The sequence below is a fragment of the Balaenoptera physalus genome, assembly GCF_965194825.1.
Source record: "Balaenoptera physalus genome assembly, chromosome: 13".
Taxonomy (NCBI): Eukaryota; Metazoa; Chordata; class Mammalia; order Artiodactyla; family Balaenopteridae; genus Balaenoptera; species Balaenoptera physalus.
This window is the reverse complement of record NC_138892.1, coordinates 60,282,287-60,351,575: the sequence shown is the minus strand read 5'-3', so window position 1 is coordinate 60,351,575 and position 69,289 is coordinate 60,282,287. Positions and strand designations below refer to the sequence as shown.

Genomic DNA, 69,289 nt, shown 5'->3' with positions numbered 1-69,289 from the left:
GGTAATAGATGTGCTCCCACCTCCACACAGTACAAATCATGAAGGATGTAGGGGTCACTTTAGAATCTGGGGACTCATCCTGAGTCGCAAGATCAGATTTGAGTTTTTAAAAAATCATTCTACTGGTACGAAGACTAGATAATAGTGGCAGGAAAAAGAGATATGGAGACCACTAACCAGTTTATCAGTAATGGTGCCTAGTGGCAAACAATAGATTCCACTCTGCTCATCTTAAGCAGAGAGGAATTATTCAAAGATTGAGCAGTGCACGGAGCCTCCGAGGCGGGGGCAGGGAGCCAGGGTCCTCAGCGGTGCAGCAAGGATGACACTCGACACCCCACAGTGGCAGCCTCAGTATCCACACTACTGCCACCAGGAGCTCGGTTCATACAACCCTGCCCGGCGCACACTGACGGCACTCGGGACAAGACATCACAGCTCTACCACAGCTGCCCCCAGGAGCCAATCATCTCTCCCACGTGCTCTGTGGACTGTAAATTCTGCATCCTTACTCAGCCCCAAACCAAAGTGTCCTGCAGATGAGTCCAACTGGAGGAACCATAGCCACATGCCAGCACCGTAGCTGCAAGGGTAGCTGGGAAAGCAAGTTTTCTGGCTACTACTTTGGGAGAGGGGGTTCATAAGACAGAAAACTTCCCGTACATTAGAGAGCTGTTCAAAAGGTGCTGGAAAGACAGAAAACAAGACAAATGTAGACAGCTACAAATCCCACTGCTGTCACTGGAATCCAGGTGATTCTAGCACACTCTCCATTGGAAAGAAGGGAGAAGAAGTACAGTGCAGTGGGATGGTAGAAACTTGAGACAAAAAGTAAATGATTAGGGCCTGAACGGGAAACACAAAAAGGGAGTGGAGCCAGGATGAATAGTAATAGTAATAGCTAAGACTGTCTGAATACATACTATATCAGTGTAGTAACACGATACTAACCCCTTGATTACCTTATGTAATTCCCATAAAAACCCTATGTGGTAGGTACAGGGATGGATCCCAATTATGTGGGACCTAAAGCTTATATCCTTTGAGAGAGCCCTATTTAATAAAATAAGACAAAAGTACAAATATAAAATTAAGTACAATGTTTATTTTAAATGAAAAAAGAAATGGTTAAAATTATATATATTTTTTTAACTGGCAGATGCCACAAATGAGATACGATCCAGAAGAATAATATATTTTTGTTACTTAACTCCCTGATCACCTCTATGATTCTTTTTCCCTTGTTTTTTGCTGTGTACTCTTTGATTGCCTTCATATTCATATGAACAATGATTTTGTAATACACTTTCTGCAAAGCGATTAGGAAGAAAATTTGTCTTCCCCCTAGCATGGTTGATTGAAATTTGTCGTTCTTTTATTGGTAGTTTAGGAAAAATATATATTTTTAACTTCACCACTCACTTTTGGTAATTTTGTGTAAGTTTTTAGGATTGTCAAATTTAGTCAAACCTCTATCAAGTTTCTTTCATATATTAGCTGTAAATTTTCCCAAAGTTTCAAGTTGTCTTGTGCAATGAATTATCTTAAATAGTCTTTGAACCTCACTCATTAGCCAGTTTGCCCTCAAGGTTTCCATTGCAGTACCATATTAAATTTGTTTTCTTCTTTGATGTCAGTATTTTATGTCTAATCAGCAGGACATCTAAATCTTTTCCCAGTGTGTTTATGTGAGTCACTCCTCTTCACTAACTGACTGGTGTTCAGGTTGACTATTGCCGCATAATAAACCACCCCAAATCAAGTGGCATAAAGCAATAGACAGTTTATTGTGCTCGTAATTTCTGTAGGTCAAGAATTTAGACAGAGCACACCAAGGATGTCTCGTCTCTGCTGCACAATGTCTCTGTCATCAGCTGGAAAAGACTCAGTAGCTAGAAGTGACTTGAACAGCTGGGAGCAGAATCATCTCATGGTTTCTTCATTCACATGTCGGGAGCCTGTAATGACTGAGTTTATTGACCTACACTTGATCTCTCCATGGGGCTTGGGCTCCTCACAGCATAGCAGCTGGTTTCCAAGAAGGAGTGTTCCAAGAGAAAACATCCAAAGTAAGCATTCCAAGAGCCAAGACAAAAGCTGCAAGGTTTTTTTTTTTTAATACTTTATTTATTTATTTTATTTATTTATTTATGACTGTGTTGGGTCTCTTAGTTTTCGTGTGAGGGCTTTCTCTAGTTGCGGCAAGTGGGGGCCACTCTTCATCGCGGTGCGGGGGCCGCTCTTCATCGCGGTGCGCGGGCCTTTCGCTATCGCGGCCCCTCCCGTTGCGGGGCACAGGCTCCAGACGCGCAGGCTCAGTAGTTGTGGCTCACGGGCCCAGTCGCTCCGCGGCATGTGGGATCCTCCCAGACCAGGGCTCGAACCCGTGTCCCCTGCATTAGCAGGCAGATTCTCAACCACTGCGCCACCAGGGAAGCCCGCTGCAAGGTTTTTGACCTAACCCTGGAAGTCACACAGCATCGTTTCCACCATTGGTTATAAGTGAGTCACTAAGGCAAGCCCAGATTTAAGAGTAGGAGGTTTAGAGTCCACCTCTTGATATAGGAGAGTGACAAGGTCACATTGCAGAAGTGCATGTGGGGGACTTCCGTGGTGGTCCAGTGGTTAAGACTCCACACTGCCACTGCAGGGGGCACAGGTTCGATCCCTGGTCAGGGAACTAAGATTCCACATGCTGCACAGCGTGGCCAAAAGAAAAAGAAAAAGAAATAGTGCATGTGGGATGGGAGACATTGCTGCTGCAATCTGTGGAAAATATTATCTGTCAGAGATAGATTATCAAGTAATCCAAGAGCCTATACTTCATGCAAAATCTGTCTATTCCTCTTAATGGGTTACTGTTTTTAATATAATTTGAAATTTCTATTATAATTCACTTCTCAGTATAAGAATAACTTAATCATTCGTCTTTATTGCTTTTGTTTCATATTTCATCATTTTCATCTAGGTTTTCTCTCAGTTCCTTTATAAATAAATCTGAAGATGACAAAGGCAGGTAACTTCATATACATCCAAGTCAATTAAAGGTGTTTTTGATTTCTCACTTTTTAATTGAAACACTCAAAACATCTTTTCAAATTTCAGTTAAAATGAAGCATTTGAATTTAATCAAATACTCCATTCCCATTTTTTAAAAAAAAGAAGAAAATTAATGGTGTGTTTATAATTATATGTGTTCCTGCATTATCAAGTACCTTTCTGATAGGAGAGAAATTTTTTTACTTAGAGGATGAAAACCAAATCCTGCTTACAACATTACACATGTGATGATTGGAAGGTTTTTTTGCCGTATACTAACTTCTCGATCCATACATTTCCAACCTTGTTTCTCCTCCACTTCCCATATTTTTTTGGTGCCAGGCACCATCAGACACATTTTTACCATAATACATCTGGTGCTGTACTCTGTGTTGTAATGCTGAGTGTTATGGCACAGTGGGTAGACGGCGCATTCCTGGAAGTCATTCCTGCATCAGGACAACTAGCAATAACTTAACTGTATTCAAAAATAACTGTGGGGGCTTCCCTGGTGATGCAGTGGTTGAGAGTCTGCCTGCCAATGCAGGGAACACGAGTTCGAGCCCTGGTCTGGGAAGATCCCATATGCCGCGGAGCAGCTGGGCCCGTGAGCCACAATTACTGAGCCTGCGCGTCTGGAGCCTGTGCTCCGCAACAAGAGAGGCCGCGAGAGTGAGAGGCCGGCGCACCGCGATGAAGAGTGGCCCCCGCTTGCCACAACTGGAGAAAGCCCTCACACAGAAACGAAGACCCAACACAGCCATAAATTAAAATAATTAATTAATTAATAATAAATAAATAAATAAATAACTGTGAACCACATAAACCCAGATGGTACCATCCCACCAAACTCAAACTTTATCTATCCCCAACTCAACTTTGCCTTAGATCCAAAAACTGCCATGGCCACTTCAACAGCACCCATCACAAGGGGAAATTGGGCAGAGGAAGTCATAAAGGAGAGAGACAGAAGTTACAACAGACTGCAGTTAAAATATATCACTTTGCAATTTTTATAAAAATATATGAATATAGGACCACAGTTGCTAGAACTTCCTGGCCCTTTTAAGGAGCCCATGCAAGTGAAGAGCCCCAAAAGTTTAAGCTTCACAGTAAATCTACCTCTAAGTAGACTCTTATTATATCAGTTGCAACAAGATGAGGAAACCAAGGCTCAGAGATGTTGAACAACTTTCCCTAGGTAACACAGCTAGGAAATAACAGACTTGAGTTTCCAACCCTAGAGCCCACACTTTAACTCTCTACACCATTAATTCTCCCTCTGATAATGTGAGTTTAGAGAAAGTGGGAAGATGAGCGCAGGCAAGGAGCTAAGGAAAATAAACAGAGCGAAAGGTGGAAAAAGGTTAGTGGCACAGATGAGGAGAAGCAGGATAGCCTGGACTGCCAGAAAGCCACTTCTTCTCACCTGGGCTACGTATGCAAATTATGAATAAGAAAATGCATTTTCCCCTGTCTTATTATGTGGAAAACAGTCCAGAATCAGTATGCTTTCTCCTGGAAGGGACAGAAGTTCACCTTTCTCGACTTGCCTCAGAGTTACACCAACTCTAGCTCTATGGCATCATTTAATCCACAGGCATCTTGATCATCTCACCATCCTGTAGGACACCTCATGGCCCATTATATTGATGAGACTATGCTGACAGCACCTGGAGAGAAGCAAATGGCAGGCACTCTAGATGCACGTTCATACCAGAGAGTAGGAGATAAGTCCCACCAAATTTAGGGACCTGTCACCTCAGTGAAGATTTTCTGGGGATGTCAAGACATCTCCTCAAAATGTTAAGGACAAGTTGCCTCACCTTTTTCTCTCTACGGTAAGAAAAAGACCTCCTATGGGTCTCTGGATTTGGGAAACAACACATAGCCCATATGGATGTACTGCTTCAAACTACTTAGCAGGTGTCTTACAAGCCAGAGCAAGAAAAGGCTCTCTAGCTGGTCCAGGCTACAGTTCTGCCATCTGGGCCTCCTGAACCACCCAGAAGACCCTAAGATGTTCAGTGTCAGTGGCACTGAAATCTGTGTTAAGTCCAAGAGGCAAGCCCAGGTTTGGGAACCAAACCCAGGTTTTGAGAGCCAAGGCCTTCCCTTTGGGGCAAACAATTAGTATCTTATTGTGAAACTGTTCTCGGGCTCCTTGTAGGCAACTGTATATACTGAACACCTGACCACTGAACACCAGGTGACTATTGAACTGTATTGCTCACCATAGATTGGATGTAACTGATCCATCAGCCGAAAATTAGATATTTCTAGTAGCACTTCATCAACAAGCAGAAGTGCTAAATTTAGATGGGGCCCAAGCACACCCTGAAGACACCTTGCATCTACCCCTTTCCTCAGCAAATCACACCCAGTTCATTCTTAATGGGGCTGTGAATAGAATAGCCATAATGGCAGGAAAGGAGGCCATGTATGAACTCAACAAAAGGGGCTTCTCTTCACCAGCCGACCCACTTATCCCCACTGCTGAGAATTCACTTGCCATTTACTTTGATTTGGTGGTTAAGAGCTTTGTGGGAAACAGAACTCCACCCTCCTCTGCAGAAGCCAATAAGGCCAAAATACTGGCTTTCCCTAAACTCTTGGCAGCCAAGACACAGGTCTGTGACCTTAGCTAGTCCCGGTGGATGTATCTGCCTAAGACTTTTTTTTTTTTTTTTGGCTGCATTGGGTCTTTGTTGCTGCGCGCGGGCTTTCTCTAGTTGCAGTGAGCGGGGGCTACTCTTCGTTGTGGTATGCAGGTTTCTCATTGCAGTGACTTCTCTTGTTGTGGAGCACGGGCTCTAGGCGCACAGACTCAGTAGTTGTGGCACGCGGGCTTCAGTAGTTGTGGCACGCAGGCTCTAGAACGCAGGCTTAGTAGTTGTGGAGCATGGGCTTAGTGCTGTGCGGTATGTGGGATCTTCCCGGACCAGAGCTCGAACCTGTGTCCCCTGCGTTGGCAGGAAGATTCTTAACCACTACGCCACCAGGGAAGTCCCCTGCCTAAGACTTTAAATCAGGTGCAAGTGATGCAGAGAGTAAAGTTTACAATTCATTTTGGTGATGGCAGCGGTGGCATCCAGGACCCAGAGGCAGCCGCATCACATGGTGCCAGAGAAGTCACCAATAACCAATGGTGGCAGTGCCAACAGCATCCTAGCCAGACCACCCCTGTGGTATGACCTTGACCGTGGTTCTGATCTCTGAGTTTCTCTTGGTTCTTGATGATTTTCTAAGCCTGGTTCTCCAGGATTCCTACCAACACTGTGAGCCACCAGAGGCAGTTTTTCTCCACCCCAGAACTGTTCACTTGTTACCCCTTTCCTTCTCTCCCAAGGCCCGTAGGGAATGGCTCATCTGATCCCTTCTGAGTTATCCCCACTCACAGCTTGTATGAGGATTTCCTCATTTCCAAATCCCCTCTCTTCAAAATCCCACAGACAGCTTCTCCCTTACCTCTCTTCAACATACATTTTAGATTTTCCAGCAACTTTAGTGAAATTCTTTTAATGAAGAAAGTTCCCAAATTTTTAAGATGTCTAAAAACCTCAATGAAAGTTTTCACTGAAGTTCACAGAAATGCAAATGATAGCAGTACCAATCATACTAGTAATCAAAATAAACTATTTAACAGTTTACTATTTGCCATGCACTGTGCTGAGCAGTCTTTTTAATATTTATTTATCTATTCAACAAACATTTCTTGAACATCTACCACGTGCCAGGCACTATTCTAGGCACTAGGAATACACTAGTGAACAAGACAGGCAGCATCCCTGCCTTTATAGGACAAGTATTTGAGTGAAAGGAGAGAAACCATAAACTAATAAGTTGATTTCAGATGATGCTAAGTGACCATATAGCAAAGAATGACTGGGAAGGCTACATTTTATCCTCACAACTATCCTGTGAAGCATAGAAATGATGGAAATCATTGTTTTACACATTAGGAAAAATTAAGGCATAAAAATGTTAAGAAACCTCCCAAGATCTCACAGATAGTAAATGGCAGTCAGGATTGGATCTTGGAGCTTTCTAGCACCAAAGCCAAGCTCTAAACCACTGTGCCATAGTGCTATCTATAACCAGCCTTCTGGTAAACCTTCCTTAGCCAGCTCCATATTCTCCACTCCTAGACTTTCTAATATATTAAGGAACCCTATTCCACTCTCTAATGCCCCTTATTCCCAAGGACAGACACGGACTCCTCCATCCCCAGCCTTCCATATCCTCTTTTGCACTTACAGGAAGACCAGCATTCACACAAGTACTAAGAGTGAGTTTCTGCTCAAACAAAGGACTCACGTCAGAGGAAGTTACTCTATTTCCCAAGTGGCTTCCTTCTTCCTAAATGGAGATGATCAGAGCTTTCTACTTAGATCCTCACCTCCAACTGCAGTTCCAGCCCTGCTTGAATAGCACCTGGGGATAGAGTTGCCAGATGTAGCAAATAAAAATATAAGACATCTAATCAAATTTGATTTTCTGATGAACAAAGAATAATTTTTTAACATATGCATGTCCCAAATATTGCTTTCTCGAGAAAGATAAAATGGTGCTAAATCCTTCTGGCCAAATATTTCACAGGACACACTTATTCCAAAAAATTACTTGTTGTTCATCCGAAATTCAAATTTAACTGAACATCCAGTATTTTTTTGGCAACTCTGTCTGGGGTCCCTGAAAATAGGGGGACCTCAGCCTCCAGAGCTGATGGTCACCACCTCAGGTGAAAGAAGCACGAAGCCACTTAGGGCTGAGCCAGTCCAATTTCAACACATCCTCCTCCTCTTGCCTCCACCCTTAGCTCAGAACATGAGGAAAAAGTCTCTCCCCTTGTCTTGTTTAGATACCAACTCTATCAGGAAGTCATTCCTTGAGTCTAACTTTGATGCCTCATGTTGCACTCTCAGTCCAAGTATGTCTCAGCCAGTCCTTGATAGACTGAGGGAAAGTGAGTTCATGCCCTTCTCATCAGGTCTTTTCTGCATTGCAAGATGCTAGACATCCATTCCTTCCCCACCCTGTTCTTCCCCGGGCTATCTAACCCTTCCTGACTCTTAGTCCATTTCCTTGCCCTGAAAATTGGACTGCCCTCAGTTGGACTGTAAAACAACAAAAATTCTTTTGGAGGGCAATTTGGCAATATGTTTCAAAAGCTCTAAAATTGTGCATATGTTTTGACTCAGCAATTCAATTTCTAGAAGTTTGTGCTCTGAAAAGCATAAGTATACAAAGGTATAACTGCAATGGTATCTATCTCAGCAAAAGCAATAACAAAAATATTTAATTCCAATAATAGAAGATTGCTTTAAATTTTAGTATCCAACTATATAGGTATTAAAATAATGCTTTAGAAGCCTACTTATATGGTAAAACGTTACAATATAGTTTGATAAAGTGGAAAACAAAAGTTGTGAGCAATTCACACAATATAATCCCATTTTTTAAATTCTTAATAATATGTATATATACATATACAGAGGGAAACCAGACCACAATAATTTCCCAAGGGCTTTATTAACACCAAAGTATTAATAGTTACTGTCTTTTCTTCTGGATGCAAAATTCCCTGCAATTAACAGTGTTACTTTTGTAAATTGGAAATGAAAATCAATGCTATTTTAAAGGCCCTCAGGTACTGTGCCTTGAGAGTGATTTTCCTGCTTATATTACACTGTCCCTCTTGCAGTTTACTGATAAAGGAGAGTTTATAAACAAGCAAGAATGGGCTGCCCAAGAAAAGTAAAATGGTGCTAGATCCTCCCGGCAGGCAAATTAAGGTGGCTTCAAGCAGAAATAGTGGACAGTTTACAAGAAACAAAAGCATCCTCGTGGGAGTCCAGGAGCCAGACCAGACCTTCTGATCAGAGTCAGAGTCTAGAGATGTATGTGCATTTCTACCCTAGGATCAGAGGAGATGAAGAGGAAGTCAGTCCATGGATGAGAAAGAAGCTAAGTAGAGAATATCAACATCTCAGGGATCCCGGGAGAGAACCTGTAAGTCACAACAAAGTAACTAGACAGATGCTTCCAGACCTAAAGCAGCACCAGGCAAGACTCGGCACCTGAACCGCCAAAGCCAGGTCAACCATTCCCCGCCCTGTTCCTACCCCAGGTCAGACCTCGCACCTGAAGTAAAGGAGCTCATGTGGTAGCGGAGGTGACTGATGGGAAAGAGAAAGGCTTGCAGTGAGGAGTCTGGGAGAAGGGGGAGAAGCACTGTCTACAGGAATCGTAGCCCCAGGAAGGCGCCCTGAGCCTCACGAAAGACCAGCATTGTTCAATCATCGCACAAAACGGGCACCTCCTCAACCTCCCCCAAGTGCATGTCTCTCCAGCTTTGTACCTACAAACAAGTCAGGTCAAGGCCATAAGAACAGGCCCCAGAAGCCGAGCTCTGAGCAGCAGGTCGGAGCCCTGGGCCCTCGAGCTGGCACCCACACCACGCAGGGACTCCAGCTGCGCCCTCCTCCTTGAAAATCTCCAAGGATCAGGCCCTTATCTCCAAGAACTTGAGGGGGTCAAGGGCTCCAGACGTGTCTCTTCACGAGCCGCCTCATTGCCCCTGTGACCTCCTTGTTTCTCAGAGTGTAGATCAAAGGGTTGAACATGGGAGTGACAGCTGTGTAGAAGAGGGCAAGGACCTGGCCCCCGTCCTGGGAGGAGCCTGCCCATGGCCTCATGTAGGCAACAGTCCCCGTCCCAAAAAAGAGCATGACCACAAGTAGCTGGGAGGAACAGGTAGAGAAGATTTTTCGACGTCCCTGGGATGTCGCGACCCCAAGGATGATGGCAAGGATACGGGCATAGGAGGCTACAGTCAGTGAGAAGGGGGTCAGGATAAAGGCTCTCGTGAGGGCAAGATTGCCCACTTCACCCCAGAAGGTGCTCAAGCTGGCCAGCCTCAGCACAGGCGGGATGTCACACAGGAAGTGATGGATGGTGTTGGCACCAGGGAAAGGCAAAGTGAAGATGAAGATGGAGTGAGTGGTGCCGGTGATGATGCCCACGTGGTAGGAGGTGCCCACCATGCGCACACACGTTCCCTGGTTCATCAGGGTGGAGTGACACAGCTGCCGGCAGACGGCGGCATAGCGGTCATTGGCCACGGCCGTGAGCAGCCCGCACTCAGCCATGACAGAGAGCGAGAAGTACAGCTGGGTGAAGCAGCCGGTGGGTGGGATGGTGGGGCCGGAGGAGAGGAGGTCGGCCAGCATCCTGGGCACGATGGTCTTGGTGTAGAGGAGCTCCGCCTCAGAGAAGTGGCGCAGGAAGAAGTGCATGGGCAAGTGCAGGGCAGCGTCTGCCCGTGTGAGGAGGATGATCAGCGAGTTGCCCAGCAAGGTGACCCAGTAGACCAGAAGCACCCCACAGAGCAGAGGGCCTGGAGGGAACCAGAACCTGAGAGCCCCAGCAAAACAAACTCAGTTACCGCTGAGACATTGCCACCTGCCATGTCCCCAAGGCCAAACTGGGAGAAGGAGCCAGGAGGAAGCTCAAGCAGCACAGGAGGCAGCTGGGCAAAAACAGAGGCTCCAGCAGCAACAGGAAAGGCATGAAACGGTCCACAAGAACATCCCAGGGATCAGGAGTGAGATCGGTCAGCACCCGGGCTGCTGGCACTTCCCTCCCAGAAAACGCCTCAGGACAGAAAGAAGGGAAACCAGGGGAGCAGAGCGGGACAGCAGGCCCTCCTTGAGGCTGGAACTTGAAAGACAAGGGGATGGTTGGCTTCACTCACCAGAGTTCTGGGTTCTGGGAGCAAAGCGCTGGGACAGATAGACTAGCTCCCCTTTGAGAAAGTGGTGGAGGATATGGGCAGAAAGGTGGGTGTGCAGTCAGAATAAATAAAGCTGGCAGAAGGAGACTGGAAGAAAAATGGATCCAGCATGAGGCAGGGGCAGAGCTGGAGTGAGAGCAAGCGCGGGAGAAAGAGAACACACGGGATCAAAGGCTTCGGAGAGAAGGCAGGTGGGGCTTCTACCTGCACGTGGGTCCCCATGGCCCCCAGGATGGCCCTCCTGGCAGCACATGAGGGAAGCTCACTCCCCCCAGAGCCTGATTCCCAGAGCAGAGGCGGGGAAGCTGAAGTAGTCAGAGGAAGAGAGTTCTGCCTGGTGACGGGGCAGAAGGAAGCAGCACCTAAGCCTCTCTAACTCCCTGCTGTCAGGCCTGGGGTCTGGAGTCCGCACCCCGAGGACAACAAGAGACCACGATGTAGAGGAGCTGGGGTGTATCCAGGGTCCCTCAGCGAGGCCTGAGTAAGCTGGGCCCAGAAACCAAGTGTTCCTGCTCCCTGGCCAACATCTACCTGCTGAACTGTTCAGCCCACTGCCCCAGGGGCTGCCCTCTGCCGGTGGCCCGCTCCCAGAATTAGTCCCTAGGCTTCTCCTTTCAGCGCCTGGAAAGCAAGGGAAGCACTTTTTCAAAATCCTTTCGTAAAACAGTGCTAATACTCAGAGAAAAGAAATTGCTGAGACAGCAACTTCTGACTTCGGGTAGAACTTCCCAACCCAGCCCAGGGGTTCAACCCACTCCCCAGCTGCTGAGGGAGATGTTAGAAATAAGAAACAGATCTCAGCTGGGGTAAATGACGTCCCCGACAGCAGGGGGTGACAGAGGTGACCAGAGAGGACGCCTCAAGTCCCAGTGGCTCAAAGTATAAGGACCAGAGAGAAATTCTAGTCCTTAGAAAGATGCGTACCACTTAGCCAGGAAAGAAGCCTTCTTTGCCACAGGTTCACCTACTGTTTGGAGTTCTATGAGATCCTCCTAATTCAAGGCAGTCTCTTGTTTATTTGGGTCATTTTCTATTTTAGGTTGTAATATATTTAATTATTAAAAGTTTCAAACAACTTATGTAAATAATCTACCCTCATGGAGGGAAGCATAATTCCCCACTCCTTAAGTGTGGGCTATACATAGAACTTTCTGGAAAGAAGGGGGAAAAAAGAGTAACTTTACAGAGGAGTAGCCTGACAAACACCACTTCAACCAGGTGATCAAGGTCAATGCCAGCAGTGTCAAATCAGGTGATAGTGTATTACCTTTGATCTGATGTAATGAGAACAGAACATCACCTCTGTGGCTTTCCTCCTAAAACCCCTAATTCCAGTCTCATCATAAGAAAAACATCAGAAAATTCCAGTACAGGAACAGGCTACAAAATATCTGACCAGTACTCTTCAGACTTTCAAGGTCATCCAAAACAAGGAACATCTCAGAAACTAAGGAGACATAACAACTAAATGTACCGGTATCCTGGAAGAGAAAAAGGACATTAGGCTAAAACTAAAGAAATCTGAATAAAGTATGGATCTTAGGTAATAACAATGTATCAGTATTGGTTCACTAATTGTGACAAATGTATCATACTAATTCAAGATGTTACTAATAAAGGAAACCGGAGGTGGGGTATATGAGAGCTATGTGTATTATCTTTGCAATTTTTCTGTCAATCTAAAACTATTCTATTTTTTTTTTAATTTATTTACTTATTTTTAGCTGTGTTGGGTCTTCGTTTCTGTGCGAGGGCTTTCTCTAAAAGAAAATGTTTATTTTTAAAAGTGAATTTATTTACATGGAAAGATGTTCACAATGTATTATTAAGTGATAAAAAGCAAGGTAGAAAACAGTAAATTCTCAAAATAAAATATATATTTAGATGAATAAACAGATGCATAGGTAGTTAAGACAGATATACACCGAAGTATTAACAATAATACGCTCTGGATGGAATGCACTTGGAGTGTCTACTATGATATCTTTGCTTTGTGGGTTTTTTAAGTGTGTTTTTGATCCGTTGATCACACAATAAGAAAAAATCATATATGAAACATAAAAAGAAAAAGATGGAATTTGTTCTAACATATTTTGGTATTTTTAAATATCTGATTTACTTTCAACCAATTATGCCTATTTGTGCCTTTGGAAATGTTTTTATCAATAGTTTAATTTTGCAATTTGGTGAATAGTGAATGTTTTCGATTGTCAGTGCACATTTTTTAGACATATGCGTCATAGAAAGACTCTGAGAAGAACACTTAGGTTGTTTCCAGATTTACGATGTTGAGCATTTCTGCAAGTTCCTGTAAAGTTCTGTAAAATTTTAAGTTCTCTTGACTGAAGCAAAATTTCTGCAATCAATCTTAACCACAGAATGCATTGCTTCATTCTCAGAAACTAGATTTTAGGTAGATTAAGAACTTCTTTAAAATCTCATTTAACACCAAAGTCCTGGCTGCCTTAGGTATTTTTGCTCTACCACTTTAAAATTTTTAAGTGAAATAAAAGATAGTATTTGAATAAAATAAAATAATAAAATAGTTATAAATAAAAAACAGGAAGGAGGTGGTAGAGAGTCCGGGTAATGGACCCAAAAAGGCAGACTTTTTTCCGTAAGAGCAGTGTAAATCTGGAGGTATTCAAAATGGTATCACATCGCCCCCGTGTGGTGAATCTCTGAGTAGCCACGTTCCAGGTCATCCCCTCTCTCTGAGCTGTGGGTGAGGAGATGGTAAAAGGAAGGGGACTTGAAGGATCTACTTGTCCAGACTCCAGTCTACAGAGGAGGAAACTGAGATCTGGAAAAGCTCATCTGGTTCATCCTGGATTATTCAGTGTATTAAGGGCGGAGCCAAGCACGCCTGACAGGGAAGAGCCCACTCTCACCTCAGGTAGGATGTTTCCATCAGGTCCATAAGTAGGTGAGGTGATTTCCGCCAAACCAGATTTCACATTCCTGGAATACACCTGCTTGCCGTTCCCCTGCCTGAGCACCTTTCTCCTCTTCTCAAGTTTGCGTCCTGCCCACCTTTCCAGGCCAAGCACGGACACACCCCCTCTAAGAAGTCTCCTCTGCTTCTCCCAGAAAAACCACATCCCCTCCACAGCCTTCCATGCTGTATCATTTCAAAACTTAGTAACTTAGAACAACAAGCATTTATAAACTCAATGTTTCTGAGTCAAAAATCCGAGTGTGGGGGGCTTCCCTGGTGGCACAGTGGTTAAGAATCCGCCTGCCAATGCAGGGGACGTGGGTTCGAGCCCTGGTCTGGGAAGATCCCACATGCCATGGAGCAACTAAGCCCGTGCGCCGCAACTACTGAGCCTGTGCTCTAGAGCCCACGTGCCACAACTACTGAGCCTGCGTGCTGCAACTAATGAAGCCCGCGCGCCTAGATCCCGTGCTCCACAACAAGAGAAGCCACTGCAATGAGAAGCCTGAGCACTGCAACAAAGAGTAGCCCCTGCTTGCTGCAACTAGAGAAAGCCCGCGCGCAAAGATGAAGACCCAACGGCAGCCAGATAAATAAATAAATAAATAAATAAATTTAAAAAAAAAAATATCTGAAGGTTGACAACTGCAAAGTAAAAACATTTAGAAAAAAGAAAAATCCGAGTGTGACTTAGCTGGGTGCCTGTGGCTCTCATAAGACTGCGGTCAAGATGGCAACCAGGCTGCCCTTATCCCAAGGCTCCCCTGGGAGAGGGGCTGCTTCCAAGGCTCACTCCCGGGGCTGCTGGCAGGTCTCAGGCTCTCTCTGGCTGGGGACACCCATTCCTTTCCATCAGTTCCAGCTCATACCGTGGCACAGCTACCTTCTCTCCGAGTGAGTGAGCGAGGGAGAGAGTGAGAGAGTGTGAGCCAACAAGGTGGAAGTCAGAGGCTTTTTGGAACCCAATCTCAAAAGTGACAGCCCATTACTTTTTTTTTTTTTTTTTTCTTTTTGGCCGCACCTTGCGACAGGTGGAACTTCCCCACCCAGGGATCGAACCCGAGCCTCCTTCAGTGGAAGCGTGGAGTCTTAACCACTGGACCACCAGGGAAGCCCAACAGCCCATTACTTTTGCTGTGCACAATCAGTTAGAAGTAAGTCCCTAATTTTAGCCCCAAAAGGTCCAGGTTACAAAAGACCATGCCTGTGATCTTGCTCACTCTCTCTCACGCTCCCTCACTCGCTCAGAGGAAAGGCATCTGCCACGTTGTGAGCCCCAGCGTGGCAAGGACCTGGTGTGTCCATTTACTCAAGGGCAGGGGATTACATGAGGGCCTGAGCGCCAGGAGGTGGAGTGGCTGGGGGCCAGCTGCGGGGCTGCCTGCCACACGTGTGCAGCTCTGCTACAGTGGACATTGCCCGAGCATCTGCTGAGTCTAGCCCTAGTTGAATAATCACTTTAGTTAAATCCCATCATCTGCCTAGTGAAGCAGGCGTTATTATTATCTCTTTGCAGATGAGAAGGCTGAGGCCGGGACATGTGATAGGTGTGGCTTGCCCAAGTCCCATTAGTCAGTAATCGAGCCAGGATCCAAACCCAAGCCTCTGACCCCAAGTCCAATGCCCTTTCTACCTCAGCTGCCTGCCACTGGTCACTCTCCAAGTTAGACTCCTGGTTTCACCACCAAGCTGTGTGACTCTGACCTCTCAGAGACTCGGTTTTCTCATCTGTAAAGCAAAGATAATTCCTACCTCATAGGGTTGTTGTAGGAATTAAATAACATAATGTATGAAAAGCACTTAGCACAGTGTCTGGTATATAATAAAAATCAACATTCTGTCACATGAATCAGGGGAGAGGGAGGAGGTGAGTTCACCATGTCCATTTCCACCCTGGTCTGGGAAGACAATAAAATTTCAAAACCAAAAAAAAAGCTACCCAAAGGATACCAAGGTTGAAGAAAGTATGGGATTGAAGGAAAAGTACCTTGAAAGTTACTACTTTGAGTAGAGAGGAGCTTTAGGAGGCCCTCCGCTCCCAGCCTCTAGGGCAAGGAGCGGGCTTTCTTCATCATGTCCTGTGACCTTTCTCATAACAACATTTTTATTCAGATGAAAATAGAAATTGGTTGGCTGCAGTATCTGGGGTGTGGGTTGATGGGTGGACATGAGGGGAGACAAGGAGAGGGAAAAAGAACTGAAGAATAATAAAAAGAGAAACGGGATCTTTGGCTGTCAGCCAAGCCCACAAAGATTAGAAGATGAAACGGGTCTCAAGTTGCAGCTGAAAACATCAGGTTAGACCCAGGGAACTAGAACTATAGTGGCCTCCACCCTAGAGATCATGAAGACACACGTAAGTCTAGGAAATCCATGTATCCTGAACCCCAGACCTTCCTGACTCTCCTGGGCTGAGCTTTCACTTCGTGGGGAAAATGGATAAGCAAAGATCTCACAGGTGCTAAGAGCTCCTGAGAGAGTGAGCTTGGGGGAGGAGACTGGCTCTCCAACCCCCTGAGATCCTTTTAGCTCTGAAAGTCTAAGGAGTGTTTTACGTACATCCACGTGCAACTTAATGATTAACAAATACTTTCTCCCTGGGTTGCTGTGTAAGTTTTAACTAATTCCTCGGGGTCAGCCAAGTCTCCCTCAGGTCTGCCCCCCAGCCCCGCAGACCCCAGAGCCTTGGCAACAGTAATGACCTCAAATGAGAACATCTCCACAAGTACAATGGTAATCACAGCCACAATAACTGAACAATTGATTTTGTCCCTCAACATTAAAAAAAAAAGAAGACAGAAAGAAAAAAGAACACAGGGAACTATACCCAATATTTTGTAATAACCTATAAGGGAAGAGAATCTGAAAAAGAATATATATATATATATATTCTCAGTTATATATGTGTGTGTATGTAACTGAATGACTGTGCTGTACACCTGAAACTAACATGATACTGTAAATCAACTATACTTCAATTTTTATAAGTAAATAAATAAATAAAAAGAAAAAGTTTGCAACCTAGCAATGAATAGAGCACTTCAGCAATTTCATGATCTCATTTGGTCCTCGCATCAACCGTAGAGACAGGCTTAGCAGGTATTACTGCCATGTTTTAGTAAAAACGGAAAACTAAGGAGCTACGACGTGACTGCAAAGTCACTTGGCCAACGAGGGTGGAGCTGGGACATGAAACCTAGAAGCCAAATCTCTGGCTCCCGGTCCAAGACACCCTAATACACCACCCAGTCCTGCCCAGCTGGGAATCCCTCCCTTACCAGCTCTGTCCCCACATCTGTGACTTGTCCTCTGAAAGCCCAGCTACTTCCAACATCAAGAGACCACAATGTCTTACACGGCAACCCAAGAACAGCTGACCTCCTCTAAGAATCCCCCTACTTTCTCACATCCTGCCCCCTCACCATCCAGCCAGGCTTCTGGAGCAAGAACGAGGGCATCCTTTGGGGAGGTCATTGGCCCCTGCCCACAGTCCTCACGATGCTTCTGTAACCTACCCACCACTCTGCCCTATGAACTTCCATCCCAGAGCTAAGGGGAGACTCGCTGTTTATATTTGTTAATTTGGTGTTTCGTTTCTTGTTGCCCAGCATAAATAGCTTACAAAGACATAACAAACAAACCAAAAAAAGGGGAAAAGTAGGAGCAAAGGAAATAAAGAGAAAGAAAGTAAATGTTTAAAAAAGAAAAAGAAAGTTAGGGATATAAAAATAGAGCCAAGAATGAAACTTTAAAATGCAAAAGATAAGACCTATGCCCTTCCTAAGGTTGGGCCACAAGTTTGGCTCAAAACTGTTTAGCAGCCAACCCAGAAAGGAAAGTGCAGTCAGTTCCAGAGTTCACAGTGTCCATGAGATAAAACAGAGATAGACTACTCAGGGCAGTATAACTGTTCTTGGAACTAAGACCAGACAGAAGTCTCTCCCAAGGACACCCCTAGAGAGATGACTGTGGTTCACGTCCTTACCATTGCTTTAAAAGGGAGTTTCTTGGGATGGATTCTAACGACTGCCCTCAACACAGGCGATGCCGTTGCACCAAAGGACCTTGGCAGCTGTGGGAGGGACCGGGCGCACCATGTACCCAGCTCTGTCCTCATGGACCTTGATCTAGGGCAGGATTTCTCAATCTTGGTATGACTGACATTTGCGGCCACGTCATTCTTGGTTGTGAGGGACTGACTGTTCTTGCCTTGTAGGATGGCTAGCAGCACCCTTGGCCTCTGTCCACTAGATGCCAGTAACACCCTTTTCCCCAGTTGTGACAAAGTGTCTCCAGACCTAGTCAAATATCCCTTCCAGGACAAGACCGCCTCCGGTTGAGAACTACTGACCCAAGGGTAGAAATCATTGCTTCTATTTTCTTTTTCATGTGGAGAGACAAAAGGAATCTGGTTTTATTTTTATTATTTTTTACAGCTTTATTGAGGTCTAATTTACGTAATACAAAATCCACCCATTTAAAGTACGCAATTCTTGGGAATTCCCTGGTGGTCCAGTGGTTAGGACTCGGCACTTTCACTGCTGGGGCCCGGGTTCGATCCCTAGTCAGGGAACTAAGATCCTGCATGCCACGTGGCACAGCCAAATAAATAAATAATTTTAAAATATATAGTTTAAAAAAAAATAAAGTGCACAGTTCAGTGGGTTTTAGTATGTTCACAGGGTTGTGTAACCACCACCACTACCTAATTTTAGAACATTTTCATCACTTCAAAAAGTTACTCTGTACCCCTTAGCGGTCACTTCCCATTCATCCCTCCCCCCAGTGTCTCTCGAATGGATTTGCTTCTTCTGGATATTTCATATAAATAGAATCATGCAACATGCGGAGTTTTGTATCAGGCCTCTTTCTCTTAGCGTAACGTTTCCAAGGTTCGTTCATGTTGTAGCATGTATCAGTTTATATCCTTTTTGTTGCCAAATAATATTCCATTGTATGGATATATCATATTTTATTTATCCACGCATCAGTTTAAGGGCACTTCGGTTGTTTACACTTTGGGGCTACTATGAATAACTCTGCAACAAACTCTCACAATTTTTTTTTGAATTATAGTTGATTTACGTTGTGTTAGTTTCAGGTGTACAGCAAAGTGATTCAGTTATACATGCATATATATCTTTTTTTTCAGATTCTTTTCCCTTATAGGTTATTACAAAATATTGAGTATAGTTCCCACACATACAAACTTTTTTTTTTTTAATTTATTTTTGGCTGCGTTGGGTCTTTGTCGCTGTGCGCGGGCTTTCTCTAGCTGCGGCAAGCAGGGCCTACTCTTCCTTGCATGGGCTTCTCATTGTGGTGGCTTCTCTTGTTGCAGAGCATGGGCTCTAGGCACGTGGTCTTCAGTAGTTGTGGCGCTCAGGCTCAGTAGTTGTGGCTCGCGGGCTTAGTTACTCCACAGCATGTGGGATCTTCTTGGACCAGGGCTCGAACCCATGTCCCCTGCATTGGCAGGCGGATTCTTAACCACTGCGCCAGCAGGGAAGCCCACGTACAAATTTTTGAGTGAATATGTTTTCAGTTCTCTTTGGTATATACCTAGGAATGGAATTGTTGGTATGAGCCCTATGTTGTGTTGTTGTTGTTGTTTTAAAAAGAAGATGGGGCTTCCCTGGTGGCGCAGTGGTTGAGAATCTGCCTGCCAATGCAGGGGACACCGGTTCGAGCCCTGGTCTGGGAAGATCCCACATGCCACGGAGCAACTGGGCCCGTGAGCCACAATTACTGAGCCTGCGCGTCTGGAGCCTGTGCTCCACAACAAGAGAGGCCGCGATAATGAGAAGACCGCGCACCGCGATGAAGAGTGGCCCCCACTTGCCGCAACTAGAGAAAGTCCTTGCACAGAAACGAAGACCCAACACAGCCATAAATAAATAAATAAATAAATAAAATTTTTAAAAAATAAAATAAAATAAAAAGATGTATTTATTTATACTCATTTTTTAGATTCCACACATAAGTGATATCATATGATATTTGCCTTTCTCTGTCTAACTTCACTTAGTATGATAGTCTCTACGTCCAACCACGCTGGGCAGCTTCAATCTTAAAATATTGTCACTGATTATTTGACCAATGCCCTGATGATAGGGCTTTCCTCACTGACCAGATAAAGACAAGGCCTGTGAGTGGGGCTTTTCCAGGGATCTTCCAGAAAGGTCAAACAGTGACAATTCTCTGGGGTTCTGCTCTTTGGGGAGTGCTTCAGGAGCCCGGCAGGACTGGAGTTGTTTGGGTGTGGAGTGAGGTCACAGCTTTCTGTGATATTAATAAGTTGGTCCATAAGACTGGCACTCACGGTTTTCCATTGTTTTTAGTGCCTTTCTTGAAAGGGGAAATGCAGTTTTCGCACTGTTTCAGAACATACGAAACCATGAGTTAACTTTCTACAACTGTCATAACTGATTTCACATTCTATCTACAAACTGCATGTGGCAGGCAAGGCCACCCAAAGAATGAGAGAGGGCTAGTCTTCTTCCATTTTTCAGACTGTGGGTATATTAGAAAATGAATAAGTGCCAGAACAGAGTTACTAAAACATCGGGGGTTTTTTTTTAACATCTTTATTGGAGTATAATTGCTTTACAATGTTGTGTTAGTTCCTGCTGTATAGCAAAGTGAATCAGCTATACATATACATATATCCCCATATCTCTTCCCTCTTGCATCTCCCTCCCACCCTCCCTATCCCACCCCTCTAGGTGGACACAAAGCACTGAGCTGATCTCCCTGTGCTTTGCGGCTGCTTCCCACTAGCTATCTACTTTACATTTGGTAGTGTATATATAAAACATTGGTATATTTTTTATGTTTATTTTTAACCAACCAAAACTTCAAATACAATCAATAAATGCAAAGACAATGTGACCTTATTGGCAATAATAGCAAAATCTATACTTGAGGGCCTTCATGAATACAAGGCCCAGGCCAAAAAGCTCTCCTGGTTCCCTGCGTGATAACAAGAGCCTTCCTTTCTGTCCTAATGGGAATTTCTCTGCTCCCCATCGGAGGAAGGGAGTGAGAATTCAGATAAGTCAACCTCAAGTTCTCTCTTACCAGGAGAGCACCTGTAGCTCAGTAGGTCAAAGTGATGCCTCCTCCCAGCAAACCCAAGGAGGTGGGGAGAAGTTCATCCTCCCCCATCCATGGCCATACCGCAGCCTCTGGCAGCATCCTCCTGCCTCTCCAGGCTTCCCCAAGTGAAAAAAAAATCACTCCCAGTGCTATAATGGAGATTTACACCATTTCTTGCCTGTCTGGCCAGGGAACTCTGGACAGAGCAGTCCAGAATAAAAGGACGAGACTGCTGCTTTGTTTAACTCATCCCTGTATCACACAGCAAAGGAGTCCTTAAAGACCCAGGACTTAAGAAGAAAAAGGTTTCTTCTTCCTCTTTCTCAACCCATGTTCAAGCTTCAGATTTTAGCCAAATGCTGATAGAAGTTTTCCTCTGTCCAGATTTTACCAGCTCCAAAGTGGGGAGGAACTCTCTGATTCCATGAATGGAGTAGGTTTGTGTGCGGTAGCCAATTTCCTCACAAGTTATCTAAAAAGCAAGCACACCTCACCATAGCAAGGATTAATTTTTCTCTAGCCAGTAAAATCTGGTTTCACATTAAGAATATATTGCCAAAAAAAAAAGAATATATTGCCCCTCATGTTAAGATCTGGATTCTATTCCTTACAAAATGACAACCTATGCTAGGGAACACGTGACTTCTTCCCAAGCCTGCATTAGCTCTGCTAGGTCACACATCCCCTCCCAGGTCAGGTGCAAACTTCAAGTTCCCATCCACAACACTCTCCCCTGAGAGAAGAAAAAAGGAGAGCTCAGTAAAAGCAGCTATCTGGGGCTTCCCTGGTGGTGCAGTGGTTGAGAATCCGCCTGCCAACGCAGGGGACACGGGTTCGAGCCCTGGTCTGGGAGGATCCCACATGCCGCAGAGCGACTAGGCCCGTGAGCCACAACTACTGAGCCTGCGCGTCTGGAGCCTGTGCTCCGCAACAAGAGAGGCCGCGATAGTGAGAGGCCCGCGCACCGCGATGAAGAGTGGCCCCCACTTGCCACAACTAGAGAAAGCCCTCGCACAGCAACAAAGACCCAACACAGCCAAAAATAAATAATTTTTTTAAAAAAAGCAGCTATCTGGCTTTGATTGAAGCTTGGCTCTGATCTTCCACATCTTGATGTTTACTAGGCAAAATAATAATAACCAAAGAGTGATATCTTATCTCTGGATGATGCAAGTGGTTTACAAAGCACTCTCACTTGCATTATTTCATTTGAGCCTCATCTGAGAGGTAGGCACAACATATTTTTCCCATGGAACAAAGGAAGAAACTAAGGCTCAGATAAATGACAGGCTAGAACGGGAACTAAGTGCAGAATTTCCATTCATGCAAATGGTAGAATGGGAACTAAGTGCAAAATTTCTGACTCACAGTTCAGGGCTTTTTATATAGCATCTCATTGTTTATAGAGTGTTACTTCTTTAATATTGTCATGTCTTTTGGATATGTACCTTCATCTTCTTATGCAAGTTGTAAAAAATCCAATAAATGATATTATTTCAAGATGAGGACAACAACAACAGAAAAAAAGGGGAGCTCAGTACTTCTTAACAAACATCATAGTTGGCATGTTAACTCATATCCGATGGCTTCCATTGTTTTTGCTGTGAAATACCAAAGCATTATATGGGAACATAAGAGGCTGCATGCAGAAGTTACACAACAAATACATGTAACAAGAAGAGCACCCTGGGTTGCTGGAGGGCACACACTCTTCTTGCCACTCTGCTCGTGCTCCTTGTGAACTGTCCTTGTGAACAGAGGATATCTAAGATGAAAGTCTGCCAACTGCACTATACAGCAGGGCATTCTAGCACAGCCACCCCTTCAGAAGGTGAAAATATTGCTTAGGACTGCCGAGAATAATGTTTACACTAGACATTCTGACCCCTACTCCAACCCTGAGCCTCTCCTCATTCCCAAAGCTGAGGACTCAGCCCCGGTCCCTGCCCCAACCCCAGGAACTGTCTCATCTGATCCTCTGGCCTTGACCAATGCTCACTGACTAAGCCTCTGCCTGTCTCCCCTACCAGTTCCATCCAAGTCTACCTCCTGCCTCACCCCGCCCCGGCCTGATCCTGGCTGGACTCCATTTGGGCTTGCTTAGCCAAGCCCAGTCCCAGGCCCCAGGCAGCTCCTGTCTGACCCTGCCTGTGAGGCACTGAGTCTGTAGATCTGCCCATGTGGGCACAGCTTAGACTGAGGCCTTTGCCACCACCCGTTCCTGAAGTCAAGCTCTGGAATGTCCAGGCAGCCCCACAGAGCACTGCCTCTTGGAGGAACCAGAGGGACCAAGGACCCTGAACTCACAAGCTCCATCCCCCTTTTCAGCCAATAAAGTGGTTTCTTAAGACAGAACTTCTCAAACGTAGATGTATAAGAACCTGCTGTATAAAAAAATAAATAAAATAAGATTCAAAAATTCCAAAAAAAAAAAAATGTAGATGTTCATATGAATGACCTGGGGGACCTTGTTCAAAATGCAGATTCAGATTCAGTAGGTCTGGGGTGGAACCCAAGACTCTGCATTTCTAACAAATGCCCCGGTGAAGCCAATATCGTTGGTCCAGGGAACACACTTTGAGGACCAGGGTTCTAGAATACTAATTACTGTGGTTCTGCAAAATTAAAAAAAAAAACAAACCACACACGCAGTTCACAGTAACAATGGCCCTAATCTCCACCAAGGGAAGAGAAGTTATTCCCTCACAGAATGCTCCAGCCCACAGAATCTAGAGTCTGTTGCTGCATATTTTGCACTAATCACATGCAGCACTGCTTTGCGTTTCACTTAACAGTTTCTTATAGGTGTGTTTTGTTTACTACTCGTGCATTGGTTCCTTTACAGCATTCATCCATTCTGCAAACCTTATTGATCTTTACTGTGTTGGTGCTATAGCGGAAGTTATCAGACCGTCCCTGTGCTCAACAGGCTCAACAGGGAGACAGATCTGTAAACCGGTATCTTCAGCACAATGTGATGAGCACAATAATAGTATCTGTAAATAATGTGAGGGAAAAGAGGCCTAGAACCCCATCACGTCAGGGACTCATCAGGAAAGCCATTCTGGGCAACGAAGAGCCTGAAGTGAATCTAATAGAGAGGAGTGAGCCGAGCTAGGTGCAGGGGACCTGCCAGGCAGAGCACGAAACAGCCAGGGAGGGCTCCCCTGGTGGCTCAGTGGTTGAGAATCTGCCTGCCAGTGCAGGGGACACGGGTTCGAGCCCTGGTCTGGGAAGATCCCACATGCCGCGGAGCAACTAGGCCCATGAGCCACAACTACTGAGCCTGCGCGTCTGGAGCCTGTGCTCCGCAACAAGAGAGGCCGCGATAGTGAGAGGCCCGTGCACCGCGATGAAGAGTGGCCCCCGCTTGCCGCAACTGGAGAAAACCCTCGCACAGAAACTAAGACCCAACACAGCCATAAATAAATAAATAATAATTAAAAAAAAAAAAAAAAAACAGCCGGGGAGGAGGGGCTGCACATGCACACACTCCAGCTTGTGGGACCACAGTTGGCAAGGGATGAAGCCTCAGAAAAGAGGCTGGGGTTTCTTTCCATCAGGGGTCGATCACAGAGGGCCTTGCCTACCACATCAAGGGGCTTGGACTTTTTCCTGCAGACAATGAGGAAACAAGTCAGATTTTTTTTTTTTTTAATTATTTAATTTATTTATTTATTTATGGCTGTGTTGGGTCTTCGTTTCTGTGCGAGGGCTTCCTCTAGTGCGGCAAGTGGGGACCACTCTTCATCGCGGTGCGCGGGCCTCTCACTATCGCGGCCTCTCTTGTTGCGGAGCACAGGCTCCAGACGCGCAGGCTCAGTAATTGTGGCTCACGGGCCCAGTTGCTCCGTGGCATGTGGGATCTTCCCAGGCCAGGGCTCGAACCGGTGTCCCCTGCATTGGCAGGCAGATTCTCAACCACTGCGCCACCAGGGAAGCCCCAACAAGTCAGATTTTTAAATAAGGGTGTGACATGGTCATGTTTGTGTTTTTGGTAAAGCATATTTGGTGACTGTGTGGAGAATGGATTTGAAGGTACCAAACTAAAAACGGGGGGTACCCATTAGGAAACTGTTTTCATGGTCCAGAAACCAATGATTTGTGCCTGAACTAAAGCACTGGTGGTTTGGATAAGAAAGAGGAGACAGATTCAAGATATGTTTAGAAGGTATTTGGAGCTACATGGCAAGATTTAGTGATTTATTGAATGGGGATGGAGACAGAGAACAGGAGGGTGAAGAACGGCTCCCAGTGCTTGCCTTGGGTCAATTTCAATGTAGCCAACCAAATCAGAGAGGACAAGAAGGCTTGCTTGTCTGGAGTTCAGGACCAGATCCAAACTCTATGCTAATAGGTCTCAAATATTTATCTCCAGCCTAAAATGTTCTTCAAAGTTCTCGATTCACCATTTAACTGTTCCCTGAACGTATCACCTCAAAATTAGCATACTAAAACCAAATTCACCATCTTTCAAAAGAAGAAATCTCCTTATTCTGGTAAATTTAATCTAGTGACCAGAATCAGAAGCATCAAAGTAATCTACTAAGAATTATAAATGCTTAGCGGCTGCCAAGAGCTCTAGGGGAGTTAATGTTTAATGGGTACAGAATTTTAGTTAGGAAGATCGGAAAGTTCTGGAGATGGATGACGGTGATAGTTGTACAATAATGGGAATGAGGGACTTCCCTGGTGGTCCAGCGGTTAAGACTCTGTGCTCCCAATGCAGGGGGTCCGGGTTCCATCCCTGGTCAGGGAACTAGATCCCATATCCCGCAACTAAGGCCCAGCGCAGCCCAATGAATAAATAAATAAAATTTTTTTAATAAATAAATAAATAGACCTAGAGACTGTCATACAGAGTGAAGTAAGTCAGAAAGAGAAAAACACATATCGTATATTAACGCATATATGTGGAATCTGAAAAAATCGGTATAGAAGATCTTATTTGCAAAGCAGAAATAGAGACACAGATGTAGAGAACAAACATATGGATACCAAGGGGGAAAGGGGAGGGTGGGATGAATTGGGAGATTGGAACTGACATATATACACTATTGATACTATGTATAAAATAGATAACTAATGAGAACCTACTGTATAGCACAGGGAACTCTACTCAGTGCTCTGTGGTGACCTAAATGAGAAGGAAATCCAAAAAAGAGGGGCTATATGTATACGTATAGGTGATTCACTTTGCTGTACAGTATAAACTAACACAATATTGTAAAGCAACTATACGCCAATAAAATAAATAAATAAATAAATATTTTTAAAATTTTTAAATTTAAAATTAAATTTAAAATAAAAATAAATAAATAAATAATGGGATGAACTTAATGCCACTGAACTATACACTTAAAAATGGTGTAGGGCTTCCCTGGTGGTGCAGTGGTTGAGAGTCCGTCTGCCAGTGCAGGGGGCACGGGTTCGAGCCCTGGTCCGGGAAGATGCCACATGCCGCGGAGCAACTAAGTCCGTGCGCCACAACTACTGAACCTGTGCTCAAGAGCCCACGAACCACAGCTGCTGAGCCCGTGTGCCACGACGGCTGGGGCCCACGCGCCTGGAGCCTGTGCTCTGCAACGGGGGAGGCTGCCGCTATGAGAGGCCCTCGCACCGCGACGAGGAGTGGCCCCCGCTCACCGCAGCTAGAGAGGGCCCGCGTGCAGCGCCAAAGACCCAGCGCAGCCAAAAATAAATAAATAAATAAATGAAATAATTTTTTTTAATGGTTTAAACAGTTACTTTTGTGTTATGCATATTTTACCAAAAAATTTTTAATGAAAAAAAGGGATTATTAGTGCTACCTTCTTATAAATTTCCTGCATAAATCTCCTCCTCTCTGTCCCCACCTTGGTTGTTCCAAATGTCATTATCCCTTTGACCATTGCAAATCTTCTCTCAACTGGTCTCCCAGCCTCCAGTCTTTTTTCCTTAAATCAATCATCAGAGAGATGCTTCCAACAAGCCAATCAAACCATATGACTGCTTCCCATTACCTGTAGGATAAGATCCAAACCCCTTAGGTTGGCATAGAAGGCCCTCAATGATATGGACCCTTTTCTCAATGATCTGGACCTTTTATTCATCCATCCAATAGATACGTGTTGAATGGTCCCTGAGACATGCACTGGAAATGACCACTAGGGCATGGCAGTGAAGAGGAAAATATGCTGTCTGGCACTGTAGAGCTAACTTACTAGAGAAAACAGCAGTTTTTAAAATATAGACCAATTTTTTAAATTACAAATTGTGATGAATCTATTGGTCATGAGTTTTGTTTGTCGTTGCTGTTGTTGTTTTGGGCTCGGCATATGGGATCTTAGTTCCCTGACCAGCCGACCAGGGATGGAACCCGTGCCCCCTGTGCCCCCTGCAGTGGAAGCACAGAGTCCTAACCACTGGACCACCAGGGAATTCCCTACTGGTCGTTTTTTTGACACACACGTTTTCAGTGTTTACTACTTGCCAGGTACCGTGCTAGGTACTGGACATGTGGTGATAAGGAAAAAAGACACAATCCTTGCTCTTATGGAATGTATTAACAGACACTAATTAGATAGCAACAGCAATAAACACTAATTACAAGCTAAGCTAAGGACTGTTGCCCTAGATGGGGGAAGGAAAGCGATGCTTGATCTAAGATCTCAAAGGTGAGTAAAAGGTAACTAGGCTGGAGGGAGGAGGGGACTGCTGAAGAGATAGGAGCATAAGAGGCAAAGGAGGGCTTCCCTGGTGGCGCAGCGGTTGAGAGTCTGCCTGCCGATGCAGGGGACACGGGTTCGAGCCCTGATCTGGGAAGATCCCACATGCCGTGGAGCGACTAGGCCCGTGAGCCACAACTACTGAGCCTGCGCGTCTGGAGCCTGTGCTCGGCAACAGGAGAGGCCGCGATAGTGAGAGGCCCGCGCACCGCGATGAAGAGTGGTCCCCGCTTGCCGCAACTGGAGAAAGCCCTCGCACAGAGACGAAGACCCAACACAGCCAAAAATAAATAAATAAATAATAATTTAAAAAAAAAAAAAAAAGAGGCAAAGGAAATGACCAGCTCAAAGGCCCTGAAGCAAAAAGGAGTGAGCACAGGAGGAACTGTGTGAAGAAGACGGTATGGCTGAAGCCTGGGGGCAGGGAGAGTAGAGAGGTGGGCAGAGGCCAGAGCAGGCAGGGCCTCTGGGCCACACTAAGGAGTTTGAATTTCATGTTAAAGATAATGGGAATTCACTGAAGGATTTTAAGCAGAGGGTGGAAGTGGGGAGACCAGTTACGAGGCTGTTGCTGTGCGGCAGGCAGAGGAGGGCTGTGGCCTGCTCTGGGGTTGTGCCAGTCGAGATGATGGAAGCACCTGAGATTGAGATGAATCGAGACGTAGAGCTGAAAGGATTTGGAGATGGCTTAGATGTGGGAATGAGGGAAAAAGAAAAATCAAAAATGAGTCCAGCTTTTAAACATGTTTGATGAAGAACTTTTGGCTGGTGTTGTAACTGTGTATCATGACTGGTTGTTTGTTTGTGTGTGTGTTTGTTTATAAAATGTTCTCTAAATATAATTACTATTCTTTGTAACCTATTTATTTAAAATAAATTTGAAAACCTTTTAAAAAAAAGAAATGAGTCTGAAAATTACGTTATACTTTTTCAGGTGTGATGATATTGTAGTTATATTTTTTTGTTTTGTATCTTTTAAAGGTGTAGACTAAAATATTTAGAGATGAACTGAAAAGATTTGCTTCAAAACAATACTCGGGGGTGGGAGGGGAAAGTGGATGAAGACGTGGGCAGAGCAGGACTAACCAAGGGTCAACGTTTGTTAGGGCTGGGGACCGCACTGGTGGTCCAGGACCGTCCACCCTCCCATTGCAGGGGTCCCAGGTTCGATCCCACACGCCGCAACTAAGACCCAGCGCAGCCAAATTAGTTAATTAATTAATATTTTTAAAATTTAGGAAAAAATTCCAGAAGGTTTCAAAAAGAAAAAAAAAGTTGTTGAGGTGGATGACGTATACATGGGTGCATTGTACTATTCTGTTAACTTTTGTATATATTCAAAATTTTCCATTATACAAAGTTTTCAGAGAGAACGATAAGATGGAAGAAGGAGGAGGAAGAAGAGGAGAGGGGGAGGGGAGATTGAAAGGGAGAAGGAGAATAAATTAAGTCCTAGGTTTTCGCTTGAGCAGCTGATGGTGCCATTTACTGAGCTGATGAAGAGAATGGGCAGAGAGTGGAACACGAGATTTAAGGAGTATCATAAGTCCCATTTTGGACACTTTAAGTTGGACACATCCAGGAGGCATGCTGAGGAAGATGTCATGTAGACAACTGGATATGCAAATCTGAATGAAACTCAGAGGAAAAATCTGCACAAAAGAGATAAATATGTGAATAATTAGCATATACATGGTGTTTAAAACCATGAAAATGGATGGAATTACTTAATGAGAGAATGTAGACAAAGGGAGATCCAAGACCAAATCCAAAGAAACAAAATTTAGAGGGTTGAGTAAATGAGAAAGGAGTCTGAGAAGTAACACCTGGGGAATGGTATAGAAAAAGGAAGACTGTTGTTGGGACAGCCTAAAGGAGATAATATTTCAAGGAGGAAGTAGTAGCCAACTGAAGCTGTTAAGGGGTCAGATAAGGTAAGAACAGGGTCAGAAAGAGAAAAGCAAATACCATATGCTAACACATATATATGGAATCTAAAAAAAAAAGAAAAAAAATGATTATGAAGAACATAGGAGCAGGACAGGAATAAGACGCAGATGTAGAGAATGGACTTAAGGACACGGAGAGGGGGAAGTGGAAGCTGGGACGAAGTGAGAGAGTGGCATGGACATATATACGCTACCAAATGTAAAACAGATAGCTAGTGGGAAGCAGCCTCATAGCACAGGGAGATCAGCTCGGTGCTTTGTGTCCACCTAGAGGGGAGGGTGTGAGGGAGAGGCAAGAGGGAGGGGATATGGGGATATATGTATACATATAGCTGATTCACTTTGTTATACAGCAGAAACTAACACACCATTGTAAAGCAATTATACTCCAATAAAGATGTTAAAAAAAATAAAAGGGTAACAGCAGAGAATAGCCACTGGATCTGGCAATGTGGAGGTCATTGACAGCCTTGATAAGAACAGTTTTTATTAGAGCAATGGGTTGGAAGGGGTGGAAGAGCTAATGAAAGGTGAGGAAATTTAGATAACACGAGCAGGTGACTCAAGAAGCATGACTGTGAAGTCGATCTATAAAATGAGGTTAGCTAAAGGGAGATGTGGAGTCAAGAGAGAGCTGAGTTTTATTAACCTGACATGTATTAGAGTACATTAGTATGTTGAAAGATGCAAGAAGGGGTAGAGATAAATGATTCAGGAGAAAGAGGAGATAAAACTAAGATTAGAATCCATAGCAGCATTGCTCATAATACCCAATAAAGTGGAAACAACCCAAACGAACATCAACTGATGAATGCATAAACAAACTATATTATATCATACAATGGAATGTTATTTGGACATAAAAAGGATGAAGCATTGATACATGCTACAACATGGGTGAACCTTGAAAACATTATGCTAAGTGAAAGAAGCCCGTCACGGAAGGCCACATATAGAATGACTCCATTTATATGAAATGTCCAGAATAGGTAAATCCATAGAGACAGAAGGCAGATTGGTGGTAATGGGAAAGTTGGAAGAAACAGAGAGTGACTGCTAATAAGCACAGAGTTTCTTTTGGGGGTGATGAAAATATTCTAAAATTGACTGTTGTGATGGTTGCCCAACTCTAAATATACTAAAACCACTGAATTGCATAATTTAAACGGACGAATTTTATAGTATGTGAATTGTGAATTATCTCAATATCTCAATAAAGTTGTTATGTTATATGAGTAATAAAAAAGGTTGGGCTATAATAGAGACCTAAATAGGGCTTCCCTGGTGGCGCAGTGGTTGAGAATCTGCCTGCCAATGCAGGGGACACGGGTTCGAGCCCTGGTCTGGGAAGATCCCACATGCCGCGCAGCGGCTGGGCCCGTGAGCCACAATTACTGAGCCTGCACGTCTGGAGCCTGCACTCCGCAACAAGAGAGGCAACTGGAGAAAGCCCTCGCACAGAAACGAAGACCCAACACAGCCATAAATTAATTAATTAATTAATTTTTTAAAAAAATAGAGACCTAAATAGAGAGATTAACCCTGGACAGGAGTAACAACACAGCCTCCATTATAATAAAGCAGGAAGGATGGGAGAAGATTCAGATAATCTGTAGGTCTTGTGATAGAAAAGAAAGAAGTTTACATCTGATAGTTTCTATCATAAAAGATGAGATAAATTAATCAATTAAGAGTAAGGGTAGAAAAGAGGTTATAATAGGTTTGAGGACAAAGGATTTGGTATGAAACATTCATCTCAATACTTATTTAACACAATTAAGTATTTTTATCTCAACCCCAAAGTCCACATCATTCTATTTTTTTTTTTAATTTTAATTTATTTATTTATTTATTTTTGGCTGCACTGAGTCTTCGTTGCTGCGTGCGGGCTTTCTCTAGTTGCACCGAGCAGGGGCTACTCTTCATTGCAGTGCACAGGCTTCTCACTGTAGTGGCTTCTCTTGTTGTAGAGCACAGGCTCTAAGCGCATGGGCTTCAGCAGTTGTGGCATGCAGGCTCAGTAGTTGTGGCTTGCGGGCTCTAGAGCGCAGGCTCAGTAGTTGTGGTGCACGGGCTTAGTTGCTCCACAGCATGTGGGATCTTCCCAGACCAGGGCTCGAACCCGTGTCCCCTGCATTGGCAGGCGGATTCTTAACCACTGAGCCACCAGGGAAGTGCCCCACATCATTCTTAATGGGTACCTTAGCCAAGGTACAGTCAGGCAGTTTCACTCTAGCAGTTTCCAACAGAAGCAGTGTAAGGTGGAGAACTGGTTTAAAGGGAGAAGTTAGGAAGGTTGGACGAGCAGAAGGAAGAAGGGGTGATACCCAGAGATCATAAGCTGAGAGCACCCTTGGGCTGGATCCCACAAACCCCTGCTGTGTTTGCTGTGGACATTGTCACAACATGTTCTCCATTTGCCAAAGAAGGCAGAACTGGAATTGCTGAAAAAGTGCAGCCTTTGGCTCAGGCTGATGGAGCCTTGAATCACCCATCTCCACTGCTGCTACACAACCACCTCTGCCCACAACAGCCATCCTGTCCAGCTGAAAGCAGGAAGATGCTCCCTTCCTCCCACAGTCTGACCTCCCTCGAACGCTTACTATTGGCAGAACCCACAAGCACGGGAGCCAGGTAACTGTAGTCTGCAGACTCTTCATCCCAGCAATATAGAGCATAGTATAAAAGGGTGGGTGAAAGCCTGAGAGAAAATAGGTATAACCTGTGGGAAAGCATTAGATGTATTCCCATTAATTTCAAGAACAAGGAAAGGAATTTAGTGTACATACTACTATTTAACATTGTTCTGAAGGCATTAGTGAAAACAAGTAAGCAAGAGAAAGAAATAAAAGGTATAAAAATTGGGAAGGATGGAAAGAAAGAAGTAAAATTATTATTATTTACACAGATCATTTTATACCCAATAAGTCCAGATAATTAAATAGAAACAATTATCATAAACAATGAGCGAATTTAGTAAGATGACTAGGTGGAAAATGAACAAACATAAATCAAAAAAGATGATATATATATGCAAATGGCAACCAATTAGAAGACACAATGAAGAACAGACTCCCTCTTATATTAACCAAAAAAGTAAAATAACTAGACAATAGAAATGTTCAATATCTTTGAAATACTGCTGAGGGGACAAAAGAAGATGTGAATAATTGAGAAGACATAGCATACTCTTGAATAAAAAGACATGTCAGTTCTCTCTAAAATATATTTAATACAATCCTAATAAAATGCCCACAGCAAACATCATACTCAATAGTAAAAGACTGAAATCTCCTTGAAGATAAGGAACACAAAAAGGATGACTGCTTTCACCACTTCTATTCAACATAGCATTAGAAGTTCTAGCCAGAGCAATTAGGCAAGAAATATTAATTTAAAAGTATCCACATGGGTGGTACTTCCCTGGTGGCACAGTGGTTAAGAATCCGCCTGCCGGGCTTCCCTGGTGGCGCAGTGGTTGAGAATCTGCCTGCTAATGCAGGGGACATGGGTTCGAGCCCTGGTCTGGGAAGATCCCACATGCCACGGAGCAGCTGGGCCCGTGAGCCACAACTACTGAGCCTGCGCGTCTGGAGCCTGTGCCCCGCAACGGGAGGGGCCGCGATAGTGAAAGGCCCGCGCACCGCGATGAAGAGCGGTCCCCGCACCGCGATGAAGAGTGGCCCCCGCTTGCCGCAACTAGAGAAAGCCCTCGCACGAACCGAAGACCCAACACAGCCAAAAATAAATAAATAAATAAATAAATAAAGTAGCTATAAAATTTAAAAAAAAAAAAAAAAAAAAAAGAATCCGCCTGCCAATGCAGGGGACACGGGTTCAAGCCCTGGTCCGGGAAGATCCCACATGCCACAGAGCAACTAAGCCCGTGTGCCACAACTACTGAGCCTGTGCTCTAGAGCCCGTGAGCCCCAACTACTGAGCCTGGGTGCCCCAACTACTGAAGCCCATGTGCCTAGAGCCCGTGCTCCACAACAAGAGAAGCCACCGCAATGAGAAGCCCACACACTGCAACAAAGAGTAGCCCCCACTCGCCACAACTACAGAAAGTCCATGTGCAGCAACGAAGACCCAACACAGCCATAAAAATTAAATAAATAAATAAATAAATAAATAAATAAATAAATAAATAAGCAAATCATTAAAAAAAAAAAAAAAAGACTCCATGCTCCCAATGCAGGGGGCCTGGGTTTGATCCCTGGTCAGGGAACTAGATCCTACATGCATGCCCCAACTAAGAGTTTGCATGCCACAACTAAGGAGCCAGTAATCCACAACTAAGGAGCCCATGAGCCACAACAAAGGAGCACGCCTGCTACAACTAAGACCCGGTGCAACCAAATAAATAAATAAATCTACATTTTAAAAAAAAAACAGTATGGTATTAGATAGGGAATTCCCTGGTGGTCCAGTGGTTAAGACACTGCACTTCCACTGCAAGGGCCATGGGTTCAATCCCTGGTTGGGGAACTAAGATCCCGCATGCTGCGTGGCCAAAAACAAAAAACAGCATGGTATTGGAGTAAAGACAGACATATAGAGCAATAGAATAGAACAGAGTCCAAAAATAAACCCTCAATTACATGGTTAAATGATTTTTGACAAGGGTGCCAAGACCACTCAATGGGGGAAATGGAAGTCTTTTCAACAAATGGTGCTGGGGAAATTGGATATCCACATGCAAAAGAATGAAGTTAAGCCCTTACTGAACACTACACACACACACACACACACACACAGATTAACTCAAAATGGATTAAGGACCTAAATGTAAAACCTAAATCAAAAAACCTCTTAGAAGAAAACAGGGAAAAACTTCACAGCATTGGATTTGGCAATGATTTCTTGGGTAAGACAGCAAAGGCACAGGTAACAAAGAAAAAATAGACAAATTGGACTTTGTGAAATTTTTTTAATTTTGTACATCAAAAGACACTATCCCCAAAGTAAAAAGGCAACCCACAGAACGGGGGAAAACATTTGCAAATCATATATGATACCAGATTATTATTCAGAATAGAAAACTCCTAAAACTCAACAACAACAAAAACAAACAACCCAATTCAAAAATAGGCAAAAGACCTGAATAGACATTTCTCCAGAGAAGATATATGAATGGCCAATAAGCACATGAAAAGATGCTCAACATCACTAATCACTAGGGAAATGCAAATCAAAACTACAATGAGATAGTCCCTCAAACCCATTAAGACGGCTACCATCAAAAACAAAACAAAACAAAACCCAGCAAACAACAATTGTTGGCGAAGATGTGGAGTAAACAGAACACTGTTGGTGGGAATATAAAATGGTACAGCTGCTGTGGAAAACAGCATGGTGGTTCCTCAAAAAATCAAAGATAGAATATCATACGATCAGCAATTCCACTTTTTGGTATATACCCTTTAAAAGAATTGAAAGCAGGGAGGGTCCCAAAGGGATATTTGTACACCCGCCTTTTTTGTCTTTTGGCTGCACCATATGTGGGATCTTAGTTCCCCAACCAGGGATCAAACCCCCAACCCCTGCATTGGAAGCACGGAGTCTTAACCACTGGACCACCAGGGAAGTTCCCCATAGCAGCATTATTGACAGTAGCTAAAACATGCAAGAAACCCAAGTGTCCATTGATAGATGAATGGATAAGCAAATGTGGTGTATACACATAACAAAATATTATTCAGCCTTAAAAAGGAAGAAGTTCTTCAATATGCTACAACATGGATAAGCTTGAGGACATTATGCTAAGTGAAATAAGCTAGTCACAGGAAGATAAATACCGTATGACTTCACTTACATGAGGTACTTAGAGCAGTCACATAGAATCACAAAGACAGAAAGTATAATGGTGGTTGCCAGGGGCTTGTGGGGGGGAGGAGAGAATGGAAAGTTACTGTTTAATGGATACAGAGTTTCAATTTTACAAGATAAAAAGAATTATGGGGGTGGATGGCTGTGACGGGTCCACAGCAGTGTGAATATATTTAATACCACTGAATTGTACACTTAAAATGGTGAAGTTTTGTTATGTGTATTTTACTACAACCGAAAAAACAAAAAAGAAGAAAGAAAAAAATTAAATGATACCGCCAAAACAAAAGAATAATTACACATTTTAAATAAATGAATAAATAGCCATTCCACATGCAGGTATTTACACACAGGAAATACAAGCATATATCCACACAAAGACATGGACATGAAAGTTCATAGCAGTTCTATTTGTAATAGACAAAAACTGGACACAATCCAAATGTCCGTCAACAGCTGGATGGATAAATAATTTATGGTAACTCCATAAAATGGAATACCACTCAACAATAAAATGAAGGTTGATTTTCTTTTCTCTAAACACAACTTCCTTCGGCCACTATGCATGGGCACTCTACAAGAGCGAAAGTCCAATAGCCTCCAGTCTCACGAGGAGCATTTTCCAGGGCCATTGGTGGCCTCTGGGGGAGGACGACTTTAAACAAAGTTCCTGGTTGGGGCGGGTGCTCTGTCCAAGTCCACTGCCTCTGTCCTGCCGGTCAAACCCACTGTGCCCCGGCCAGCGCGGGGCTGAGGGATAAGGTCTAGGGACAATTCCTGAGTCAGGCAGGGATGAACTATCTCAGGAAAGTGTCTCCCACGCGGCGCTGCTGGAGCCGGGGCAGCCCCTGTGCTGCTGCCCAGCAGAGAAGTTTTGTGACCTCCCCCCCCACCACCCCGGGGTTGACACATTCTTCTCTGTGTTTGGCTTCTATCTGGGGCAGAGGCATGTTACAGTTTACAAAGCCCTGGGGGTGTTCCAGGGGCACCCAACCAGAATTTCCAGTTTGCATAAACTGAGCAGAACCTGAGCCCAGAATGAGGCCGGGACATGCCGCAGGAGTCCGCTCTGCCCGGCCGGGCGTTTGGCCCCCATGAAGCTGTGATCTGAGACGTAGCTCCCCTCCCCCTTCCCGCGTCTCTCTGAGACGATCAGCACACACCAGCCTCTTCAACTGGGCACAGCGCCCCAGAACTCAGGACACACTGGCACCACCTGTTTCTTCGCCCCCACGTAATAAAATTGGTTGAAGAGCCTACGGGATTTTTGGGACCAGTGCCCTCTGGAGAGATTTCATACATCAACTCCACCCCGGCAAAGAGGAAACTGCCAAGTGGGAGACAGGGAACAAAGTCCTATCACGGGGCGAAAGGAGACTCGAGTCTGCAGCGGCGGAGCAGAGAGACAGGCCAGTCACGCAGGGGAAGCTCCGCTCAGAGCCAGGCTACCATGGACACCCTGGTCCGACTCCTGCAGCTGCTGGTGCTGCTCCTGACCCTGCCCCTGCACCTCATGGCTCTGCTGGGCTTCTGGGAGCCCCTGTGCAAGACCTATTTCCCCTACCTGATGGCCATGCTGACAGTCAAGTGCAACCGCAAGATGGACGGCAAGAAACAGGAGCTCTTCAGCCAGATAAAGGGGCTGGCAGGAGCCTCGGGGAAGGTGGCCCTGCTGGAGCTGGGCTGTGGCACTGGCGCCAACTTCCAGTTCTACCCATCTGGCTGCAGGATCACCTGCCTGGACCCGAACCCCCGCTTTGAGAAGTTCCTGACAAAGAGTATGGCCAAGAATAGGCATCTTGAATACGAACGGTTTGTGGTGGCTTTCGGAGAGGACATGAGACAGCTGGCCAATGGCTCCATGGACGTGGTGGTCAGCACCTTGGTGCTGTGCTCGGTGCAGAGCCCAAAGAGGGTCCTGCAGGAAGTTCGGAGAGTACTGAGGCCGGTGAGCAGAATGGGAAGTGTATGGGACGGGGCAACAAACGTAGCATCAGGCACCCCGGTATCCAGGGCACCCAGGATGGGGAATCTCAGGCACTAGTGCATTAGACACCCGCCCACCCCCACCTGCTGGTGAGCAGGAGATATGACCAGGGCCTGGATGGGGCAGAATAGGGCGCTGTGGAAGCACACAGGTGATCCACCTAACAAAGGGGGAAAGAGAGGTGAAGGACACCTAGGGGTGTGGTGTTTAAATTGAGATCTGAGGGATTAAGCAGGGGGTGGAGGGAGCGGCGGAAACAAAAGAGTGTTCTAAGTAGAGGTATTAGGGGTAGTAGAATCCATAAAGTTTGGAACTGGGTGTGGACAGAAAGGAGTTTAGGAGGATTTCCAGGTTTCTGGCGTGAGCGACAGGTGGAGCGAGTGAGGGAGGGTAGAGAGAAGTGCCATTTGCAAGATAGGAGAAACCTGTTTTGGACTTGTTAGGTCTGTGGTGCCATGGAGACGGCCAGGCAGAAAACCCAGAGGCACTTGGAAGTCCAGATCTGGAGGTCAGAAAAAGATGTAGCCTGGAGATTTAGATTTGGAAGTCACCAGCTTGTAGCTGGTAAATTCCAAGCACAGGAGTGCATGAGATCACCTAGGGAGGGTACAGTGAGGAGGGGAGAGCTGGAGGAAACCCAGCTTACTCAGGAGCCCAGTGCAAGCTTTCCCTGGGATGCTGGCTGAGAAGTCCGGGACGCATGCGTCTTGGTCTCGGGAGAGGGCTCAAAGCGAGCATCTCTGTAGCCAATGAGATCTTTGCTCCTGGTTCTCCACCTCCCCATCTGTCTGCCCTCGGCTACGCTGTCCTTCAGGTCATTGTTTAAAAATGTCTCACCAGTCATCGCCCCTAGGTCACAGGAGGCTCTTCACACTCGCTTTGAGTTGGGGGGGTAAGAGCCAGGGCATGCAGAGAAAGTCACAGAGCAGGATGATCGCCCTAAACTCGCAGGCCAGCACCTCCCACTCCACCAAGAGGTTTTGACCAGGCTTGGTCAGCGGGATGGAGGTGAGAGTAGAGGAAGGTTGCGGAATGGAGCAGGTAAGTGACGCTCTCTCTTCTCTCCCAGGGAGGAATGTTTTTTTTCTGGGAGCACGTGGCTGAGCCGCGTGGAAGCTGGGCCTTCCTGTGGCAGCAGGTTTTAGAGCCCACCTGGAAACACATTGGGGACGGCTGCTGCCTCACCAGAGAGACCTGGAAAGATCTGGAGAATGCCCAGTTCTCTGAACTCCAGATGGAACGACAACCCCCTCCCATCAAGTGGTTACCTGTTGGGCCCCATATCATGGGAAAGGCGGTGAAATAAGCCCCTCCTTCTCCCACCTCTGCGGGGGGAACCTCTAACTTCAACCCTTCCTTGTGCAGTGAAAAAGCTCTATTCCCATCCTGACTACGGGGAGAAAACAGTTATACCCTGTCATATCCTTAACTGCAAATTCCTGGACTGGGTCTCCCAATTTTTGCCCACTACCCCTAGGACAGCTCCCCGTCCCTTCCCCGTGTTCCCCCCACTTCTGAGACCACACCCACGTGCCCCCAGGACCTGGTCACAAAAGTCACCAGTATCCCTGCCAGGCCCCCCGGGGCTCCCTCCAGCCACCACCTTTGTCCTGGGCTGTGGGGATGCAGAGAGAACCAGTCCTCTCTGGAGACCCTGGGCACGAGGGAGCAGGGCTCAGCAAAGAAGCCAGAGGTTTTGTCCTCAAATAGTTTTTAATAAATAGACAAAATCCACCGATTGATGCGGCAAACTAAGGTCAGAGGCGAGGGGAAGCTAGGGAGGGAAGAACCCCTGAGTCAGCGACATAACCTCCTCCCCACCCTCTGGGCTTAAGGCACTTTCAGGGAGATAGGTCCTTGGGGTCTCATTATACAGGGTGAATGGGAGAGGGAGGGATTAGGGTCCCTTCTCCCCACTTTTGCACCAGGACACCACTGCCCTCCTCACCCTCCCCCACGACCCATCCCTGATTTACCCCCTCTCATCTCACAGCATCCTAAGGGGAGGTTTGGGGGTGGGGGGGGTGTGGTCCTCACGGGGAGAGAGGTCTGCGCCCCTGAGGAAACAGATCCTGCCAAATCCTGATGGGACACCAGCAACCCAGCCTGCCCTCTTCATCCCCAGGAGCCATCTCTGGGGAAGGGGTGCAGGGGACCCATGGGCCAGGCTGGGAAGGAGGAGGCTAGGCAGTGCCTGGCACAGGGTGCCCATCGGAGCCCAGCTCCGGGTGCCCATCCCCAGCCAGGATGGGGTGTGCATCGGGGCCCTCCCGCCGGGGGCTGCCCCAGTTGTTCCTCAGGATGGTGCCCGTCTTCTCCTCCTTGAACTGCTGCCGGTCTTCCCGTGGGATCTTCACCGCGTGGTACTGGGGCACAGTGGCTTCGGGGTACCGCGCTCGCTTGAAGAATCCCATCTGGAAGAACAGCAGGCCAGACATGAGGAGGCTGCGGGGCTGAGGTCCCTGGAGCAGATGCCCAGCACAGCCCAGCCTCTTGCCTCCACCGTCCCTGGGACAGAAAGAACCAACAGCAGCAGAAAGGGGCTGGCTGGGCAGCAGCTCGTGCAGTAAGCAGCCCTCACAGGTGCCACCGTCAGTGCTGGGTCCCCAGGTTCTCATGGGCAGCAAGAGAAAGACCAGGAGGGGCCTGAGGTGCAGGACCAAGGACATCTCCCTTGGTGCCTGAAAGAGGGGGTTGAAGGTAGAACATCAGGACTGCTGACCCCAAAGGTTTCCACACCCCCAAGATTTTTAAGAGACCCAGTAGCATCCCCTAGAACACAAACAAGAGCAGAGGAAAAACATGGCTTCCTAGAGCCCTGCAAACTCCAGAATGATTCCTCTCAAGCCTCCTACGCACAACCCCTGTGTACTGAGCAGCGTGGCCCTTAGGGCGGGCCCTCTCCTCTGTGAATATGGTAGCCTGGCCCCTCCCTAAGTCATGAACATGCTGGCCCTTACCTACCAAGACAGAAATGTGCCCCTTGCACACTCACACTCAGGACTTCCCAGGACTCCTACATGCTGGACTACACGGCACCTCCTTGCACATGTGTCTCTGCACACTCATGCCCACAGAAAAGACATGCACGGCACCTCCCTGCACTCCCCACATGCTCACAACTCCAGGAGCCCACCCAACCCTTGTGCATGCCCCAGGCTGTGCACACTCACCCTTATGACCTCACCCTGACAACCACCTCCCCTCAGTTCCTGGAACTCACACCACCCTCATGCAATCTCCTTTCTACACCCTGCACATTCCTGGTCCCCTGAATGCTGGGAGCTCGACCTACGCTCACATACATACCCACACACGCGCACACACGCGCGCACACACATGCTCACACACAACAATTACCCCACGGTCCCTGGACCCCCAGCTTCCGCAGCTGAGGGCTGCACGGCCAGCCGGGCCCGGTGATAGTTGGTGGGGAAAGATGAGCTCTGGCTGTTCCGATGGAAGAAGCCACACTGGCACGGAAGGGAGGAAGGGAGCAGAAGAGGTGGAGGATGGGAAGACTGAGGAAGGATGGGGGCCTCTACCTCTGCCTTGTCCCCCTTCCATGGGAGCAGGAAGCAGAGATTCTGGAGCCAGTTTCTCGGAGGCACCAATCTCCACTAAGAATGGCAAGGTTCCCAACAGTCTGGATGTCCAGAGGCCTGGTCCACTGATGGCTCACATTTGCCAGAGGGTGTGCTTGGTCCTGGGGAGGGGGGGCAGTTCTCCATAGGGCCCCAAGGGCATGCATGGCTCCACATAGCCCAGATGTGGCATGTGGTTCAGGGGATGACCGCTGGTGATGGATGTGATTCTCTGTACTGACACGCGCATGAATGGGCTTTTAATGTGGAGCCCCAGACGCACACGTGATTCTGGCTACACTCTGTGTGTATGAGAATGGTTCCATGTAGAGCCTGGTATGTGGAGGTTCCGAGTTCAGTCCTGGCAACAGTTCCCTGCAGGCAGTTCTGCACACTGGTTGGCTTTCTTGGCCACAGTTTCCTTCCCAGCCTTACCTGCCATGCTCTAGTTAATTCAGACCCCACTTCCCTGCCTCCATGACTTTGCCTCTCATAGTCCTTCTGAAAGGCCCAGACCCACCCATCCCTCTCCCCACATCCAGATCCTACCACCCCACCTTCTAAGGCGCAGCTCCAGGGCCACCAGCTCTCGAGCTTGCCCTCGCCTGAATTCCCACTGCACTTTCTTGACTTAGTCCACTGCCTCGTCCTTGACTACTCCCCTCCCCAACTAGACTATAAAATCCCTGAGAACACGATCTACATCTGACTTATCTCTGAAACATCCAGGGCCTGACAGAGACCCTGGTACACGCAGGGTAAGTGCTCAATGCAGATTTGCTGAATAAATGGGAGACTGGGTGAGAGAACCACACCATGAAAGGCCACCTGCCTGACAGGGGAGCCCTGCGCCCACTGGCGTCACCCTCCCCAAGCCTCACCTTCCACATGAGCAGCACCAGCAGCGCCAGCACCAGCAGCCCGGCCAGTACAGCCAGCAGGATGACCCACCAGGGGACTCCTTCTGCCACCACAGCCACGGGGTCCAGGTATACCATCACTGGGATCTGGGGAGCAAGGGGTTAAGGGAACAAGGGCTGGAGCAACAGGACAGAAGAGCTTCCCCTGCTCCACCTCCCCAGCCCGGCAGCTCACCACTGTGGAGGCATCTCTGAGCAGCAAGTTCTTGATGGAGGACTTCACGGTGATGTTGGCTTGGACAATCACTTCCAGGGACTTCACAGCCGAGTACTCCTAAGGGAGCAAGGAAGGAGACCCTCCTCCTAAATGCCCCCACGCCCCCACCTCCCCCCAGCTCCTGAAGTTTGTAAACGGAATGGTGCCCAACACGGAGGGTGTTTCTGCCTGTCTTGGGTTGAGAGTGTGCTGCATTTGGACAGGAAGGAGGAAGAAGGAGAACTGAGCCCCAGGGCAGGTGTTGGGGAAGAGGATGCCCAGACCAGCGCCCCAGCCTGACTCTCACCTCCAGGAAGGTGCTGTTCCAGAGGCGGCCCCAGACATGCAGCACAGCTGCACGGTCAAAGCTGTAGAGAGGGCAGCTGAACACCACGCAGCTGGCCGTGCCCCGGGTGCAGTCCTGGGGACCAGGACAGGCAGGGCTCTGAGCTGCTTGGCCCCAGCCCACTGAGCTGCCCAGGGCCCAGCACCCTCACAAACGTGGTCACACAGACACCGTCTGCCCAGAGCCTTCCCTCCATCCCTCCATGAGCCCCCATTTTCCCCTGGCTCTTCGTTCAATATCTCTCCTATTTTCCTTACCTGGCTTCAAACTCCCCTCCTCCAAGAAGTCTTTCCAAACTAACCCTGTGGTCCAAAATAGCAGCCTAGCCCAAATCTGGGCTATTTGGCTTTGAAATGCATGGGGAGCAGGGAGGAGGTCTCTTGACAGCGGCAGGCAGAGTATCTTCCCCAGTAGATGCTTATGTTACCTAATGACAGTCCCATATATTGAGCATCTATCTGCAAGGTACTTATCTCACTTAAATTCACAACTGCCCTGCAAGGTGCATATTATTATCATCCCCATTTTTCAAACTAGGAAATTAAAGTTCAAAGAGGCCAGGTGACCTGCCTCAGGTCACACAGCTAGCAAAGCTGGAAAGAGGTGGAGCAGATACTTGAACCCAGGTCCAGAGTGGGCAAAGCTGCACTCCTTTGTGAAACCCAAACTCACTGAAGGAGGAGGATGCCCCAGGAGCTGCTGGGGGGACAGGGGACTTAGGCCCTTCTCCTTCCAAGCCTGCCCTAAATCCATTTGGCCCAATCCTACCTAATGGCCCATTTGCCTAAAAATTAATGTTCTATTCATCACGCTGCCTGTACAGAAGAATGGCCACTTTCGAGCAATTCAAGAATCCTTGGTCAATTTGTCTAAAAGTCATTTTAAGTAAAAGAATCCATTTCAAAGTTCTTATCAAAAAGGGTGGCCTTTCAGAAGAAATCAGTCACCTGGAGAAAGCAGGACTATCCCTGTAACAGGGAAACAGCAGTTACACAAGCTCATACCACCCCTGAGGTGCCTTCATTTGCTTTCCACCATGCTCTCAGGGGGGCAGGGAAGCCGAGGGCCCCCAGGAAGGATGGGCTGTGGCAGCGGAACTTCCTCCCAGACAGATGCCACCAGAGCTGGCCCAACTGCTGCCCTCCCCCTGCCAAGGTCTCTTTGCCTCTTTTTGCCTCTATTGCCCATCCTTTCCACACCTGGGATTCACCTTCTGCCACCAGGGCAAGCACCCCCCGATCTGTGTCCCCCCTCCCACTCTCACTGCCAGCGCCATCCTAAAAGGGACCAGTACACAGAGTCTGCGCTAATCTGCTCAGCGAGCCCCCTCAGGAACAAAACCGTGTGAAACAAGGAGGAAACGGGGAGGCAAAAGGGCTCGAAAAGGATAGGCTTAATGAATCACATAAATATACTATCGATTTAATTATTAGAACTTTTAAAACCTTCAAGTGTTTTTTGACATTGTGAAAATCAAGCAGGTTTCCTTATGCAAATTGACTTTCTGTCCTAAAAGAATTCAAAAGGATAACAAACAGAGCTCAGAGATGGCTAAAACCACCCCCCTATAAAATGTGACCTTTCATACAAACGCAGGGAGAATCAACTGCGTGGGCAACGGGCTATGGTAAGTGCCCTGCTCTGGAGTGAACACCTGGTGGGCACGGGGGAGCTGCGGCGGCGGCAGCTGCTTCACAGGTGTGATGTGAAGTGCCCTGTCACCTTGCCCCCGGTGTCCGTGACCATCACAGTTGTTGACAGGCCACCCGGCACCCTGAAGCTCCCTGCCCTCCCCTCTCCCCGCCATCCTCTGTCATACCCCGTGCCCCACCCCATCCTGCCTGGGCCACGTCTGCCCCGCCCTCACCAGGGTGACGTTTTTCTTCTTCTCAGCAGAGGACACTGGCCACCAGGACGTGCTGGGCTCCGGCTGCTCATGAGGCTCCTGCGGCTCCGGCTGCCCCAGCTCCCGCCGCCTCCTGTCCCTGCTGTCCACATCCTGAGGTGGGGAGGGGCCCAGTGAGGGTCCCTCCAAACGCAGCAAGGACAGGTGGCACCTCCTCCCCAGCACCCTCCTCCTGGCCCCCCGACCAGCCACAGACCCCCAGCCCCATGGCATCCTTCCCAAAGTCTGACCACGCCCCACCCTGCTTCCGCCGCCCCACCCACCCCGCCTAAGCCTCACCAGGTGGAGGATGTTGGGCCTGGGGGAACAGAGTCCCCTCTGCCCCGGCCCCTGCCCGCCCTCCAGCTCCACCCGCATGGGGTACAGCAGCCACTTCCCGTTGGCAATCTCGTGGGGCCACATGATGTTGAGGAAGGCCGAGCCCAGGGTATTGAGTGACTGGCCTTGGTTGGAGACCTGTGGGCACAAGAGAGTGCGAAGGACAGGTTCTAAATCCCCAGAGATGGAGGGGACAGGGCTGCGGGGAAGCATAGCTTCAACAAAGACTCAGGATCCGAGATCCAGGCACCATTCTCTGCCCCCCCCAAACCCAGGAAAACCCGGAGATGTCACCAGGAAATGCGGGGAGGCCCCAGCCAAGCAAGGGCAGGGCTCTGGGGAGAGACATCAGCCCTCCCCCCATGTCCCCGTCCCCCAGCAGAGGCCCCTGGGCCCTCATGGCCTCCCCAGACCAGCAGGTGGGATGTCCAGTCAGGAATGAGCAGGAAATGGTCAACTGAGGCCTCAACACAAACACCTGCACACAGCCAAGGCCCAGGAACTGGGAGAGGCCTCGAACTCGCCGGACCACCAGGCGCCAGATGGGAGAAAAGCCACAGCCCTTGGAACATGTCTCAGCTTCCCCTCTGTGCCAAGAAGGGAGGGACCTCACCAGGCCACTTACCGTAACCTCATACTTGACCTTGCTGCCCACATCTCGCTCAGATTGCATGGCGCTCTCGCCCCGCACCACGCCGGAGAAGAAGAGCTGCTGGGGAATGGCCACCCTGGTGAGGAGGGGTCAAAACAGGGGCTGAGGAGGCCTGGGGCCTGATGGAGGGCCAGGCCAGGTGAGGCAGAGCCCAGGCCTGGGTTTGGGGTTAACGATGCCCACCCCTCTGGCGGAGGTGCCCACCTGGACAGGGCTTACCCCGTGATGGACAGTGGCAGCTCGATGAAGACACGGGCTCGGGCAGAGACCGGCTGCAGCTCCTGCTCGCTGATCCTGGCGTGTGGCAGGGGCAGGTGTGGGCAGCGGGCACAGGCCCCGCCCCAAGGGACCAGGTGAGGACAACAGAGCCCTTTCTAGGTGGACTTCAAGCCACTGCCCCCACCCTCACCCACCCTGCCCCGCCAGCCTTACGTGGCCAACAGCAGCTCCACCTCCAGCTCTGTGGTCTCAATGGTGATCCCTGAGGTGCTAAGGATGAGGTAGAAGGTGACCTAGGCAAAGCGTGAGCAAGGTTAGAGTCCGGGAGGGCGAGGGGCTTGAGGAGGGGTCAGGGGTGAGAGAGCCGCTCGGATAGGGAGAAGGGCAGGTATGCCGACCTGGGCACCTCTCTTCATGGGGTTCCCCAGCTCACACTCGACATGGGAGGCGTTCTCATTGGACAGGCACAGCGGCTTCTCCTGGAGTGGGGACAGAAGGAGAGATCAGCTTGGGTTACTGGAGCCCCCAAGACCCCATCCCTGCCCTGCCCCGGGTCCTCACCGCAGGGTCCAGGGCCCGGACTCCTGAATAGTGCAGAGAGGCAGGGAGGGTGACCAGGAGCTGGGCTTCATGGGCGTCATCCCCATCAGCCTGGGGCTGGGCTGGGTCCGAAGGCAGATTGGTGACCTTCAGCTCCAGGCCGATGACTGGCTGCCCACTCAGTGCAAACAGGGCTGTCGTCCCATCCGCATCCCTGGGGGGTCAGATCCCACTCACTCTAAGACCTGAACACCTGCCCCCACCTCTCCCTCCCTTCCTCCTCCCCCCGCCAGTGCACGCTGCCTGCCCCGACTCCCTGAACCTCTCCTCCCACCCTGGCCCTCCCAAATCTCCGCACACACCGGTCCAAGCCTCAGACTCAAGAGAGTCAAGACTGGGAGTCAGGGGACCTTTGTTTCTGGCCCCAGCTCCAGCACTTACTGACCTTGTGCAAGTAACTTAACCTCTCTAGGCCTCCGTTCTCCATCTCTAAAGTGGGACTAGTAATATTTCCTGCTTCATGGGGTTGTGAAGACTTAACAGTGAGATGTATGTGAACTGTATAATTTTTTTTATATGGTGAAGGATTGTCACTCTCTGCCAGAGGAGCCCCTGTGGGCCCCTCACTGCCCTCATCCTGCAAACTTCTGAGCTCTCAGCAGGTCCTCCCCACCTTCCACCTTCCACCCTCTCCCTGCAGGCTGAGCCCCCGCTCCTGCTGGCCTTCCCAAGGGGACTTCCTTCCGTCCCTTGATCTCTTGCCTTCCCACCCCACCTGCTCCCTCGCTCCCCCTCACATGGGCAGAGGCTGAAACTCCGTGTCGCTGACACGGGCGCAGAACCGGGCGTGGACCAGCTGCAGATTGCTCTGACACACCTTGTCTTCACCACAGCCTTGCTTCAGAAAGTGGATCTGGGAGAGATTTGAAGAGAGGGTCATTCCCAGGGGGTGAATGTATCGCCAAGGCATATGGCGGGGTAGAGGATCACGGGAGTAAACAACCTGAGTTCAACCCGCAGATCTGCTGCTTCCTAGCTGTGTGATACCCAGTTGGTCACCTAACCACTCTGAGCTGTGCCCTCATCAGTAAAATGATGGGAGTATTACGATGCCGTGGTAGACACCAGCAGGCTAGTCCACAGCGAGGCCGCATTTCCTCAGCCTTTCTTGCATGTAACTAAGTCCCAGACTTAGAACGTGAAGAGAAGTAAAGGGCATCACTTCCGGACTGGCCATAAGAACCACACAAGGAACTCCCCGCCCCCCTCCAAATGATGGGGATAGAGGTGACTTGAGGACCTTGGAGGCCACATTTGAACATGGCAGACCCCCACCACCCTGGGCCCCTGAATGACTGCCTGTCCCCTCTGACTAGGAACACATGATAATTTGGGCCATTTTACATCTGCGGTCCACCTGTTACAGCATCTAGAGATACGAGGAACCACTGGGGTAACATGAAAGAATTTTGCAAGCTATGAATGTCACTGGCGAGGAAGTCATGATCCCTGTTCCTCCCAGCTTCTTCTCCTGGGCTAAACCAGAACGCATGCTCACCTCTGTCCGCTGGGTGCTGGGCTGGTGGGCATTGAGGATGGGGGCCACGGGGGGCAGCCCCTGGCCAGGAGCCTGTCGCCGGAGCCGAGGGGTCTGGAGACTATAGGACAGAGTCACCACGATGGCCCGAAGCTTGTCTTTGACATTCTCCTGGGGAAGGGAAAAGATAGACGTGGATACAAGAACAACCCCCAGACCCCAGCCCTGCCCAAAGCCCCCAGCCAGACCTAGGACAGATCCTGAAACCCGGAAGGAGGCTCAGGGAGACGAAGGAGAGAGGTGGAGAACTGGGCTAGCGGGGGGAGAGCAACTGGGGTGGAGAAGGGAGGACAGCCAGGATTTAGGGCTTCGGGGACCAGACGAGAAGATGGAACCTGCCATGGCCATCTCCAGGGCGTATAGAACTTGACAGGAGATGCAAGAAAACAGCAGGTAAAAGAGAGGCCCAAAAGGGAGCCTTCCCAAAAGTCGAGATCTTAGACTGAGGTGTGAGTGTGTTTGGGAAGAAGATGAGAGGAATCCAGGAAAAGAGAAGATGCGATGACAATGACCCTCAGAGGCCAAGGGGTCAGCGTCCACCTGAAGCTGAAGCATCGTGTCTCCACAGACTCGGTCATGCTGGTGTTTCAGCCACACGGTGCCTGAGGCCTGGTGCTTGGGGTCATCTGGGCCACGGCTCAGGAAGGTCACACGGGGCACCTGGCCCCGGAGCCTCCGGTCTGTGTCCCCATCTAACGTGTAATCCAGGGCTGTGGCAGGTGGGAGAGGAGGGGCCGGTGAGCTGCAGAGCAGCTCCAATGGGCCCTTCTCTGCACCCCGGAGTGACCCACCCTGACACCCAACGGGGCGGGCGTGGAGGGGCCTCACTCACCCACAACGGGGCTGTAGCTGCTGGGCGATGCAAGGTAGCTGAAACAGACCCTGAGGTCCATGCTGCGGGGACAAAGGCAAGGCTGACAGGCCCAGGCCACACCCCAACCCTGCCCACTCCTGCCCCAGCCCCAGCCCCAAACTGGGCAGACAGGGGAGAACTGGACCCTGGTGGCTCCCCTCCAACCTCCCCTCGGACCCCGCCTCACCAGACCGAGTGGCCACTGGCGCAGTTGGGCTGTTCTAGGTCGATGTTTCTTGGAAGAATAGAGACCTCGTGGGAGACGTGGAGGACGGGCCTGGCCCTGGGGAAGGGGGAGTCCAGGGCACAGGAAACATGAGAACATGAGGCTGGGAAAGAGGAGAGGCGGCAGATCTGGCACTGCAGAGCGGCTCCGGCCTTGGGGAGGGGGAGGCCAGCAGAGAGGGAGGGCTCACCTGAAGAGCACGGCAGTGTCGGCCAGGGAGCCCACCAGCAGGTCCGGGTAGCGGTTCCCATCCACATCCAGGCCGCCCGACAGAGAGTAGCCAAAGCTCTTAATGCCCACAGCCTCGCCCTCCAGCACCTGCGGGACCAGACCATCAGCCTCCCCACCCATCACCCCCCAGCCTCTGCCTCCCCCGCCCTCTGCTGCTTTGCGCCCCGGGTCCCCCAGACACCCATTCCCTCATCCCCACCACTCCCCTCACCTGGGAAGGTTTGACGACAACCCCCAGGCTGCTCCCGTGGTAGATAAAGACTTTCCCATCCCCGTCGAAGGGAGCCCCTACAGCAAGGTCTGCAGGAGTGGGAGAAAGGCAATCAGACCTGGGGGCTGGGGGTGGGAGGCATGAGGTCCAGGCCCCTACTTTCCCTCAGTCACTCAGTTCCATACCCTGTGTTTTCTATTTTATTGAGAGGCTACTAAGTCCTGGGCACCTTACACATGTCATTTTTAATCCTTTCAGCTACTCTCTGCAGGTATCACTGGCTCAGAAAGGGGACCTGCCCAAGGTCACAAAGCTGGTAAATGGTAAAGCTCAGACAGGAGCCCAGGTTGCTCCTCTCCCTGAGCCCTCAGAAGACCTTCCCCTTGACCTCAGAGGCACTTCCGCACCCCTGCCCCTCACCCCTCCCTCCCCCCCTTCCCCAGCCTTCCCTGTCCCCATTCACACCTGGGAAGCCATCTTGGTTGAGGTCCCCCAGGACAGCCAGACTGATCCCGAACATGGAGTCAGGAGAGCCGCAGAGCCGGAGAGGGGAGACCCCAGCCCAGTGACCCCCCTGGTTCATGTACACATACACGGCACCCCCCAGTTCTTCTTGGCGCTCAAAGTAGTAGGGGGCACCCACTACCAGATCTGTCCAGCTATGGAGAGAGGGAGACAGCCAGTGGAGTCAAGAGGAAAGGCCAGAGGCCCCTTACCCCTCCTAGACCCAGCCTCCCCCAGGCTCCACCCGCCTCGGCCCACTCTCACCCGTCATTGTTAAGATCAGCCACCGCCAGCGAGTAGCCAAAGCCAGAGGTCAGGCGCTCCCCGGACAGCATAACTTCAGGCACCAGGCGACTGGCGCTGTCTTTGCGCAGAATGACCACAGCACCCTTGTGGTTGGCACGGGGGGCCCCTGCCACAAAGCTCAGCTCCTCTGCTCGCACCAGACTCTTCCCCGAGTCGATGGAGAAACCTGGATGGGGGCGACTCACCAGTGAGCTCTCCCCACCAGACTCCCAGCCAGGGTAGGTCACAGGTCCTCCCACCCTGCCCCTCCCTAAAAGGTAGAGGTGCCCTCTGAGGTATCACCACCACAGCTGGACCACTCCTCCTCCCCTCCAGAGGCCCGGAAGCCCTCCCCACCCAGAGACTAAGGTCTGGCACAAGAAGTGCGATGAGGTCAGCCTCAGGGACTGGGGAGGAAGGAGAAAGGCAATGGCTGAGAAGGCCAGGCCGCTGGGCTGGGGGCTGAGGCGCCGGCAGGAGCTGGGCCAGGGCGCCCCCCCATATGATTCCCTGGAACTGCTCTCCTCTCTGCACACCCAGGAGGCCCCCATCCCATCCAATGCACCTTCTTTGCCCCCTACTCCCACCATCCTGGCAGGAAGAGGAAGACTTCACACGGACGGGAGAGGAGGAAACGGGGGAAATGGGGAAGAGCTTGATTCACGCAAGCTTCTCCCAGGCCTCGTTTCCTCCTCTTCTGCGGAAGGATGCGGATGAGAAAGGAGAGGGACTTACCAACACAGCTGGACCTTTCTCCGCACATGCCCACCATGCATCCCTCAGAGAAGGTCCCCCAGAGGTCTAGCCTCCCTCCTTCCCAGTACAGCCTCAGCCCACCTGCATCGCCCTCCACGGAGACCCCCGTTCACAGCCCCGACGCTTCACCCCTGGGCCTCTTCTCCTTGGGCCTGGTTACTGGGCTCAGCTCTTGTCTGTAATCTGGGCCCAGTGGGTGTTTCTCTGGGTACGTGTTGCGGGGCAGGGCAGGAGAGGTGGGGAGGCCAGGCCAAGCCCCCAGGGCCCAGGAGGACGTGGAGGGGAGCTTACAAACCTAAGTAGCTATTCAGGGCCAAGTCTCCGGCTGGTCCTGGGAGCCGGTCAGCAGGGTCCAAAGTTTTATACACCAGCTGGTCAGGGTCTGAGCTATCAATGTTGGTCACAAAGAGCAACCCTGCGGGGGGCGGGGCGGGGGAGACACCAGGGAAGGGACATCCAGAGGAGGGGCCACAGAGTGGGGAGACAGAGGCAGACAGAAAGAGGAAGGCGTGGAGAAAGAATACGAGAGAGACAAACAGACCAGAGAGATAAGAATCAGAGACAGAGACAGAGTGAGGGACAGAGACAGAGACGGAAGGACGGGAGCATGGAGAGAGAGGACAAGAGAGGAGCAGAGGGTTAGAGCAGCTCCGGGCCAGGGAGGGGTCCCTACCAAAGTAGCTGTTGGCAGGGACCGGGATGAGGCGGGGGTCCTGCTCCTTCTCACCCCCCGCCTCGTAGGGCCCGTCGTCCAGATGTGCCAGGTCCGCTGAGCCCTGCACACAGAGCTCCACCCTGGCCGTGCCTGCAAGGACAGACCTGTTAGTGCCCAGGGCAGGGAGCAAGGAGCATCCGCAGGCCGGGCGCTAGTTAGACAGGCACCCAGGGAAGCCCCTCCTCGCCTTTCCAGCCCTGTCTCCACCCCCTCCCGGCCCAAGCTGCCTGGGGTCCCCCAGACTTGGCATCACACTCACCGAGTGTCAGCCCGGCCAGCGGCAGCGTGCGGAGATGGGAATGGGAGTGATGAGGTGTGGGCTGGTGTGTTGGAGCATGCGGGCCCCGGCTGGGCATGTGGGAGCTCATGCCAGCATGTTGCGGAACTCTCAGCCATGCGGAGGAGAGGCGATGGCCCCGTTCGTGTGCGTGCTGGCATGGCTGTGGTGAGAAGCGTGGCAGGGCCCCAGGGCTCCACGGCAGTGAACATGTGGGCGTGCTTGGCCACATGCTGCCCCCAACCCCCTCTCTGAGGTACTGGACATTTTGGTTCCCTTCTCCCCTCCCCAGGGAGTCACTCACCCTTCCAGTTATAGGTTCCCGGGGCCCCAAAGAGGAGGTAGTGGCTGTCGGGGGAGAAGGCGGCGGCCGTGCCCTGCTGGCAGAACCCAAATTGTTCGTGGCCCTGGGGGCGTCCCTCACAGAACTTCCACTCCCCGCCATCCAGCTCATCGCGGATGGCCAGGTCCTGGCTTAGCACAAAGCAGCGACCAATCACGTCCCTCGTCTCCAGGATCTGGTCCACACGCTGCCGCGCCTCGTATCGGTGCGCACAGGTCTGTGGGAGCAAAGGAGAGGGGCTCATTCCACTGTGAGGGCCAGGACCCTGCTTGAGCCACGCTGCCCGTGTGCAGACATTTGGCAGACACTGGTTCACTTGCACACAGGTGCACGTGCGCGGGTGCATACAGGCGTGCACACACACACAGACACATCTGCCAGCATCACTGGGGCACCGCCCCCCAGCCCAGTGTAAGGCAGATATATAATATAATCCCCTGCCCTATCCTCTCTGCACCCACTTCTTCACCCACAGCACAACTAAGCCAGCACCCAGAACTCACGTCTCCTCGATCCCGCCAGATGGGACTATCCCCAACATGCCCAGCTTGGTACTGCCTCTGAACCTTTCTAAGCACTGCCACCTCGTCTGCAAAGAACTCCCTCCCTTCTCCACACTCCAAGTGTTGCTTATTCTGGAAATCCTGGCTCAAATCACCCCACCTGCAGGAGTCTTTGCTCTCCGCTCCTCCCTTGAACTTGTATGGACTGGGGACCATACCACTCACTTAGCATTAACCATATTCTGCCCCATAGGGACTTATATTATTGTTTGTGCATCTTAGTGATGACACAGAGAGAGAGAATGAGAATCTCTGGAACTATGCAGGAGGCTAGTTGAGAACCAGGCTTTTCCCTGAGTTTACACGTCCTGTCTCAGTAACTAGCACAATGCCTGATGTTTAAAAGGTTCTCAGTGAGTTTGACAAATCAGTGGATGGATGAACGGTTAGACATTTTTAAATTTATAAGGACAGGGACCATGTCTTACACCTTTTTGTATCTCTCTGAGGTCCTCGGAAGCGGACCATCATACCATATTGCCAACCTGAGTTCTGTAAGCACATCTGTGCATATGCACACACCATACACACACACACACACACATACACACACCACCCTTGCATAAGTGACAAGAAGTGGTACTCATTGCAATTATATTACTGTTACAGAGTCAAACTGTTTTTCCTTCTTTTTAAAAATTAATTTTCATGACCTTTTTCAATAAAAATAGTAAATATTAAAAGTCAAAAAAAAAAAAAAAGATATGGTACTCACAACAATCTTGCCCCCAGGTCCCTGGCTCCGAACACTGACTCCTAACCACTGGTTCTCCTTACTCTCCTTCTGCACGTCAGCTGGAGGCGGGACACTGGGAATTAGGGGAGGAAAGAGGAAGCCAAGTCCTCCCCTCCCCTCCTCCTGTGCCCCCCACCCCACCCCCACAGGGCCCTCACCTCCCCGGTCGATGTCCACTCTGTAGCAGTCAGTCTCTTCCAGGCTCAGTGGGCAAGCGAAGAGGCCTCCAGTGCGATTCGCCTGCTGCCCAGGCAGGGCCAGAGCCTGGGGAGCGCCCACCAGCAGCCTGCATGATGGGGCAAGGGCAGGAGTTGGTGGCCAGAGTGCTCCACCTCCCCAGAGCTGCCCAGGCCCAACTCCTCGGTACCAGGCAGAGTGTTGAAGGACTAAGGCAAAGGGCCAAAAGCCAGTTTTCCCATGTCCTGATACGGGCAAATTAACACACTTGGCCGTGCAATCATCACATTACGCATGCACATACTATCTGGATGAAGAACCACATACATAGTAGATACACACACACACACACACACACACACACACACACACACACACGCCCACGCCACCCAAGCAGCCTGGCCAGCACTGCTGGTTTGAAAGAACCGCCTGTTCCCAGCACCTGTTCCTGACCAGCCCTTCCTACCCCCCACTCCCTGGCCCCATCCCCAAGCTCTGCCCTCCTCCCCAACCGCAGTTGAGTCGAAACCTTCCAAGAAATGCCAAAAATGCTGGGAGCAAAAGTAACAGCACCATGAGGTGGTCCAGGGACCAGCTTTGCGGGGCCAAGCAAGAGACTAGATATGGGTCCACCTCCCTCACCCTCTCATCGGGGATCCATCAAAGACCCACCGCCCAGTAACCGTGCCAGCCCAGGATTCTATCAGTCACGCCGGCTGGCATGGAGGTAGGGGCAAGTTTCTCTTTCTGTCTCCAATCCTAGCCCCGTTCTCCCCACACATCCTGAATCCCCTTCCCCATCCTTCCTTCTGCTCCCCCGTCCATGATTTTCCCCATTCTGCCCCCCGCCCCACCCCCACCCAGCCTTCTCTCCTACCTCCCCCTCAGACGCTTTCCCAGCTACAACTTTCTTGGCAGGACAATTTTCCATGATCACAGCCAAGGCTTCTTCCCCAGGGGAGGACTGTGCTGGGAATGGAGGCTGCCTGGGTCCCCTGGGGAGGACCCCCAGGCCAGGAGTGAAGGAGAGAGAGAGGTGAGGTGATTGGCACCCAGCTGGCTACAAGGATCTTCTTTTCGCAGAGGGAGACTCAAAAGCGTCAGCAAGACAAACCTCAAGGCCTCTCTCCCCCACTCTTTTCCTCCATCGCCCTCGCTGGGGCGCGAGGCCCAAAACTGTGTGGGGCAACATTGCAGACAGGCATCTGTGGGGCACTGTGCCAGTTCTGATGGGGCACAGAGCCAGTCTCCCTTCCCACAACTCCTCCTCGTCTCTTAGCAGCTGTCACCCCATGTCAGAGCCAATGTCACGAGAGACGGGGGTGGGGAGTGGAAGGGAAGAGAGCATACACTGGGCATTCGTTAACAACTATTTATTGAGAACCTATCATCTGCCAAGCCCTGTGTCAGGCACTGGTGAGACAAGGAAGTAATATTTATTCAGCACCTAATATGGGTCAGGCCCTAGGCTAGATGCCAGGGATATGAGGAACTAACGTTTATGACTCTCTACTAGGTGCCGGGCACCGGGCTAGGCATGTTACCTGCATTATCTCATTTAACCTGCACAACAATCCTATGTGAGGATTCTTTGCTTCTCTTTCAGATGAGGAAACTCACTCAGAGACATTAGTTGGATGCTGGAATTCAAACCCACATCTGCCTAATTCCAATATCTGTGCCTTTTCCACCCAATGACTGGCCACCTTCAGAAAAGGAAGACAGGGATGAGGAGAGGAGGGTACCCAAGCAGAAAAAGAAACTAGGTGGCATGGCCAACCTTCAGACAAGTCCATGGTGCTCCCACCTCCAAACACAGAGATGGGGAGCCCTTGGAGGACTGGGGCTGCCTCATTCATCTTTGCATTTGCCCCCTAGGAGGTGTCCATATGTGTTTGCTGGACCCACACATTATGCAGACTCACAGAGACACACAGTGTCTCAGCTGGTCAGCGCATAACTAAGCACCAGGAGAAGCTAACAGTCGTGTTTAATGCTCACATCTCCCCTGGAGGTCATGAGTAGGGAGTAGAAAGGAGGGGAGAGGTCCATATGGAGGAAAGAAGCTGAGTGCATAGCTATGCCCAGCCCCACACTTGGTGGAGAACAGACCAGACCATCCCACCTGGAACAAGAGTTCCCACACACAACCTCTCCAGTCCCTCCACCTCTGCCCCAGCCACACACTCCCTCCTGGCTTCATCCCATGATCCCCAGCCACCCCAGACCTCTGGACAGAACAGTATCCACAGATGCAGCCACTGCAGAGAGAAAGGCAGCTAGGAGCAAAGGACTCCCTGGGAGCCTGGCTAAGTGGAGGTGAAGGAGTAGCCCAGTACCTCTGCACTTCTCAATTCCCCATTCACTCCAGGCTCCAACCCAAGTCCGGCCCACTCTGACTCTCTCAATCTGGGCGGCCCTGTGGGGAGGGTGCTTGGCCTGGAAGGTTGGCTCAGCCCGGGGGGTGCTCCAGCCAAGCCTTTGGATCCAGGCTCCCTGTAAGGCACTAAAGCTACGCTCCAGCTCTGTGGATCACCATACAAGAAAAAAGGTACCAACACTTTCATAGCACCCACCGTGGGCCTTGCACTATTCTCAGCATTTTACATGTGTTAACAACTCTTTCAATGCTCACAACAACTCTATATGGTAGTACAGTTGATGGTATTACAGCTGATGGAAATAAAAGAGGCTGAAACCACAGAGCAAAGAAGGTTACACTTCAAAGTCTCATCTGGGGCCAGATTGAAAGACATCAAAATTGGTGAGGTCTTTCCATCAGCGAGTGCTGGGGAAGGTGACCTGCAACCCCAAAGCCAGGGACTTAGCGAGGTATCTGGCCTCTCACAGGCCACGAGACAGCAGAGCGCCCCCTGCTGGAACAAGAGCAGGGTGAGGGGGTCAGGCCCCTCTGGGAAGGCCCCCAATTTGGCTTAGGGGCCACCATCAGAGACGAGGGGTAAATGACAAGAGACCAAGCTATTAAAAATAACCTAGAATTTGCCTGGAAATAGCTCAGAGAGCTCAGCATGTCCTAAAAAGGCCTCCAGTCCTAGAACTCTAGCACATGGCGGGAGGGGGGAGGGAGGGAGACAGAGATGAGGGAGGAAGTAGACAGAAGGCTGAAGAAGAGATGAAGTCAGTAGCTTTCCATTGCTCCCAAAGTTTGGGGGACCGCTTGACCCCGCTCCCTGATGACAGGGATAATGGAAGAAGAAGAATCAGAACTAGCCCCTCCTCCCTGAGCAGGGAAGAGAAATGAGCTCTTGTCCCTACTCTCTGCCCCCAGGCCAATAGCAGTGGGGAGAAGACAGTCCCAGTGGACAGCACTGATCTCAGTAATGGACACTTAGTGTGGCTTAGGCACTGGCCTAGGAGAGAAAAGTCCCCTGGCAGGAAGGGGTGGGCCGCTTTCTTCCCCTTCCTGCCTCTCTTTTTAAAATCGTATAAGGAGCTGGGGCCAATAGTACAGGAAGCATGACAGTCACAGGCCCCATAAGTGTGTCTTTCTCCTACGGGTCCCGAACTGATTAGAAAATAACCAGAATTGTCCTCTGCCCCTCACTCTCCCTGCCTCTCCCCACTGCTGAGATTCCTGGAGCTGGAAATTTCCTGAGGAGGAGGAAGGGGAACAGCCTGGCCAGCATCCTTCCTGGATCTCTCTCACTGCTGCTGCTGCTACAACTTTGGAGGCTCTGTTTTCTGCCACCCTCTATCACCAAGCCACCTAGTGCAGACTGCCAGACCCTCCCAGGTCCTCTCCCAGCCTTCCTGTGGTCCTGAGCCACAGAAGCGGCAGCCCAGCGTCCCGATGCTCTCTTTCCATCCCATGGCAATGCCCTGGCAGAAAGTTATTTCTGGAGTCTACCCTCCATCCCTTCCATGGCACCTTCAGCCTCTCTGTCCTTTCCCTCTCCTCCTGACCTAAGCAGAGGCCAAATGCTCAATCTCCCTTCCTGAGGGAGTTCAGCTCCCAGAAGGAGGGGAGCCACAAGCACTGGGACTGGAACAAGAATGCAAGCTGGGGTGAAAGTTGAAAGGAGATCGCTCCCAGCCAAGACAAGAACCTTGTTCTCCAACTTATCCCCAAAGCAAGATCCTGGGTCTCAGACCCAAGACAGGCAAGGCTCCAGGCTAGGGTGTGGGTTATCTGTAGGCAGCCTGAGTTTTGATGGGGTTGGAAGATTGAGAGATGGGGCGGGCCGGGGGGGCACCTGTGGCTCGGGCACGGGGATTCTGCGCGGGTGTGGTGACTCACCAGCTTTGGGGTCCGGGCTGCAACTGGCGATGCAGAGCCACAGAGAAGCCGAAGAGGCTCCCTGGCTCGCCCTCCTTGCGCAGGGCGCCCATCACGTCCAGATTGAAGGCGACAGCCCCTGGGAAGAGCAGTCCGGCAAGCAGGGAGCCAAGAAGGTAACAAATCCCAGGGGCCCCCCATGGATCGCGGCCCGGAGTCCCTGCCATGGGGCGACCCCCGCGCGCGCTTCGAGAGAGCGCAAGGAAATCCGCTCGCCCCCCGAGTCCCAGGTCTCCCGGGGCGGGTCTCTGGTCTCCGAGTCTCGCTGGTCCTTCAGGGGGTCTCCCAGTCTTCCGCCTCGCCACCCCTCTCCCGCCGCTCCGCCGCCCCAGCACCAGCCAGGACAACTGCAGCGGCCGCAACCCCTGGTCCACTCCGGCTCCCGCCTCCGCTCCCACGGGTGGCGCCCCGGCCCCGCCCTCGCCCCGCCCCTCGGACCCGCTGCAGGTGGAGGCCGCCGGAGTCGCAGAGGGATGCCCAGGAGGGTGGCTCCGGGTGGGAACCCTCCCAGCCCCACCCCACCTCGGGCGCCGCCCCCGCCAGCGCTCTCCCTTTCCCCCCACTCCTGCCCTACCCCGCGAGCGGTGGAGGCGGCGTCTGGGAATGGGGAGGGAGTGAGAAATACGGATAGAAAGGCGCCGAAAAAGAGGAGCGGCGGAGGGCGGGACGGGTAAGAGATGGGAAGTGCATGAGGCTAAAGGACAGTCTGGGAAGAGAGAAATGCAGAGAGAAAGATGCAGATGAGTCCAGTGTGGTCCCTTAATGCTACCTTCTCCCCATGGACACACAGAGCACCTCTCCTGCTGTTTAAATCAAACCATTTCCCACACGATCCCATCCCACCCCACCTCTCAGAGTCGGGCAGTGGCAACGGCTCTGCTAGACACATACATCGTCAGCGGTCAGAGAAGCAGAGGAAAAGACTGGCGAGAAGAAAGAAAAACTCAGCAGGCCTGGGGAGGGGAACAAAGGAGGCAGGTAGAAAGAAAACCGAAAGAGAAAAGAGATGGTGAAAGAAGGGTAAGAGTTTGATCAACAAGGATGGAATGAAGGGAGAAAACAAGGAAAAGACTGGGGGTGATATAGGAAGAGGAAATTAAGCTGGGGGGAAAGCATGGACTGTCAAAGAAGGCCAAAAATGTGAGAGATTGGCCCCAAGAGGCAGAGAGATGGGAAAGATGTCTCCGGCTTCCAGATCCTTCCCAGAACCGTACATTTCCTACCCTCCAAAGGGGAAGGGATTGGAGGGGACAGGGTCCTGTGCTGGCCCAGGCAGGATCGGGGTGGGGCTTCCCAGGGATGTCCACAGGGACTTGTCCCTCTGCCTCTCCCTTCCCCCCAGGCTGAGACAAAGGCAAAGGGGGGGAGGACATTTTCCAACTGTGCTATTTATAACTCTAATCCAGAAATGGGGCCAAGAAGAGAGATAGGAAATAATTTGACACAACTGGAACCTCACTTGCTGCCACATCCCGTTCCTAGTTCTCTTTCTTACTGGGTGTTGGTCTTGGGTATATCCATCTGTCCATTTTTCTCCCTTCTCTCTCTCACCCTCTGGTTTTGTCTCATCCCCAGCTCTGTCTTTATCCCCCTTCTTGTCTCTGTCACTTGGAATCTTTCTAGACTATTTCTCAATGTCTCTCATGTTTCCTTTGCCCCCCAAACACTATCATATCCTTAAGACTCTCTGTTCTCCCTCCCTGTCTTCAAAGCTCCAATATGTGTTCTCCCTAATTCCTCTTCCCATGTTCCCTTTGTCTCTCTTACTTCTTTTTCCAGGATTATACTTAAAATTTTTAAAAAAAATTTTTTTAAATAGGCTCTCACTCTGCTGCCCAGTGGGACAATCCTTGCCCTGTGTAAGTTACGATACATTTGAAAGTTTAGGACTTCCCTCGTGGCGCAGTGGTTAAGAATCCGCCTGCCAGAGCAGGGGACACGGGTTCGAGCCCTGGTCCAGGAAGATCCCATATGCCGCAGAGCAATTGAGCCCGCACACCGCAACTACTGAGCCTGTGTTCTAGAGCCCATGAGCCGCAACTACTGAGCCCGTGAGCCACAACTACTGAAGCCCGGTTGCCTAGAGCCTGTGCTCCACAACAAGAGAAGCCACCACAATGAGAAGCCCGCATACTGCAGCAAGGAGTAGCCCCTGCTCGCCACAACTAGAGAAAAGCCCACGTGCAGCAACAAAGATCCAATGCAGCCAAAAAATAATAATGAGAAATTAAAAAAAAAAAAAAAGAAAGTTTGGGCCTCCATTTTTGCAACACTACACTTGTGGCCATCCCCTCCAGGGGACCAGCACACGTCTAAACAGGTGCTGTCCAGGTAATTCAGCAGGCTGGCCCCGAGATCCTACTTTTATTATCCCCCAGATATGCCCTCTCCATTCCTTTTCTATCTCAGAGCCCAGACAATGGAGAAGAGCTGATAGGAGAATGCAGAGGAGTAAAGTCAGGATAGAGCCCGGACTCCTGACTCTCAGCCCAAACATCCGACTGGGGTCAAAATGCCTTCAGAGCCCCAGCTGCCTCTCTCTCTGCACCTGCAATCCTTGCCTCCCTCCATCTCTACTCCACTGGCTCCTGCTAAATCCGAGGCTGAAATCAGACGCCAAGAATCTGCTTCTGACCTCCTCTGCCCAAATATTTGAGAAGTCACCTCACCCACCACAGGAGGAAGGAGCAGGAAAGAAGAGAGAGAGACAGGCCACCCAAAATTAGCCTGGCTATAAATAGCCGGAAAAGGGAGGGCGGGGAACATGAGAGAGTCCCAGACCAGCCTAGTAAATGTAGATGTGTAGATTTTCCCTAAAGGAGAAATGAATCCAGATTGTTGGAGTGGGGAGCAGTATTTCAGGTTAAGTGGGAATGAAGAAGCCGGAGGAATCCAGAGAATGGAACAAGCTTAATAGTCGAATAAACAACCTGCCAGAGAACTTTTGTATTTGAGTTCAAAGTTCGGGAATTCATTAAACTAAAACCAATGCTGGGAATTCCCTGGTGGTCCAGTGGTTAGAACCCTGCGCTTTTACTGCGGTGGGCCCGGGTTTGATCCCTGGTCGGGAAGCTAAGATCCCACAAACACTGCAGCACGGCAAAAAAAACCAATACCAAAACACCAATGCTGATACCATGTGTTTCCACTAATATAACAAAACTGTGGAGATGAAGAACAGATTGGTGATTGCCGGGGGACAGGGATGGGGAGGTGGAGCTGTGAATATAAAAGGATAGCATAGGGAGTTCCTTCCTGGGGATGAAGAGTTCTGTATCTTGATTTTGGTGGTGGTTATCGAATCTATCCATGGGATAAGATTGCATAGAACTACGCACACACACAAATGAATGCATGTTAAAAAAAAAAAACTGGGGAAACTTGAATAAGGCTTGTAGGCTAGTTAACAGCATTGTACCTATGTCAGCGTCCTGGTTTTGATATTGTGCTACAGTTATATAAGATGCCACCTCTGGGGGAAGCTGGGTGAAGGGTACACAGGATTTCACGCACTATTTTTTTGCAGCTTCCTCTGAGTCTACAACTATTTCAAAATAATTTCAAAACCTTTTAAAAATTGATGGATTCCAGACCCAGCAAAGACTTTGGCCCTTGTCTGGCAGCCCCTCCCCCCCTCTAACAGCCCTCTTCCCCTCTGACAGGGATCCCTGTTTTTCACCTCCTCCAGATCACACATTTCCCAGCTGCCATCTCTAGCTTAGGAGCAAACACTTCCAGGACACACACTGCAGGGTTAACTTCTCCCTGTACCTCATCTGGCAGCAGAGCCTTGGAGCATATGCCCCAGGGTCAGCCTCTTCCTCCCCAACATACATGAGGACTTTCTCGCCCCACCCACCTCTCCAGCACTGGAATCCTTCTGCTAGCCTCTGAATTCCGGCTGGAACCAAAGTTCGAACTATGGGAGTGGCTGGGAGAGAAAGAATATAAACATGATTGAGGACAGTCAGTGGGGAAATGACTTGACCGCTCTGGTCTTTGAGGATCCCAGGGAAACCCCTTGCGTCTTGGGGAGAAGGACTGGGAGGTCACTTCCCACAGTGAGCCATTTAGACTGTCTTGAGGGCCCCTTTTCTTTGAGCACTGGCTTCAGGCCAACATTTGGAACTTGGCCACACCACCAACGGCCCCCTCTTGAAGCCCAGCCAGATTTCCCAGTATGAGAAGCCTTCTCCACTCACACCATGTCCTCCCTCCGTCCTCACCCAACTCCTAACGACTCAGCAGCATCCGGCCCTAAGGCTTGGCCCGGCCGGTCAGCTTGGAGCTTGCTAATTAAAGCTATCTGAAAGAGACCTCAAAAGAACAGGGAAATGAGTGGACAAAAAGAGTATGGAGTTGCATTCATTTATTCTAAGAGAAAAATAATCTGAGTGCAAAATTGTAAGCAGAGGTGGGCAGAAAGAGATTTCAAATTTCAAGTCATTCTCCGGATATTCATGCAGCCAGTGTCCACCTCTACCAAAGGCAGGTGGAGCTGAGTTTCAACCACAGTAGACACTGAGGTTAGACAGTGAGCAACAAGGGCCCAGAAAAAGAGTAGGTGAAGGATGACCCTGGAGAGATCAGCTGGAGTCCCCAGATACAGGCACCCATGTCCTCTGCCCAGCTCTAGGGCAAAGGAACAGCCAGTGTGTGGGAGAGGAGGGCGGGGCTGATGTCCCCAGAGTCCTGGCAGCCTCTGTACCGTTGTGAAATGCCAGGCAGTTGTACCAATGGGGTGAGGGTAATACAGGATGAGCCTGGCACTCTCCGTGAGTCATCCTAATCTTAACAACACAGACTCACCACTGAAACCCCCAACACCAACCCTCCCTCGTTAGCCCCTGCCCTCTGTTTCACGATCCGCTTGTCACCATTCTCTGGCACCCCTGCCAACCCCTGCCTTTCTCTCCCAGCTTTGCGAGTGAGGCACCAGGCATCTTCCAGTCTGCCTCTATTTTGCTTGCTCACTGCGGTTGGAAGCGAAAGCCAGAGTGGGGGAGGACTGGGCCAGGCTGCCCTGCAGTGCTCTCACTCTTCCCACTTCTATTGATCAGCTCCTCTCTGGAGCGGAGCCTCTTCCCAAACACTCCCCCCACTACCAGGATTCCCTCCAACTGATGCCCCACAAGCATAGAGAGGTAAAATGACAAGAGACATGGAGCCGTCCCCAAAAGTGCTTCTGGGCCTCCCCCTCCTGGGTTCTCTCCCATGGTTTCTACAGTATAGTACAGTGGTTACACTCAAGCTCCGGCATCAGATAGCCCAGATCTGTATCCTAGCTAGACCACTTATGAGCTCTATTACTGCACTGCTCTGTACCGCAGATTCTTCCTCTGCACACTGGGGATGACAGTTATTATACTTCACATGATTGTTCTAGGAATTAAATGAAATAATACACGTAAAGTGATTCACACATGGTAAGCACTCAGGATATGTTGTTAAAGAAGTACACATATAAGCAAAAACACATACACACAGTATCCAACGCTTTTTATTCAGAGTTTTTATTTTGGCACTTAATGTTCTGCTTTATGCTGCCACTTAACCATTTCACTCACTAATCCTTTGACACTTGTACACCTCCCGGGATTTAAGATGCTACTCTGCAAAGAGTTGAATGAACTAATAGTAATCTTCAACTCTGACTCAGAAAATTCAAGAATGTTCTATTCTAAATCAATCAGCGGGACTTCCCTGGTGGAGCAGTGGTTAAGAAGCCTGCCAATGCAGGGGACACGGGTTCGAGCCCTGGTCCAGGAAGATCCCACATGCCACGGAGCAACTAGGCCCGTGCGCCACAACTATTGAGCCTGCGCTCTTAGCCCACGAACCACAACTACTAAAGCCCGCAGACCTAGATCCCGTGCTCCTCAACAAGAGAAGCCACCGCAATGAGAAGCCCACGTATCGCAACGAAAAGTAGCCCCCGCTCACCACAACTAGAGAAAGCCCGCGCACAGCAACTCATACCCAACACAGCCATAAGTCAATCAATCAGTCAATCAATCAGCATCCATTTCTCCTCCCCCTGCAAGTAGATATAATAAAATCAATTTCCAACTATGTAACTGAATCACAAAGTGAGAGAATGCCAAAGTTGGAAATAGCCTTAGATATGGTTTAGTGCAGTGATTCTCAACCTTGGATGCACATTAGAATCACCTGAACAGGACTTCCCTGGTGGCGCAGTGGTTAAGAATCCGCCTGCCAATGCAGGGGACACGGGTTCGAGCCCTGGTCCAGGAAGATCCCACATGCCACGGAGCAACTAGGCCCGTGCGCCACAACTACTGAGCCTGTGCTCTAGAGCCCGCAAGCCACAACTACTGAAGCCCACGTGCCACAACTACTGAAGCCCACGCGCCTAGAGCCTGTGCTCCACAACAAGAGAAGCCAACACAATGAGAAGCCTGCACACCAGAACGAAGAGTAGCCCCCGCTCACAGCAACTAGAGAAAGCCCGCGAGCAGCAACGAAGACCCAACACAGCCAAAAAAATTCATTCATTCATTCATTTAAAAAAAAAAAAAAAATCACCTGAACAACTTTTTAAAAAATAATTATACCAGGCCTCCACCCTCAGAGATCTAGTTAATTGGTCTCTGACCAAGGCATATTTTTTAAAACTTCCCCAGATGATTCTAATGTTTAGCCAGGGCTGAGAACCACTGATTTAATCCGATCTTCTAATTTTACTAAGGAGAAAACCAACACCCAGCGTGGATAAGCAACTTGCCCAAAGTCACCCGGCATGTCAGTGCACAGTGCACCAAGAAAGAATGTTGTAATAGCAAGAATATGTTGCTGACGTTTATAATTTTTTCTTGTTGGGGTTAATCCCAGAAGCATTTCTCTTTAGTTCAGAGAGGTGTTATATAATTTACCTTTTACTTTGGCAGCAGCTTATTCTGCTGGTAAGACTGAAATAAATGGGTTTGCATTCCCTAACCACAAAAGGACAGAGATGGAATTGCACATTCACCACACATAGCCAGCCAAATTAGCAAAGCTCCCTACGAGGCCGCTGGAAGGGCCTAAAATGTTTCTTCTCGACAATGATCACCCAGAGCTGAGGGACTTTGGCGGGGTGGTGAGAAGAGAGAGAGCTGGCAGAGAGAGGAAAGCATTCCCCCCCTAGAGGGAGGAGCTGAGGATCAACTGAAAACCGACCAGAGCTGCCAGGAGGGAACGGCCAGGGAAGGAAAAGAATTTCAATGAGTCCTGGGAGCCTCTGCTCCCGCAACAACCGAACCGTGATGGACAGCCTGGCAACAACAACCCTCCTGGGAGCCTGAGATCCAGAGGAGATTAAAAACTGGTTCTGCAATGTGGGTACGAAAGAAAACTTCTTCCCGCACTCACCAAAAGTGAGCTCCCAATAAAGACAGGAGCTCACCTGGCCCTACTATCCCCTCCCTTCCCAGCCAAGATCCTCACTACCTACCACCCCAAGTCTCAAAAGGAGGGCGGTTCCGGGCCTCACGTGACACTGCAGCCACGTGACCCCGGACCCCGCGGGAGCCGGGCAGCTCGTTCCAGTTCCGGGAGCCGGAGGGGGCCGGGCGCGCCCTGCCCCCAGCCCGCCGCGACCATGCTGTCCCGCCTGCTGAAAGAACACCAGGCCAAGCAGAATGAACGCAAGGAGCTGCAGGGTGAGCCAAATATCCAGTCCGCCGTTTTCTCTCCCGCCGCGGCCTAGCCTCAGCCCGGAGCCTGGACCTTGAGTAACGGCCCAAATCCAAGGAAGGGCGCAGGCCAGTGGGCACGGGCATGTGGGAGAGGGAATTAGAGGAGCTTTTGGGGGAGTTCCGTTCTCTTGCCAACGGGCCCTGGTCTCTAGCAGCGCTCCCGTCCCCCACGGCAACGCCCCCCACGCTAAGTCTCAGCGGCATCCTAGCCCCGCCCTCTGTCACGGAACGCTGTGCCGATTGGCCCAGGGAGCCGCTCATCCTGGAAGTGGGGAGGAACGCTCCTGAAGGGTTGGGGACCCGGCAGAGCTGGGATTCTTGGAGGCCTGAAACCACCGAAATGGGGGTGGGGCCCTTGTTTTCTGAATCCGGGCTGGGAATCCCGGAGTTACCAATCCTAAAGCCAAGACATTGGGAAAAGCGTGCCTGAGAGTCTGGAGTCCTGGGCGCTGCCACAGACTCGTTAGCGTCCCTGGGCGAATCGCTTCCCTTCTCAGGGTACCAGTTTCCTCACCGCTAAAATGAAAGGGCTTGCTTTATGTTTTGCAAGGTCCTTTCAGCTCTGGCACTCTGAGATTAGTTGAAATGTTCCCACAACTAGCAGAATAGTAATGAATGGGTGAGGGAACCTTAAGCACCACCCCTCAGAAAACCAAGTCTCCAGTCTAATCCCTTTTCCCCCTCCACCCAGAGAAGAGGAGGCGAGAGGCTATCACTGCAGCGACCTGCCTGACAGAAGCTTTGGTGGATCACCTCAATGTGGGGTATGAACCTCTTCCCATCAACACCAACCCCGCCCCCCCAAGTTTAGGCACTGGCAAGGTCTAGCCCTCAGACTGCTCTTGAGGGGATGAGATGTCCCGCTCATTCCCCTATCCTCCCCCCACCCAGCTTAACTTTTATGGAGAGAGGCTTGAGCCAGCTCTGACCCCTAACAAGGGCAGGGAGGAACAGCTGCGGTGGTTGGAAAAGCAGCCAGATTTCCCCTTCCCAACAATAACTTCCCTGGTGCTCACAACTTGATGCCATCTGGCCACCTCTCTTCACCCGTCCAAGTCCAGCTGTCACTTCCAGCGGGAGGGAGAGCACCGTCCTTCACCACAGCTTCCCAGCCCCTCCTTCTCCACCTCCCACCCTCTGGCAGACCTGGAGAGCAGCTGGCAGGAAAGAGATGACACAACTGGTGAGGGTGAGGGCAGAACCTATGCCAGGAGCCACCTTAGAGCCAGGCTGTCACTTCCCTTCCTTCTGGGTCTCCAGAGACCACCCCTTGCTTTGGTCCTAAGTGAGGATGCCAGTTATGACCAGAGACTTGGGAAGGAGCAAAGAACATTGTCTCTTGACCCTGAGTGACCCAGAAAAGTGGAGAGATGATGATCTGATAGCCAGGCCATCTGTTGGGAGAAAGGAGGCATTTTGATGCCTTCCACCCCAGGGCAAGTCGAATAGCTCGGTTGTGAATTCAGAGACTGAGTCACCCAAGTGAGCCAGGCAGGAACTGTCACCTTCATTGCTCATCACGGGAAGATTAGAGGGAGAGAAGGCTGTGGTTGGGGCCTCTGATCTCCCTTCCCTCCAGGCCTCTCCCTCCACGCATTGTGAATGAGAGAAAGCAAGAGGTCAACAGGGAAAATGAGGATTTCAGGAACTCCCAGGGGAATCTTGAAGCATTGGGAGCGCCCTGCTATGACTGTTTCAGCTCCTACCACACCCCGTACCGTGACCCAGCTGTCTCCCAGAGAGAAGGGGCAGGGTCTGTGCCTTCCCTCCCTCACACATTGGCGCCTCCTGGGCTCTGCTCTGTGGTTGGCCCAGGCTTCTCCTGCTTCTCTTCCTTTGCTAGGGGCCACCCCACTTTCAGCTTAAAGGGCAGCTAAGCCAAAGCCAGATTAGAAAGGGTTTTGTGTTGCTGCCCACGGCTCCTCTCATTCCCCGGAAAGGAAAACAAAGGCTCAGTCTATCTCAGCCCCTGTCAGGTGTCCTTCCCACTCTCTGGACACCCCCTGCCCGTCCCCTTGTCCCCTCCAGTCCCCACAGATTCCAGTGGGTGGGGGCAGCGGATGTGGAGTCTCTCAGCTGACCCAGAGCTTTGGGGTGGGGAATGAAAGATTTATCAGCCAACAAGGGGGAACAGTTATTGCACAGTTATTGCGGGGGCGGGGGGGTGAGCGGGGGGGTGGGTGGGGATACCAGCCTTGGGGCAGTAATGTAACTGCAGGCAACCGTGATCGAGGAGAAAAGAAAACCTGTTGCCTAGAGCAGAAGGGAGAGAGAGAGAGAGAGTGTGTGTGTGTGTGTGTGTGTGTGTGTGCGTGTGTGTGTGTGTGTGTGTGTGTGTGTGTTCGTTCATCTGTGTGGGCGAGAGGAGAAGGACTGGGAGAGAGACAGAGCCAAGAAGCAGCCCTTGGGATATCTTCCCTTGACCCTGAGTTCCTGGGGAGGGGGTTGCTCTCCCATCCCACCCCAGATTCAGGGAGGAGCCCAATTTCCCTTCCCAACTTCTCGCACAGATCCCTGGCCTTCCAACCATTGCCAGATGTGTCCCTGCCGCTGGATTTCCCAAGCTTCCCCACGCCCCCTTTTCCCTCCCAGCTTCTTCCTCAGTGATACCCCCAGCCCCACCAGGTTAACCCTCCCTTTTCTCACCCAGCTTCAAGAACTCCTCTGGGGGTAGGAAGTGGTATGTTTCTGGTCAGCTCCCGGCTAGGCTCTCCTGGGAATCCTGGGATTGGAAGGAAGGGACCGGGCTCATTTGCATGTACTTTGTAGTCATTTGCCTCACATCCAGGAATGGCCAAAATCACACGGTTTTCTCCAGCCTGACTCCTGACCGGCCTCCCACTCTGGCAGTGGGGTATTAGTTCTGGAGACCACTCCCCACCTGCTGGGCAAGTTGACCTCCTTCCTCCTCCAACCTCTAGCGTGGCCCAGGCCTACATGAACCAGAGAAAGCTGGACCATGAGGTGAAGACCCTACAGGTCCAGGCTGCCCAGTTTGCCAAGCAGACAGGCCAGTGGATTGGGATGGTGGAGAACTTCAACCAGGCGCTCAAGGTAGGCCACGCTCCCTATGTCTCCAGCCACATCCTGCACCCCCATCGGCTGCCTCCAGTGGGGTCACCTCAGGCCTGGGGTTGAGGAGGAAGTGGGGATCGTCCCAGAAACCCCAGAAATCTATGGCCCCAATGTCACAGAAGCTAGAGAAGTAAAAGCAGCTGGTGGGTCCACACAAAGCCCTTTCTAGGGGATGGAATGAAAGTGCCCCCATCCATCCCCTAGAGCCACACCCCACCCACCCTGACTCCTGGGCTCCCGCACCCCACCACCACCTTGCAGGAGATCGGGGATGTGGAGAACTGGGCTCGGAGCATCGAGCTGGACATGCGCACCATTGCCACCGCGCTGGAGTACGTCTACAAAGGGCAGCTGCAGTCGGCCCCCTCCTAGCCCCACTGCCCTCCCCTCCCCCACTCCTCCTACCTCCCCCCAGGCGGGCAGGAAGGAGGGGGACAGGCTATGAATAAAACACAAGCCTCCATGTCTCTGTGTTTGTCTCAAAGAGCTACTAGCTCAGTGTGGGGGGTAGGAATGGAAGGTTCGAAGGCTCTTCCCCTGAGCGATGGTACCTTTTGGGTAGAGGCTGGAACTAGCTTCCTCTTACAAGCTCAACTCTCTTCTCCTCCTTGGACCTGGTACCTGACGCAGGTACTGTTGGGTAAGCAGAGGGTGGGAGTTTCCCACCCCTCCCCAGAGAAGAGCAGGGGGCCCTGTCCCAAGCTTCCTAACCCAGGACTTCCA

The 69,289-nt window shown here is 49.9% G+C and overlaps 4 protein-coding genes and 2 long non-coding RNA genes across 14 annotated transcripts in view; 3 read left to right on the top strand and 3 right to left on the bottom strand.

The window, feature by feature from the left end:
- LOC309641669 overlaps positions 1-3,821 on the top strand; it is a 21,436-nt gene extending 17,615 nt beyond the window's left edge. Inside the window, exons 2-3 of the long non-coding RNA XR_014252728.1 lie at positions 1-2,104; positions 2,449-3,821. The exon at positions 1-2,104 is cut by the window's left edge and continues 1,732 nt beyond it. This is a non-coding gene — a long non-coding RNA (uncharacterized lncRNA). The remainder of the gene's footprint in view (positions 2,105-2,448) is intronic.
- Positions 3,822-5,718: 1,897 nt separating this feature from the next.
- Positions 5,719-12,465, bottom strand: LOC309641639 (olfactory receptor 10P22-like). The gene is given in 2 exon segments (XM_082421857.1): positions 5,719-10,435; positions 10,438-12,465. Coding segments are annotated over 2 exon segments (933 nt in total). The 5' UTR covers positions 10,511-12,465; the 3' UTR covers positions 5,719-9,575.
- A 21,998-nt stretch (positions 12,466-34,463) lies between these two features.
- Positions 34,464-39,080, top strand: TMT1B (thiol methyltransferase 1B). The gene is made up of 2 exons (XM_082421872.1): positions 34,464-37,303; positions 38,412-39,080. Exons 1-2 carry the CDS (start codon positions 36,806-36,808, stop codon positions 38,646-38,648), a joined length of 735 nt encoding a protein of 244 aa, XP_082277998.1. The 5' UTR covers positions 34,464-36,805; the 3' UTR covers positions 38,649-39,080.
- Positions 39,037-58,192, bottom strand: ITGA7 (integrin subunit alpha 7). 8 transcript variants are annotated; one of them, XM_082421764.1, is made up of 27 exons: positions 57,756-58,192; positions 53,479-53,606; positions 53,300-53,379; positions 51,983-52,238; positions 51,360-51,491; positions 50,982-51,101; positions 49,910-50,117; positions 49,607-49,800; positions 49,142-49,230; positions 48,890-49,017; positions 48,661-48,756; positions 48,453-48,514; positions 48,161-48,330; positions 47,582-47,731; positions 46,821-46,936; positions 46,045-46,237; positions 45,882-45,962; positions 45,697-45,776; positions 45,484-45,558; positions 45,238-45,340; positions 44,574-44,750; positions 44,256-44,387; positions 42,350-42,463; positions 42,022-42,120; positions 41,808-41,933; positions 40,703-40,815; positions 39,695-40,023 (listed from the first exon to the last, which is right to left on the bottom strand). In XM_082421764.1, the coding sequence occupies exons 1-27, from the start codon at positions 57,959-57,961 to the stop codon at positions 39,957-39,959; spliced, it is 3,495 nt and encodes a 1,164-aa protein (XP_082277890.1). In that variant the 5' UTR covers positions 57,962-58,192; the 3' UTR covers positions 39,695-39,956. The 8 variants fall into 8 exon arrangements, with proteins under 8 accessions (XP_082277892.1, XP_082277893.1, XP_082277895.1 ...); XM_082421765.1 differs by having other exon boundaries at positions 39,695-39,756; XM_082421766.1 differs by lacking the exon at positions 40,703-40,815 and having other exon boundaries at positions 39,037-39,756; positions 57,756-58,179.
- Positions 58,193-65,210: 7,018 nt separating this feature from the next.
- BLOC1S1 (biogenesis of lysosomal organelles complex 1 subunit 1) lies at positions 65,211-69,029 on the top strand. 2 transcript variants are annotated; one of them, XM_082421916.1, is made up of 4 exons: positions 65,211-65,455; positions 66,183-66,255; positions 68,413-68,545; positions 68,828-69,029. In XM_082421916.1, exons 1-4 carry the CDS (start codon positions 65,395-65,397, stop codon positions 68,936-68,938), a joined length of 378 nt encoding a protein of 125 aa, XP_082278042.1. In that variant the 5' UTR covers positions 65,211-65,394; the 3' UTR covers positions 68,939-69,029. The 2 variants fall into 2 exon arrangements, with proteins under 2 accessions (XP_082278042.1, XP_082278041.1); XM_082421915.1 differs by having other exon boundaries at positions 65,253-65,455; positions 68,771-69,029.
- Positions 66,361-68,406, bottom strand: LOC309641674. The gene is made up of 2 exons (XR_014252732.1): positions 68,138-68,406; positions 66,361-66,648 (listed from the first exon to the last, which is right to left on the bottom strand). It is a non-coding gene; the product is annotated as an uncharacterized lncRNA (long non-coding RNA).
- Positions 69,030-69,289: the final 260 nt, after the last annotated feature.

What these genes read in the sequence shown, in the direction of transcription:
- TMT1B (XM_082421872.1), top strand. Translation starts at nt 36,806, where the DNA reads ATGGACACCCTGGTCCGACTCCTGCAGCTGCTGGTGCTGCTCCTGACC. An exon ending in TTCGGAGAGTACTGAGGCCG is followed by an intron (nt 37,304 to 38,411) that starts GTGAGCAGAATG and finishes CTTCTCTCCCAG; the next exon opens with GGAGGAATGTTTTTTTTCTG.
- ITGA7 (XM_082421766.1), bottom strand. Translation starts at nt 57,961, where the DNA reads ATGGCAGGGACTCCGGGCCGCGATCCATGGGGGGCCCCTGGGATTTGT. An exon ending in GCCAGTGGCCACTCGGTCTG is followed by an intron (nt 48,515 to 48,660) that starts GTGAGGCGGGGT and finishes TTGTCCCCGCAG; the next exon opens with CATGGACCTCAGGGTCTGTT. An exon ending in ACACGATGCTTCAGCTTCAG is followed by an intron (nt 47,732 to 48,160) that starts GTGGACGCTGAC and finishes TCCCTTCCCCAG; the next exon opens with GAGAATGTCAAAGACAAGCT.
- BLOC1S1 (XM_082421915.1), top strand. Translation starts at nt 65,395, where the DNA reads ATGCTGTCCCGCCTGCTGAAAGAACACCAGGCCAAGCAGAATGAACGC. An exon ending in GTGGATCACCTCAATGTGGG is followed by an intron (nt 66,256 to 68,412) that starts GTATGAACCTCT and finishes TCCAACCTCTAG; the next exon opens with CGTGGCCCAGGCCTACATGA. An exon ending in ACTTCAACCAGGCGCTCAAG is followed by an intron (nt 68,546 to 68,770) that starts GTAGGCCACGCT and finishes TCCATCCCCTAG; the next exon opens with AGCCACACCCCACCCACCCT.